The sequence below is a fragment of the Heptranchias perlo genome, chromosome 22, assembly GCF_035084215.1.
Source record: "Heptranchias perlo isolate sHepPer1 chromosome 22, sHepPer1.hap1, whole genome shotgun sequence".
Taxonomy (NCBI): Eukaryota; Metazoa; Chordata; class Chondrichthyes; order Hexanchiformes; family Hexanchidae; genus Heptranchias; species Heptranchias perlo.
In genome coordinates, this window is record NC_090346.1 from 6,418,403 (window position 1) to 6,490,491 (window position 72,089).

A 72,089-nucleotide genomic window follows, 5' to 3' on the forward strand; every position below is an offset into this window, starting at 1 on the left:
TCCCTCAATTTGCACCTGGATTTATGGAAATAATACATGTGGTACAAAAATAAAATATTAGGTTATTTCAATATTCATGGTTTCTGATTTTAGCCTTTTGTCTCTTAATTTTAGGGTCAATGGGGCCAATTTTCACTCGGGGAAAATCAGCTTTAAGGCTTTAAAATGGGGTCGGTAGCCATACTGCCCCGTTACCCCTGACGATCGGCCTGCTGGAGCTTTCACAGGGACCTACCCCCGGGCGGCCAAAGGGGCAGCCTGAAACAAGCAGTGGGCTTCTTTCCCATGCAAATCAGAGCCCTAATGACAGAATTAAGACCTCAATTGCAATTATAAGGGACACATTGTGACATGAATGCTCTGCCCACACATGCTGGCATCAAATCAGGAAATGGCCAGAACAATTAAAAAAATGTTATGGAGCCAGAAGGAGCAGGAGATGCATCTCCTGAATCATCAAAAATACTGCTGGCCTCTGCCAGCATGACCTGGCCCTCCCTCCTCCTCCTCCCCCTCCTCCTCCTGCCCCCTACTCCTCCTCCCTCCTCTTCCACCCTCCTCCTTCTCTCCACCTCCACCTCCCTTCTCTTCCCCTCCTCCTCCAACTCCCCCCCTCCTCCCCCCCCCCACTCCCAAGGACCTATCTGCGTGCCTCTGCCACCTCCACTCCCCAGTAGTCAGTAGTTTAGGAATAGGTTGTCTAGGAATAGCAGTGGGATCCCTGGCTGATTTTAACTCGGAGGCAGTGAGGTCAAAACATAGCACTTGCACTGCCATTCTGAATGAGATGAGCTAACTCAGCACAGAACTACCACCAGGGACCTTAAACATGAGCATATTAAACTATGTTTTCCAGGCTCCTTCACAAACTCCACAACTAAGATGCTGGCCTGATTCTGCTCAAAAGGCCACAACATTCTTTATTTCCAACAGATTCACAACTATTAACAACAACTCGCATTTAAATAGTGCTTTAATGGAATAAATCATCCCAAAGCGCTTCACCAGAGCGTAATCAGGCAAAAACTGACACCAAGCCAAAGAAGGAGACATTAGGACAGGTGACTAAAAGCTGGGCCAAAGAGTTAGGTTTTCTAGAGGAGGAGAAAGAGGCGGAGAGGTTTAAGGAGGGAATTCCAGAGGTTAGGGCCTAGATGACTGCAGGCAGGGCCGCCAATGGTGAGGCGGTGGAAATTGGGAATGCGCAAGTAGTCAGAGTTGGAGGAGCGCAGAGTTCTCAGAGGGTTGTAGGGCTGGAGGAGGTTACAGAGATGGGGAGGGGCGAGGCCATGGAGGGATTTGAACAGGAGGATGCGAAATCGAGGCTTTGGTGGACCTGGAGCCAATGCAGGTCAGCACTCCTGCTCCTCCCGGAACTACATTCACATAAGTATGGAGGCCTTCCTGCACCATGTTATGCTGAGCGAGTTCAGCACGTGATGAGGCGATCGAAAATCAGAAACGGGTCCTGCAAGAAGCACAGGACCCTAATGTAAATAAATTATTTCCCCCTTTAAACGTTCCCGATGTGCACTTGGGAACATTTCAAATCATAGGCTGACACTTTCACCAGCTAGAAGGACAAAGGGAGCAGGCACATGGGAACATCACCACCTGTACGTTCCCCTCCAAGTCACACACCATCCCAACTTGGAAATATATCGCCGTTCCTTCATCGTCACTGGGTCAAAATCCTGGAACTCCCTTCCTAACAGCACTGTGGGAGAACCGTCACCACACGGACTGCAGCGGTTCAAGAAGGCGGCTCACCACCACCTTCTCAAGGGCAATTAGGCATGGGCAATAAATGCCGGCCTCGCCAGCGACGCCCACATCCCATGAATGAATTTTAAAAAAACTCGTGACCCCAGCGCAACCTCCTTTCCCAATATGGCGGGCGGTGCACTTCCTGCCGGAAATGCGCTGTGCTTCCTGCCTGCCATATTGGGGGCATAGTAGGCCGATTAGAGCCCGAAAAACAGACACAGCTTATATTTTCTGATCAGCGCTTTGTTAATGCCCATGGGTTACCACAAACATTAAAATAATTGCAAACAGAAAATCCAGGCTAATGTGCTCATAGAAGGAAGCAGACATCTTCGAACGAAGCTTGAGGCATACCTGGATGGTCTCCTGACAGCTGTTGTTCATGACATATCTTTAAAGGCGTTACCCTGAAATTGAGGGTGAGTTCGAAGGTCTGCTGCGGGTAGCTCTGAGGTAAAGAGAAGAGACAGCAAGTCATTTTCTTGGGGGCGAGCACCCTGTCTGAGATGACCCTTAGTCCATTCTTGGATATTGGTGTAGAAATGTGCCATTTTTTCCCTTTATTTCCAGTCAGAACTGTTGAGGAAAAAAAAGACAGTGGACCTTTAGCCACCAGAATTCCTATCCTTTCCAGCTGCTCCCCACAGCTTTACTGTGTGGAAGACAAAGAACAAACTGAGGGCTTGTGGTTATTTTGTCCCTAACGTATGTGTTCATTTTTGACCAGTTTTTGCTAATATGAAAAATAGCCAGAGCTGTAGTTATTTTAGTTTCAATCTGTGTCTTTTCCACTTCCTTTTCAAAGCGTAGGCTGACTCTTTCACATTGGGGTCCCATTTCCCTATGTGCCTCGTCCTATGGCTGGGCTTGGTGCTTTTGCTCTTGGTCTGAGTTCTGATAAAGGTGTAAATGTTTTTGTCCTTTTCATTTCTTTCAGTTCCTTTAATATTTCCTCTCTGCCGGGCGCGGAGGGTAAACCAGCCTCTAGGGGTTGGATGACTTCTTTTGTGCTGGCAGTTTCTTTGTTGACGACAGTATCTGTATCTTCCTCATCTCTTGGTCTGTATATCAGGCCTCTGCTGTTTAGTTTAAGCCGGCTATCTCCACCATTATCCATTAATTCTGGTAACCTGGAACCTGTGGTTGGGGGGAGGGGGAAGGATAAACGAATGTTAGTGTATTTTCACAGGTGTCTTGCCAGATTTCAGTAGGCATACTCGTGGGGGGAGTCCAGAACAAGGGGGCATAACGTTAAAATTAGAGCTAGACCGTTCAGGGGTCATATCAGGAAGCACTTCTTCACACAAAGGGTGGTGGAAATCAGGAGCTCTTCCTCCCCCCACCCCCAAAAAAAAGCTGTTGAGGCTGGGGGTCAATTGAAAATTTCAAAACTGAGATTGATAGATTTTTTTTAGGCAAGGGTATTAAGGGTTACGGAAACAAGGCAGGTAGATGAAGTTAAGATACAGATCATCCATGATCTAATTGATTGGTGGAACAGGCTGGAGGGGCTGAATGGCCTATTCCTGTTCCTATATTCTTATGTTCTTAAGCCTTCCTTGTCTGGCTGCACAGAACAGGTGTTAAAGCTACGGTGAATTATGGTTCAGTCAATCTTTCCCACCTAAAATCCCTATTCTTTTTCTAGGATCCATTATTATCGTGCACATATCCAATTTATTTTCATTTTTTGCCAAATTCAGCACCATTTTGCAAATCGAGATCCCTCAATAGTTCAGTTGGTGAAGGCAGACTGTCACTGAGACAACCAGACCAGAAGGTTCAGAGTTTGATCCTGAGTTACCTGTCTCACCAGGGGTGGCGGGGGAGGGCTACAACCAATCTCAGTTGGGAAGGGGACAGCAACCCATTCCTGATTGCTAACCAGTGACTCCTGCTAGAAAGTGCACCTGTGTCCAGTGAGGGTGGGAGCTGTGCCTTGGCGGAGATGCCTTCCTGGGTTAAATCGCCATCTTGCCTCACTCATGAAGAATGGCCAATTAGCCAAGTACCTGAGAGTGCCTGGTGACTGTGGAACTGTATCCCAGAGTGAGTCACTGCATTCAGGAGAGGAGCCATGAAAATTGGACAAGGGTAATTTCCAGGAACAAGCATTTTGATCGAAAAATGGTTCATTGAGATTGTTCTCTGGTGAAATGGATGCCTTATTGAAGTAAAATTTGTGTCTTTGGGGGTGGGGGCAATGCCATATTGAAGTGCATAATAATGGAATGTGCTGCATGATTGGTCCAGCCTGCACACAGTCCATTTAGAAATACAAGACCTGCCTTGCCATTATATCAGACATTTAAGTCAAATCATAAAAAATATGTGGCATGCAGAAAGTCAGACTTAAAAACCAAGAAATAAAGATTAATACAATTTCACTGCCACATTCCAACAATCTACCTCAAACCTGTGGAAGACAGGCCATGCGTATGGCCCCTGTAGATTTTGATTATTCTTGAGAAATCTAAGTAAAGGCCTAAGACCAAGATGCATCATTCTGCTAAGGCTGAAAAGAGTAGGAGTAAAGACAGGGTAAATGAAGAAGAGTTGACTAGGTGACACCAAGTTTGGTGTTTAGGAAGGACTGAAAAAGACTTTGGGAAGGAAGGAGTGGCTTGTGGTACTCAGGTTTCTAAATACATAGACAACCAGTCCAGTGACTGAGCACAAAAGTAGACTCAGTCTGCTGCAGTGTAATGAAGGTTCTATACGCTTCTCTGTAACCACGGCCTGGACTTTCCTCTGAGCAGGTGACTTTCCTCAACTCTTGAGAACTGCCATATTCAAATAAACACCTGCCATTCTTTGAGCTGAAAGCCACACTTGCCCTTTGACCTTGCTTATGACTTCATCCAAATTGCTCGCGCATATTACAGCCGAGCAACTTACTCTCAGCCATTTGCCAGTGATAATGCAGTGAAATCCACACTTTAAACTCATGGAGAATAAATCTCAACTGGAAAATAAAAAATGAGTGCAAATGCAGGAATGTTCGAGGTACAGCATTGTACCTCCTTAGTGAAAATCCTCCTGCCTCTCTGTACCGATGACTCAAGGGCCCAAATTTTAACTCGAAAGAACGGGTGGGTTGAGGGCGGTGGGGGGGGAGGCAGTAAATATTTTAAAAATCTAAAACCTGCTCCCAACCCGCCCATTTCCGGTTTTAATTGAGGCGGGATAAGAGGCGGGCGACCAACCCGCTCTCAGGAGGCAGGTTGGTCACTAAAAGCTTTCAAGGAGGCTATGGGCCTCCATTTACACAGTTTTTTTTTGTTTTTAACCCCTGGGGGCCAGGATTCCCGGGCCTTCTCCTTCACACCACATGAGAGAAGGCGAGAAGACCCGAAACAGCAGGTAAGTGCTTTTACCGCACTGCTTGTGGGCTTGGAGGAACGCCAATACTCCCCCCAGGCCCAACAAGCTTATCTGCGGCGACCACCCCCACAATCTCAGACCCACCCCACGATCTCCAACCACCCCCCCCAACGATCTCCGACCCCCACAATCTCCGACCTCCCCGATGACTCCCGACCCCAACCACCCAATGACCCCCGACCCCCCGACAACTACCCCCCGATGACCCCCGACCCTAATCCCCAATGACACCCGATGACCCCCGATGGTTGAGGGAGGGGCAAGACTGGCAGCTCAATTTTCCGGGGTACAGAATCTTCAGGCGAGACAGAGGGGGAGGTATAAGAGGAGGGGGGGTCGCAATATTAATTAAAGAATCAATTACTGCCATAAGGAGGGATGATATATTAGCAGGTTCCTCTAATGAGGCCATATGGGTGGAGCTTAAAAACAAAAAGGGGGCAAGCACTTTGATGGGAGTGTACTATAGGCCCCCAAACAGTCAGGGGGAGATAGAGGAACAGATATGTAGGCAAATCTCAGAAAATTGTGCAAATAATAGGGTAATAATAGTGGGGGATTTCAACTTCCCCAATATTAACTGGGATACTCAGAGTGTAAAAGGCTTAGAGGGTACAAAATTCTTAACGTGCATCCAGGAGAGCTTTTTGAGCCAGCATGTAGAAAGTCCTACAAGAGAGGGGGCGGTACTGGACCTAATTCTAGGGAATGTGGCCGGCCAAGTGGAAGAAGTGCTAGTAGGTGAGCACTTTGGTGACAGTGACCATAATTCGGTGAGATTTAAGGTGGTCATGGAAAAGGATAGGGAGGGGCCGGAAATAAAGGTTCTAAATTGGGGGAAGGCCGATTTTAATAGGATAAGGCAGGATCTGGCCAAAATGGACTGGGATCAGCTGCTTGTAGGAAAATCCGCATCGGGGCAATGGGAGTCTTTCAGAAGGGAGATTGAGACCATACAATGGCAACATGTTCCCGTAAAGGTCAAGGGTGGTTCCAAGAACTCCAGGGAACCTTGGATGTCAGGGGATATACGAGAATGGATTAGGAAAAAAAGGAGGGCTTTTGGCAGATACAAAAGGCTAAAGACGGAGGAAGCCCTAGAGGAGTACAAAAAGTGCAGGGGGATACTTAAAAAAGAAATTAGGAGATCAAGGAGGGGCCATGAAATAACACTGGCGAGCAAAATAAAGGAAAATCCTAAGATGTTTTATAAGTATATTAAGGGTAAGAGGATGACTAGGGAAAAAATAGGGCCCATTAGGGACAAAAATGGCAATCTGTGTGTGGAGCCGGCAGATGTAGGAGGGGTTCTAAATGAATTTTTTGCATCTGTTTTCACTATGGAGAAGGACGATGTAGACATAGAAATACGGCAGGGGGACTGTGATATACTCGAACATATTAACATCGAGCGGGAGGAGGTATTGGCGGTTTTAGCAGGCCTAAAAATGGATAAATCCCCCGGCCCGGACGAAATGTATCCCAGGCTACTGTGTGAGGCAAAGGAGGAGATTGCGGGGGCTCTAACACATATATTCAGAACCTCTCTGGCCACAGGGGATGTGCCAGAGGACTGGAGAACCGCTAATGTAGTACCATTATTCAAGAAGGGGAGTAGGGAAAAACCGGGGAACTACAGGCCAGTGAGCCTAACATCAGTGGTAGGAAAATTATTGGAAAAAATTCTGAAGGACAAAATTAGTCTCCACTTGGAGAAGCAAGGATTAATCAGGGATAGTCAACATGGCTTTGTCAAGGGAAGATCATGTCTGACTAATTTGATTGAATTTTTTGAGGGGGTGACTAGGCGTGTGGATGAGGGTAACGCAGTGGATGTGGTATACATGGATTTCAGTAAGGCCTTCGATAAAGTCCCCCACAGGAGACTGGTCAAGAAGGTACGAGCCCATGGAATCCAGGGTGCCTTGGCACTTTGGATACAAAACTGGCTTAGTGGCAGAAGGCAGAGGGTGATGGTCGAAGGTTGTTTTTGTGACTGGAAGCCTGTGGCCAGTGGGGTACCACAGGGCTCGGTGCTGGGTCCCTTGCTGTTTGTGGTCTACATTAATGACTTGGATATGAATGTAAAAGGTATGATCAGTAAGTTCGCTGATGATACAAAAATTGGTAGGGTGGTAAATAGCGAGGAGGATAGCCTCAGTCTGCAGGACGATATAGATGGGTTGGTCAGATGGGCGGAACAGTGGCAAATGGAATTTAACCCGGAAAAGTGCGAGGTGATGCACTTTGGAGGGACTAACAAGGCAAGGGAATACACAATGAATGGGAGGACCCTAGGCAAGACAGAGGGTCAGAGGGATCTTGGTGTGCAAGTTCACAGATCCCTGAAGGCGGCGGAACAGGTAGATAAGGTGGTAAAGAAGGCATATGGGATACTTGCCTTTATTAGCCGAGGCATAGAATATAAGAGCAAGGAGGTTATGATGGAGCTGTATAAAACACTGGTTAGGCCACAGCTGGAGTACTGTGTGCAGTTCTGGTCGCCACACTACAGGAAGGATGTGATCGCTTTGGAGAGGGTGCAGAGGAGATTCACCAGGATGTTACCAGGGCTGGAGCGCTTCAGCTATGAAGAGAGACTGGGAAGATTGGGTTTGTTTTCCTTGGAGCAGAGGAGGCTGAGGGGGGACATGATTGAGGTGTACAAAATTATGAGGGGCACAGATAGGATGGATACTAAGGAGCTTTTTCCCTTCGTTGAGGGTTCTATAACAAGGGGACATAGATTCAAGGTAAAAGGCGGGAGGTTTAGAGGGGATTTGAGAAAGAACTTTTTCACCCAGAGGGTGGTTGGAGTCTGGAACTCACTGCCTGAAAGGGTTGTGGAGGCAGGAACCCTCACAACATTCAAGAAGCATTTGGATGAGCACTTGAAATGCCATAGCATACAAGGCTACGGACCAAATGCTGGAATATGGGATTAGATTAGACAGGGCTTGATGGCCGGCGCGGACACGATGGGCCGAAGGGCCTCTATCCGTGCCGTATGACTCTATGACTCTATGACCTGACCCCAACCCCTCAATGACTCCTGACCCCCCGATGGCCCCAACTCCAAACTCCCGATGACCCCCGACCCTGACCCCCGATGCCTCCCGCCCCCCAACCCTCCCTGATGACGCCTGACCCCAGTCCCCCCAATGACTCCCGACCTCCCCCCCACCATGACCGCCCCCCCCCCCACCCCCATTTAAGACTTACCTGCTCATATCCGCTTCCTTCCTCTTCTCCCATCCAACTGAAGCCAGCCTATCGATCAGGCCGGCCTGTTGGGTGGGAAACCCGACCAAAAGAAAATAAAAGACGTCCATACTTCAAAATCATAAAGACGTCTGGGAAACACATACGGGTTTCGGTTTCCCGTCAGGAATTCACCCCTCCCGATGTCGTCCCGGCTCCCAGTAAAAATTTAGGCCAAAGTGTTTGATTAGGGGCAACTCAATCTCAATAGCATATATCAATTATCGGGCCTGGAAATTCTCCCCCAACTGTTAAGACAAAGGTGAATGTCCCGCCTGGAAACATTAAAATGCCACTTGGCAAATGGATCAACAAGGAAACTGCACCTGTTCTAATAGATCGGGAAAGGCTGTGGTCATACGACCGTAGGAACAGGAGTAGGCCATTCAGCCCCTTGAATTGGAACATGGCTGATCCATATCTTAATTCCATTTACCCGCCTTAGCTCCATATCCCTTGATACCCTCATCCAACAAAAATCTATCGATTTCAGTCTTAAAAGCTCCAATTTTGTAATTGTAATACGTTGTGAATTTGATCCATTTTGATGGTAACTCACATAATATCTGGTCCAGTATCCTGGGACACTGCTTACTCTAATGTCTACATCAGTTCAAATTTGCATTGATTGGGAACTCCAATGATAAACAATGGCTCTTGTCTGAGGCTGGTAATGTCCATGGATAGACAGATAGGTACCATTCTCTGGGAAATAGCTTATTATGCCATTCAGTGTCACAATAATCAGCTAACGGGCAGAAGGCAATCATGATGGAAGATCAGACTGACAAAATGGTATTAAGACTCCATTTAATTTGGCAACAAGAGTCTGGAGGGCCAAGTTTCCTGACCCTTGCCCGTGGAGAACATCTGCTTCAGGACAAAGGGGCAGAGATTAGTCTCTCCGGGTCTCTGTCTTCTTTTACTTCACTTAACTCTCTGGGCTTTTCCTTTGGGGAGCAGAGCTCGGCCTGTGCCCGCAGTAGGTCCAGGTCCATTGGAGCAATTCGAAGGAGGCAGGAAGAAGTGTTTCCTGGCCTCCTGCCTAATTGCCTGCTCGCTGCGTACCCCAGCCCTGGGTTTCCCAAAGCACAGTGGCCCGCTCTTGAACCCTCTCTGACTGGAGGGCCTGTGGGGGTCCCCAGGGTTCAAATCTCACCATAGCTAGGTGTGAAATGGATTTTAAAAAAAAAATCTGGTAATTAGCAGCAGAAAATTACCATTAAAGCTGCCGGATTATCGTTAAAAACAAACTGGTTCACAATGTCCTTTAGAATAAGACTGTCATTCCTACCTGGCCTGGCCTACGTGTGACTCCAGTCCCACACTATGTAGTTGAATTGAAATGCCCTCAGGGCACCTGGGGTGAGCAATAAATACTACCTTGCCAGTGTTGCCCACCTCCCAATTTTAAGTGGTCCTGTTGTTTGAGTCAAGGAACAGCTGGATTGTGGTCCATTGGCGTCAACAACATTCCAATGAATCCCCCAATAATTCAATCGTTTCTCTGCTAGTCCCAACTTCCCTGTAACATCTGGAGTTATTCAGACTGACTGTTTAAACTTGTGTTTAATGATTGATTTATATCATCACATTCGGTCCTGTGGGTGAGTGTGTAAGTACACCCAGTGCTTTTTAACATCTTCATTGCAGAATCTTCATTAAAAACTGAACAATTATCTTACCTTTGTTCCTACCGATTGGCTCTGTATTTCCTAATTCATCAACCACTATGGATTTCCGGACTGGTTGTAATTGGAATTCTCCCTCTTTTAAATAGCTGACACTCGATGCACGGATGAGAAGGAGGAAGATTCCCACTCCCAGAACGATCTGAAAGACCAGGTTTTAATTGAGACCCTTCCAATTGCTTTGATACTTTCCACAAGGCACTCTTCAAAATGGAGCTCAGAATTCTGATTTTCTTAGTGGGTATGACATTTTTCTCAATATTACGTATGGTCATGAGCCTGAACAGTAGTTTCTGTCTATGGACGTCAAGCATTTAAAGATGCAGTGAATTAAATAGATTACGTCATTGATGAGATAAATAAAAAATCTTTGCTGGATATTAGGATTTTAAACGAGATGAGCTTGTTTGACCAAATTCAACCTTTAGCCCACTGTCAATCCAATCGCATCTCCCCTATCTCCTGCTTGGTGTTCACCTGTCCTGTAGAACACCTTGGACCATTTTGTTACATGGAAGGCATTATATTACATAGAATTACACAGCACAGAACCAGGCCATTCAGCCCAACAGGTCTGTGCCGGTGTTTATACTCCACACGAGCCTCCTCCCACTTTATTTCATCTCACCCGATCAGCATATAAATAATAGTACCAGTCTGACATGAGTTCAAAGTACAAAATGGCATAGAATTTATTACTTAGGTACATAGGAACATAGGAACAGGAGTAGGCCATTCAGCCCCTCGTGCCTGCTCCACCATTTGATAAGATCATGGCTGATCTGTGATCTAACTCCATATACCTGCCTTTGGCCCATATCCCTTAATACCTTTGGTTGCCAAAAAGCTATCTATCTCAGATTTAAATTTAGCAATTGAGCCAAATTGCCGTTTGCGGAAGAGAGTTCCAAACTTCTACCACACTTTGTGTGTAGAAATGTTTTCTAATCTCGCTCCTGAAAGGTCTGGCTCTAATTTTTAGACTGTGCCCCCTACTCCTAAAATCCCCAACCAGCGGAAATAGTTTCTCTCTCTCCACCCTATCCGTTCCCCTTAATATCTTATAAACTTCGATCAGATCACCCCTTAACCTTCGAAACTCTAGAGAATACAACCCCAATTTGTGTAATGAAGAGATTACATAATGGAAACATTACCTCGGTGCATCGGGTATGTTCCCCTGAGGTTAGGGCAGAACAAAGAATGATTTCTTCTGTATTTTCACATGCTATACCTGACCTGGAAGTGCTCAGTGGTGAGAACTTGGGATGCCTTTCCCCAGCATGGATGTCCCTCGCCATTTGACGATGAACCTTCACACCAACTATCTGTTACTCAGAAAGAGGCAGCACAGGAATAATCCAGTGATCCTGGTTTGGAAATATGGCTACAACAAGTTAGTCCTGATTATCTTATTTTATTATTCGTTCATGGGATGTGGGCAAGGCCGGCATTTATTGCCCATCCCTAATTGCCCTTGAGAAGGTGGTGGTGAGCCGCCTTCTTGAACCGCTACAGTCCGTGCGATGAAGGTTCTCCCACAGTGCTGTTAGGAAGGGAGTTCCAGGATTTTGACCCAGCGACGATGAAGGAACGGCAATATATTTCCAAGTCGGGATGGTGTGTGACTTGGAAGGGAATGTGCAGGTTGTGTTGTTCCATGTACCTGCTGCCCTTGTCCTTCTAGGTGGTGGAGGTCGCGGGTTTGAGAGGTGCTGTCGAAGAAGCCTTGGCGAGTTGCTGCAGTCATCCTGTGGATGGTACATACTGCAGCCACGGTGCGCTGGTGGTGAAGGGAGTGAATGTTTAGGGTGGTGGATGGGGTGCCAATCAAGCGGGCTGCTTTGTCCTGGATGGTGTCGAGCTTCTTGAGTGTTGTTGGAGCTGCACTCATCCAGGCAAGTGGAGAGTATTCCATCACACTCTTGACTTGTGCCTTGTAGATGGTGGAAAGGCTTTGGGGAGTCAGGAGGTGAGTCACTCGCTGCAGAATACCCAGCCTCTGACCTGCTCTTGTAGCCACAGTATTTATATGGCTGGTCCAGTTAAGTTTCTGGTCAATGGTGACCCCCAGGATGTTGTTGGTGAGGGATTCGGCGATGGTAATGGCACTGAATGTCAAGGGGAGGTAGTTAGACTCTCACTTGTTCGAGATGGTCATTGCCTGGCACTTGTCTGGCACAAATGTTATCTGACCCGCATTCCTAAGGGCGCAGGTTCACTGAATTGTCCATATAGTTCCATGCCCAGTCATTTGCACAAAACCCAAATTTAATTAGTAATTGTCAAAAAACTGTGTTCATCACTGAGCATTAGTTATTAGAGGTGGGATATAAACAAATAATGGAAAATCTCTCATTATTCCATGAATAAGGATCTCCTAATAATTCAGGAATCTCATCCTCGACTTCTCTGCAACCTTTGACACTGTCAACCCTATCATTCTCCCCCAATGGCTCTTCTCCATTGTTCAGCACGGTAGACCACTCTCACTTGATTCCACTCTTACCTGTCCATTCGGAGCAGAACATCTCCAGCAATGGCTTCTCTGGCTACTCCTGCCCTGTCACCTCAGGAGTTCTCCAAGGAGTCATCTTTGGCCTACTGCTCTACCTCATTTGCATGCTGACGATATCATCTACAGACTTGGGGACACCCAGCTCTACCTCTCCACCTCCTCTCTCAACCCATCCACTGTCTCCATGCTGTCAGATTGCTTTTCTGATATCCAGTCTTGGATCAGCTGTAATTTCCTCCAGTTAAACATTGGGAAGCCTAAGTCCATCGCTTTTGGACCCCATCACAAACTCCATATCCTCATTGCCAATTTAATCCCCCTCTCTGGCCACTGTCTCAGGATGAACCAGACTGTTCGCAACCTCAGCATCCTGTTCACCCCCAAGCTGAGCTTCTGACCTCATATCCTTTCTATCACAAAGGCGGCCTAATTCCACCTCTGTAACATCACCCACCTCCACATCTACCTATGTGCTGCTGAATTTCTCTTCCATGCCTTTATCACCTCCAGACTTGACTATTCCAATGATTTCATGGCTGGCCTCTCATCCTCCACCCTTTGTATACTTCAGCTCATCCAAAACTCTGCTGCCTGTGTCCTATCCCGCTCCAAGTCCCATTCACCATCATCCATCTCTTTGCTGACCTACATTGGCTCCCAATCCGCCATTGCCTCAAATTTAAAATTCTTATCCTTGTGTTTTAATCCCTTCATGGCCTCAACCCCCTCCTATCTCCTGCAGTCCTACAACCCTCCCTCCGAACTCTCCGTTCCTCTGACTCTGCCCTCTTGTAGAAACCCCTTGTCTTTTCACCTCATTTCAGCTGTTTAGAATCCACTCTGCTATTCCCTCCCTAAACCCCTCCCACTCTCTCAATCTGTGAATGTGCTTTTTTTTAAACTCTGAGTATGGCCTTTACTGTGTTTCCAACTGGAAAGTCGCTGGTGGTCCCAAGGGCAAGCCGGAACTCCATCATGGCCTCCATCATCAGCTAATAGACCCTGATCTTAGAGACCCGATACACAGCTGTGCTCACAATTACACTCTGTTTCTCAGGCTCGAGGCCCAACCAGGGGGGGGTGGGCCTGCCCAAGAAGTTCCCCTGTGTTGTGCAGATAGTCGGAGGAGATAAACTGCATGCATCCTTTTCCTCTTAGGCACAACACACCTCAAGACGCTCACCGGGTAACTAGAGAAGAAAATCTGCCCCTTTAACATCAACAAAACAGCTCTTCAGAAATAAAGTCCAAGGTTTGAGGTGTGACGGTGGAACCTGCGACTCTGTACTGTCGAATGTGTAGTAGTAAATGACTTACTTTGACTGTTAAACTTTAGAACATAATTGATAGAAATAAGATTGTACTTACTCTTCCTGTGAAAGTAACTTTACGTAGTTTTGCATGGATTGCAGATGGATAAATAAAGCAGATGGCACTCCCCGTGGTAGTTCCCATTATTCCTAGCACAGTCTGCACTGAAAGATCAAACACACACCACAGTGAGGGGAATGGCTAGAAATCTAGCTGGAGTGAAAGGGATAAAAATTGCTCTTGTCCTAGGTCTTCCTTTCACTTGTGACATGTAACAAGCTTTATACACTGCACTTACAGGGCATTGGCAGATCACAGTACACTGCAAGAAGGGAAAGAGATGGTCATTATTACGTGTTTGGATTTTACTCAAATATTTCTCTCACACTCAGGGTCAAGAATCATTCCCACTCGCGAGCCTTCACTCCTTATGGACTGAAATATAGCTTTACACGCACAATACCTGATATAATGTTGTCTTTGAATCGAGCAGAAACCCTTGTCATTGTACTTACTTTACTAGATATGACACAAGCTTTCTCATGATCTCCCTGTCTTTGGAAAGCTGTACAACACCATCAAATCATAGCTTAGGCTATAAGCTAGAAAACAAGTTTATTTAAAAAGAACAGTTAAGTGGTATCAATAGACAATACAGCAGATTACTGTAGTTTACAAAACTACCAAATCTCCCTGATACAACAATAGCAAACAATGTGACCCATTTCTTATTCTCAGTAACACTTACATAGAAACATAAAAAATAGGAGCAAGAGTAGGCCAGTTGGCCCTTCGGGCCTGCTCCACCATTCAAAATTATCCTGGCTGATCGTCTAACTCAGTACCCTGTTCCCACTTTTTCCCCATATCCCTTGATCCTTTTAGCATTAAGAAATATATCTATCTCCTTCTTGAATACATCTAATGACTTGGCCTCCACTGCCTTCTGTGGTAGAGAATTCCACAGATTTACCACCCTCTGAGTGAAGAAATTTCTCCTCATCTCGGTTCTAAATGGCATATCCCGTATCCTGAGACTGTGACCCCTGGTTCTGGACTCCCCAGCCAGCGGGAACATCCTCCCTGCATCTAGTCTGTCTAGTCCTGTTAGAATTTTATATGTTTCGATGAGATCATCTCTCATTCTTCTAAACTCTAGTGAATATAGGCCTAGTCGACCCAATCTCTCCTCATACCTTGATCTGGATCAGTGCCCATGACAAAACTTATACCTGGGATTTTATCAGACCCACAGAATCCCCAGCCCCTAGGAACATAGGAACAGGAGTAGGCCATTCAGCTTTCCCACATTGAACTCCATCTGCCATAGTTTTGCCCCCTCACTTAATCTGTCTATGTCCCTTTATAGCTTCCTGCTCCCACACAATTGACTGTGCCTCCTAATTTAGTGTCATCTGCAGCTTGGATTATACAATGCTCTATTCCTTCATCCAAGTCATTAATATATATGGTGAAAAACTGAAAACAAACCCTTTATCCCTACTCTCTGTCTCCTACCTCCCAATCAATTATCGATCCATGTTCCAATTCCATTTGCTCTCGTTTTTGCTGATAATCTCTTGTGAGAAACCTTATCAATATTTTACATCCCCTTCAAAGTTCAACCAGGAACAAAGAAGTCAATCTTTCCTCAATTGCACACAGCAATCAAACGTTGATCAGATGTTAAACACAAGGTACTTGCTGGCTTGCTGCATTCTTCTTGGACCCTTGAGGTTCAAAACTGGGATATCGATAAACTAAAATTGCCTTCCATAGTGGAAGCTTCTCTTCTGCCGTCCAGATCAAGGTCATTGCTGTCACCCGGTTCTGCTCTTACCTGACTTGACATAGGCAGTACATTGGGGCAATAGCCTCTGCCACTCTGCTTGCATAACTACCTCAGTATCTTGGCATTCTGCTCAAGCCCAAGTTCAGCTTCCTTCCCACATCCATTCCATTACCAAAAGCGCTTTCTTCCACCTCCAACATTGTCCACCTTTGCCCCTATCTCTTCCCTTTTTCCTCCGAAACCCTAGACCATACCTCCATCACCTCCAGGCCTGACCTCTCCAGTGCTCTTTTACTTTCCTTCCCCCCATCAACCTCACAACTTTCAACGTATCAAAAATGCCTTAGTTGAACTCCTCGCTGCACCAAGCCCCACACTCCCATCACACCCTGTTTCCCCAAGATCCACTGGCTCCCCATGCTCCAGTGTGTCAATTTTTCAAAATTCCTGTCTCTGCTTTCAGGCTTTACCCCACCTTACCCTTAGTGAGCTCCTCCTACCTTACATTCCTGCACTCACTCTCCGCTCTTCTAATGCTGGTCCTCTCCTCACCCCTCGCTCCCCCCACTCAAGCATTGGCAGCTGCTCAATCAGCCATTATGCTCCTGCCCCGTGGAATTTTCTATCCAGTTCCCTCTCCTTGCCAATTTGTCCCCCATTTTCAAAAATCTCCTCATATCCCTCCTCTACAGCCATGCTTACGATTCCCCCATCCTCACCCTTGCATCTCTCTCCTTTTTGCCCATGCTCAGTGTCCATCATATCCCTTTCCTCTTTATTGTAAAGTGTTTCGAGATATCTTGCTGCACACGAGCAGCACTATATAAATGCAAGTTACTGCTGTGTTGTTCGGCCAAGGAATTACTTATTGCATCCTATTGGACTGTCCTGCCTTCCAAATTCAGGAAGATAATGTAGACGCAAAGAGCTTGCATGGAAAAGGAAGGATAAAACAAATCATTTGTTTTCACTCAAGTACTGTTGGTTCCAGCTCACACACCACAGTAGTACTTACCATCTGGTACCAGGACACCCATGATCATGGTGCTGTAAACTACTAGCACTGTAGTTGTTACATGCCGATGAAAGGGCATGTCACCACTGACTGAGAACGTACCATCTTCTTTCTGTAAAATATGTAAAGAATGCATTAGTGATTACTGATCATCTTTCTACCTTCGTTGCCAAAAGGTTCACTATTTTTCAAACACATTCAGAAAATTAATAAGACACAGCACGTACCAGCTCTGAGTCATGGAATAAGTTTTCCTCAGCACACAAAATAGGATGTTCTTCCCATCTTACATGTGAGATACAGTCTGAATATAATCATCATTTATGGTATTGTCTTAATGGCTAATGCTAATGGAGTACTGCAATCACTCATCTCTTCCCAACAGGGCAATACGGTACCTTTTGAGATGTATCATTTTATTTAGCAAAGACCTTGTACGTTCCAATGATACCAACTAGTTTATATTTCCGGCATCTATTTCCGACCAAATAGACCATTTGATGCAGTGGGGGTCATTTTAACCTAAGCCACCCGGTGGGCAGCTGACGGGATCAGATCGGCCCTCCATTTTACACCCCGTCCGAATTTACTCTCCATTAAAATCAATGAAGAGTAAAATCGGACGGGAGGTAGAACCCTCATAGGGTCCACTCTGATCAGCTGCTCGCCGGTGGGTTTGGTCAAAATTATCCCCCAGTGTTTTTCAACCAGATATTTTCCCCATTAATTCCAATCCATAAATGTACATTTGATTTTCTGTAGCCATGGCCTTAGTCATGCCTGTTTCTACAATTTATCTATTAGTTGTTGAATATGCATCAAATATTTCACTTTATTTTTGAGCTCTAATACACATTAGGTAGAAGTCATGTATTGAATCCATGTACCTGAAGCTCTCAATCACTTTGTCACCTTCACTACGTGGTGTACTTTGCTTTAAGTAAGTTTGAAATCCGCTTTCCTTTATTTTCATCCCTGGCCAAAGTTGATTTGGATTCAGCCTACATCTGTCTAATTCTCATACCGCATACAAATAACACAGGCCGTGAGGCGCCAGTTAATAAAACATCACAGTTGGCCTGGCTTGAAATGAGACATTTCAGTCAGTACTCATCCTCATTCAAGTATGATTTTCTCTACCCAAAATGTTAGAGAAACAAAAAGCAGAAAATGCTGGAAATACATAGCAGACCACTCCGATCTGTAACAATAAAAGGCACGTAACATTTCTGGTATAACCCTTCATCAGAACTCTTGTTTTAACTCTTATGTGTGAACCAATCATTTATCTTTTCAGATGCTGATGGGCCTGCTGTTTATTTCTAGCATTTTCCAATTTTATTTCAAGGCTTTTTATTTTATTCAGACTCTATACAGGTTTTAATTTTTCCTTATTGCTCTGCCTGGATTTAAAGTTGATTTAGAATGTAATCCATATGCACGGCCTCAATACAAACCTGGTTAAGGAGAATTAACTAGCTGGGAGTTCAGTTGAAGCTTCCTCCACCTTTCTTTTTTGTCCCCCTCCCCTCTTGAAGATGATTCCTTTTGCTAGGGTATAGATACTGACAACCTCCACTATCTTGCTCAAACGGCCATCCTTGGTGTGTGAGCCTGAGCAAGACTACATCCAGGTTATTTGACTTTGAGAGCCTAGCCCAATCCTCTCCCCATCCAATATCCACATGTACACTTTCTGGTTGGGCTACTGGATAACGAACAGGAGCAGGAACCATTGCTTCCCTCTCCTTCTCTAGCCCAGGAATGCTGGGCCAATTGTAATATTTCCACTGCCACCCTGGCACAGATCAGTGCTGAACCTGGGAGCCTAATGTGTGTGGCTCAGTTCCACATTCAAAAGTGCTTTTACCAACTGAGCCATCAGGCAAGTTTAGTTGAACACTTTGGATCAGTTGGTCTACTACAGGATAGCTTGAACAGAGAATAATGGATACTTTATTCCAGGAACGTGTCCTGGTGGATTGTGTGTTAGTGTGGTGTGACTGGAATAATGTCATAACAATTCTGATTTGGGGAGGGTGAGGTTAAAATCAGGGCTTCAAATCATTTTTTCAGCACAAAGGCACTGTCACAGCCACTCACCCTTTCTTCAGTTCTCAATATCTTTAGTTCAGTTTCAATTGAGTCTAAAGGAACAGCTGGACTCTGTGCGCTGGATAGGATCTTTTGGCTTGCAGGCGTAAAAGCATCATAGAATTACATAGCATTTACAGCACAGAGGCAGGCCATTCAGCCCAACTGGTCTTTTTTAAAATTCGTTCATAGGATGTGGGCGTCGCTGGCAAGGTCGGCATTTATTGCCCATCCCTAATTGCCCTTGAGAAGGTGGTGGTGAGCCGCCTTCTTGAACCGCTGCAGTCCGTGTGGTGAAGGTTCTCCCACAATGTTGTTAGGAAGGGAGTTCCAGGATTTTGACCCAGCGACGATGAAGGAACGGCGATATATTTCCAAGTCGGGATGGTGTGTGACTTGGAGGGGAATGTGCAGGTGGTGTTGTTCCCATGTATCTGCTGCTCTTGTCCTTCTAGGTGGTACAGGTCGCGGGTTTGGGAGGTGCTGTCGAAGAAGCCTTGGCGAGTTGCTGCAGTGCATCCTGTGGATGGTACACACTGCAGCCACTGTGCGCCGGTGGTGAAGGGAGTGAATGTTTAGGGTGGTGGATGGGGTGCCAATCAAGTGGGCTGCTTTGTCCTGGATGGTGTTGAGCTTCTTGATTGTTGTTGGAGCTGCACTCATCCAGGCAAGTGGAGAGTATTCCATCACACTCCTGACTTGTGCCTTGTAGATGGTGGAAAGGCTTTGGGGAGTCAGGAGGTGAGTCACTCGCTGCAGAATACCCAGCCTCTGACCTGCTCTTGTAGCCACAGTATTTATATGGCTGGTCCAGTTAAGTTTGTGGTCAATGGTGACTCCCAGGATGTTGATGGTGGGGGATTCGGCAATGGTAATGCCGTTGAATGTCAAGGGGAGGTGGTTAGACTCTCTCTTGTTGGAGATGGTCATTGCCTGGCACTTGTCTGGTGCGAATGTTACTTGCCACACATGAGCCCAAGCCTGGATGATGTCTAGGTTTTGCTGCATGCGGGCTCGGACTGCTTCATTATTTGAGGAGTTGCGAATGGAACTGAACACTGTGCAATCATCAGCGAACATCTATGGCGGTGTTTATAGTCCACACGAGCCTCCTCCCTCCCTACTTTATGTAACTCTATTAACATATCCTTCTATTCCTTTGTCCCTCATGTACTTATCCAGCTTCATCTTAAAGGCAACCATGCTATTCGCCTCAACTACTCCATGTGGTAGCAAGTTCCACATTCTAACCACTCCTGAATTCCTTACTGGATTTATTAGTGACTATCTTCTATTTATGACCCCTTTTTTGGACTCCCCCACAAGTGAAGACATCTTCCCTACCTCTACCCTATCAAACCCCTTCATAATTTTAAAAACCTCCATTAGATCACCCCTCTGCCTTCTCTTTTCTTGTACCTGGATGTCTAGCTGTTAATGGTAATCAGTGTTCTTCTGATTGATCAAGAAACTAACCTGTTGTTCGAAAAAGAGCGTGTTAATGGCTTGTCGACAGGGTAAAATAATCAGTGGGAAGCTCGCTGTGAGGGAGATGAAAAACATAGCATGTATACCATCTGTTACAATACTTCGGGGTAAAGTAGCAAGGATGTCTCCTGGTACAGCTTCAGTGAGAGGCAGGTAGCCACATAGTCCAACCTGAAATGTTTTTTAAAAAAAGAAAATAACACAATATGAAGAGCTGATCTCGATGCGTTTTATAGATAAGCCTCAATGTTTATAATTTGAGAATAAAATTTAAAGAAAAATTCATACTATCACTGGAAACCAAACAATTTTGTTTCAACTTTAAATTCCAGGAAAATATATCCCATCATCATAACGGGCCATAATTTGCTGTCAAAATAAAGGTGAGGCTAACAATGTTCACCATTATTTATACGCAAATACCATAGTAACTTCAGGCGTGGTTAAACGCAGAAATCCAAAAGCTGCTGTCCGAGATGCTCTGCTCCACAGTTAGCTTCACGAAAACGGCATCTCGCTGTCTGCCTCACCATTGAAATTCATTGAATGGCGGGAAGTTGCTGTATTTTCGCGGTAGATATGAACTAAACTCGCCACAGAAAGACTTATCCATTTCAGTCTAAGTACCCTTTCAATGACATGAGAAGTGTTAATTACTGCCAGTCAACCTCACTGGCACTGAAAATTAATATTACACGTATGGAGTCTCACTCCTTCAGGTTTTAATTGTTAGAGATTTTTAAAATGTAAAATGTAAAATTTTAAATTTTTTTTAACTTTTGCTTTCTGTCTCTTTTTTCTCTCTCTCTCTTAATACAATATTTCTTTCCCTCTCTTTCTGTACCTGATTTGACATTGAATTCACCCACTCTAATTTACACTTCCTTCTCAGTCCTTGCACTGTTTATTTCCCAATCCTTAAATCTCATTGGTTAACCCTGTTGGTTGCCCTGTTCACTCAGGTCCCCAATGCCCTGTTTCCCTCGCTGGGCCGTTATCAGCTCGGACTTTCAGCAACTTGCCATGCAAAAAATTCATAAACTTAAACCTGTAAGGGCAAGTGTAACTAACAGCAGACACCGTTAGACGCCCTGCTACAGCAAAATCTGGCCCAATATATTGCTGGCTTTGTTGCTATTTGGCATCCCAGTGGTGTTGCTAAGCAGCAACTCCCAAATCTGAGACCTCCACTACCTCGGAGGACAAGGACAGCTGGGAACACCGTCACTTCCAAGTTCCCCTCCAAATCACACACCATCCTGACTTGGACATATATCTCTCTCTTCATTGTTGCTGGCTGAGGTGATTTGTTCATCTTCAGTCCCTTAACCTGTTAAACTTATCATAACTCTTAGTGTTGTGCTAAACTTTATTTTAGCTTTTAATAAACTTAGGGCAGCTTTTTAGCGTTGTCTTGAAAAATATAAAATGGATGGGGATGGGTGGGGTAATTTTGACTTTGGGCGATAGTATAAAATGGGGCCAGTTATACATCTCTCCCGGTTGACTTCAATAGGAATGGAATCGGGAGATAGCACCCGTTTTACAATATCGTCCAAAGTCAGAATTACACCTGGGATCTTTTTCCCTCCAGCTGTAGCACACCTCTTGAAATGTACTACAGCATAGGATTTAAGCACCCATACACAGAAGGCTTATTATCACCTATCACAGATCAGCCATGATCTAATTTAATGGCGGAACAGCCTCACAGGGCTGGATGGCCTACTCCTGTTCCTATGTTTCACTGCAACTAGTACAGTTGAGACTCAATAATGGTTAGACCAAGTTCTACTGAATAAGTCAAATATATATTCTAAAATAAGGGGAAACAAAAGGAGTAGTTTTCCAACTTTGCACTGTCAATGTGTCAATGGTTGGAAATTCCTGATTTTCTGATATGTCATCCTCTGTTGAGCGTGAAAAGTCATAAAATTACCCCAGTGAGTTAGCTTGGATCAGTAAGGATGTATTTGCACTATGAGTGTAATGTTGGTGCAAGGCAATTTTGCTTTAAACTGACGCTACAGTTATCACAAGATCACAAGGTAACATTCGGCCCATTTTAGTTCATCCATCCAGAAAGACCCTATACTGTGTACAGTGAAGTTGTTGTGTAAAGACAGCTGAACTTACTATTGTATAAAAGATGGAGATGGTGATGGTCGCTTGCTTGCAGGCTACATTCATTCGCTCCACTGATTGCTGTCTGAGGTTGAAGTACATTGGGAGCACTAGTCTTGACACAAATCATTAAAGAGAAATCATAACGCAAACTCAGCTTAGACTTGAAGGTCAGTCACTGCCTCTAACTCATCAGATATTTCCCACACATCTAATTTGTCAGCTGGATTATGAGCCACCCCAGCCTCATAGACACCAAGAGCCTTATTGATCCTGGGACCAATTGTTTACCCGTCCCATCCCTCCCGGCCGCACAACTGCTGAAACATAGTGTTGGGGGGAAGGGGAGGAAGCATTAAAGTAACCCAATTGCAGCACCCCAACACTGGCCCAACTGAGGTCAGACCACTCAGCACTGAGTGCTGAATCAAACCTGAAGCCATCATGGTTTATATGGTCAACTGCTCACTGCTTTAATACATTGAGTCAGCAGGTGAACTATTGCAAATAAAGCAGTCCCGCTGTATTACATTCAGGTGACTAACAACAACAACTTGCATTTATGTAGTGCCATTAACATAGTAAAACATCCCAAGGTGTTTCACAGGAGCGATTATCAAACAAAATTTGACACCGAGCCACATAAGGAGATATTAGGACAGGTGACCAAACACAGAGGTAGGTTTTAAGGAGCGTCTTAAAGGAGGAGAGAGAGGTAGAGAGGCGGAGAGGTTTAGGGAGGGAATTCCAGAGCTTAGGGCCTAGGCAGCTGAAGGCACGGCCACCAATGGTGGAGCGATTAAAATTGGGGATGCGCAAAAGGCCTGAATTGGAGGAGCGCAGAGATCTCGGAGGGTTGGAGGAGGTTACAGAGATAGGGAGGGGCGAGCCATGGGGGGATTTGAAAACAAGGATGAGAATTTTAAAATCGAGGCGTTGCCGGAGGGGGAACGAATGTAGATCAGTGAGCACAAGGGTGATGGGTGAACAGGACTTGGTGCAAGTTAGGATACGGGTAGTAGAGCTTTGGGTGAACCTTTGTCTTTAACACTTCTGGAGCAGGGCTTTGTGCACCAGGAGCGTGTGACAGGAATTCGGGCACCCGTCCACTCTACCGGTCCATGATTTTCCCTCCATTAAAATGAACGCTAGAGCATAATTGGAAAATTAACCCCATAGTATTACCGCACGTGTGGCACCTTTTTGAGCTTATCTATCTAGTTCACGTAGCTACAATTCCAATGACTAAAGCAGGCGGTTTGGGAGCGCTCTATCTTTACGTTACTTACGGGTGACTGCAGAATGAGGTGGCAAATATCGGCAGACACGTGACAATCCCAGACCACTGCCAGAAGCGGACGTTCTTCATTACCAGTGCACCAGACAGCACCGATTTCAGGCAGTACACCAGCAGCTGAAGACCAAGACAAAACCCCTGTGTGAATTTCTCATCTCTACCAATACAAACTAAATCAGAGCATGTTATGTTTGCATAAACACTCATTTTGGTGTGGTAATAACTAGCTGCTTTTATTTCCAGGCCCTCTAGCACATTCTGTCAAAGAACAACAAAAACAATACCAGGGGTAAATTTTAACTGAGAGCCAGGAAGGGAGTAGGGGGAAATATTTCTGGGTGCGAAACCTGGAATGTAAGTGGGCGGGTCGCAATCTTAATGAGGCCCATCAATTTCACTTCAGGGTTTCACGCCCGGCAGCCAGCCTGATTGACAGACTGGCTGGCTGTCGACCAGGGAGGCCTGCTGCATCAGAGGGAGGGAGGGAGGGAGAGATCATAGGCCAGGGAGAAGATCGAGGAGGGGGGTGCAGGGGAGAAGATCGGGGTGGGGCTGGGGAAGAAATTGGGGGGCTGATAACAAGGTCGGGGGGCTGAGGAAGAGATCGGGGAGTTGAGAAAGAGATCGGGGGGGCTGAGAGGTCACAGGAGTTCGGTGAGGCCCACCAATGGGGGGTGGGGGGGGTGGGTGAGGGACATCATCAGGGGTTGGGGGGGTGTCAGCGTCAGCGTAGATCCTGTCAGCCAGGTGAGCTTGTTGGGCCTGGATGAAGCACTCCTGCTCCTCTGGGCCCAGAAGCAGTGCAATAAAGGCCCTCACCTCATGGATCCGGCCCTTCCCACCTGCTTTCACCTGACGTGATTCAGAAGCGATGGGAATCCCCAACAGGTAAGGTTAAATTCATTTTATTATTCCAATACACAAAATATTAAGTACCTCAAGAATCTCAGTGAGGTACATTGCCCTTTTAAGTATTGGCCCGCCAGATTTAAGTGGGGGCGGGACTTCCTGGTATCTGCTCTCCACATGCAGACAAACCTGCCGGGGTTAAACCCACAAGTGATGGAGCCGGGATGCGGTCCCGCTCTGAAAACCAAGTATTTTTACTCCCGACCTGCCCCCAACCCACCCATTCTTGGGGGTTAAAATTTACCCCGAGGAGTCGGACATTGGCGTGTAATTGCTACAGTGTACTGACTTCCATCAGGGGCCGTCTAGTGTTCAGTTAACAATATGTAAGTACCATCAGAGCAGACTTTTTAACGTTTATTTCCCCTCAATTTTCTCCTAAAGAAGCAGACTCCCGCTGGAGTTCAATGCATGGCCTGGGAGACCAGAGAGGAGAAATAGATGTGAAACGGGAGGGAGAATATCCTTTTTTCTAAAGATATTGACAGACGTTGAATTTGCTGAAATTTGCTTGGTTCGATCTGAGCCACAGAACTTTTCCCAGTTTGTTTGTATTTAATATTCATGATGAAGTCTAAAGAAAATGGAAAATTCTAATCTCTTTAGATTTAAAAACTAATCAGCTTTTTCACTTTTTCCGAATAACTTTGATTTTCATCAAAGTAATATACGCCAGTGTGTGATAAAGATAACACATGAATTCTTTTATTAACCAAATTACTTTTCAGAGATGGCTGGCAGATTTAATCTTTTCCCCTATTTATCTCATGCTGGATGTGTCTGGTTGGGTTCATTAAGGTAAGGGGTGATGCATCTGGAAATTCGATGTGGTTTTTCACCTTTACCCAGTGAATATGACATGGATCAAGGGTAATGCAAATGCACTCCCTACAGACCCCAAAAAACACAGGTGGAAAGAACTTTACTCTGTCCTTTCTGTACTAAGGTGACATTTTTGTTTCTGATACTGAACAGAATTGTTGAGTTTTGGTCTGTGCTGTGAAACCCTCCCTACTGGAAACTTGATTGAGACTGCCTCCTTCACGTTGACTGTTACTCCCTCTGTCTGCTCTGACTTGTGTCACGCTCGACGATGAAAAAAACTCATGTGTCAGTTCCCTGATGGCTCAGTTAGCGGATGTGAAACTGAACCACACTGACAAAACTGCCGCGGGTTCTATCAATGATTGATTTCAGCTGAGGTGGTGGTAAGACCCTGAAATGGTCAGCACCCAAAAGTTACAGAGAGGAAATAAAAGCCGTGGTCTCCACTTCTGATTGTTGCCCAGTGACCCCTGCTGGAAAGTGCATGTGTGTGGATGTTGGAATGGGCTCAGGTTTGATGGCCTTCAAAGAAGAGCATACTGCCAGCAATCACCATATAGGCTCCTCACCATATAGGCTCCTCACTATACTGGCTCCTCATTGTATCGGCTCCTCACCGTACTGGCTCCTCACCATATAGGCTCCTCACCGTACTGGCTCCTCACCATATAGGCTCCTCACTGTACTGGCTCCTCACCGTACTGGCTCCTCACCATATAGGCTCCTCACTGTACTGGCTCCTCATTGTATAGGCTCCTCACCATATAGGCTCCTCACCATATAGGCTCCTCACTGTACTGGCTCCTCACTGTACTGGCTCCTCACCATATAGGCTCCTCACCGTACTGGCTCCTCACCGTACTGGCTCCTCATTGTATAGGCTCCTCACTGTACTGGCTCCTCACCATATAGGCTCCTCACCATATAGGCTCCTCACTGTACTGGCTCCTCACCGTACTGGCTCCTCATTGTATAGGCTCCTCACTGTACTGGCTCCTCACTGTACTGGCTCCTCACCATATAGGCTCCTCACCGTACTGGCTCCTCACCGTACTGGCTCCTCATTGTATAGGCTCCTCACTGTACTGGCTCCTCACTGTACTGGCTCCTCACCATATAGGCTCCTCACCGTACTGGCTCCTCACCGTACTGGCTCCTCATTGTATAGGCTCCTCACTGTACTGGCTCCTCACCATATAGGCTCCTCACCATATAGGCTCCTCACCGTACTGGCTCCTCATTGTATAGGCTCCTCACTGTACTGGCTCCTCACCATATAGGCTCCTCACCATATAGGCTCCTCACCGTACTGGCTCCTCATCGTATAGGCTCCTCACCATATAGGCTCCTCACCATATAGGCTCCTCACTGTACTGGCTCCTCACCATATAGGCTCCTCACCGTATAGGCTCCTCACTGTACTGGCTCCTCACCATATAGGCTCCTCACTGTACTGGCTCCTCACCATATAGGCTCCTCACTGTACTGGCTCCTCACTGTACTGGCTCCTCACCATATAGGCTCCTCACCATATAGGCTCCTCACTGTACTGGCTCCTCACTGTACTGGCTCCTCACCATATAGGCTCCTCACTGTACTGGCTCCTCATCATATAGGCTCCTCACTGTACTGGCTCCTCATCATATAGGCTCCTCACCATATAGGCTCCTCACTATACTGGCTCCTCACCATATAGGCTCCTCACTGTACTGGCTCCTCATCATATAGGCTCCTCACTGTACTGGCTCCTCATCATATAGGCTCCTCACCATATAGGCTCCTCACCGTACTGGCTCCTCACCATATAGACTCCTCACCATATAGGCTCCTCACTGTACTGGCTCCTCACCATATAGGCTCCTCACTGTACTGGCTCCTCATTGTATAGGCTCCTTACTGTACTGGCTCCTCACCATATAGACTCCTCACCATATAGGCTCCTCACCGTACTGGCTCCTCATTGTATAGGCTCCTCACTGTACTGGCTCCTCACCATATAGGCTCCTCACCGTACTGGCTCCTCACCATATAGGCTCCTCACTGTACTGGCTCCTCATCATATAGGCTGTGCACTGTACTGGCTCCTCATCATATAGGCTCCTCACTGTATAGGCTCCTCATCGTATAGGCTCCTCACCATATAGACTCCTCACTGTACTGGCTCCTCACCATATAGGCTCCTCACTGTACTGGCTCCTCACTGTATAGGCTCCTCACTGTATAGGCTCCTCACTGTATAGGCTCCTCACCGTATAGGCTCCTCACTGTACTGGCTCCTCACCGTATAGGCTCCTCACTGTACTGGCTCCTCACCGTATAGGCTCCTCACTGTACTGGCTCCTCACCGTATAGGCTCTTCACTGTATAGGCTCCTCACCGTATAGGCTCCTCAACGTATAGGCTCCTCACCATATAGGCTCGTTACCCAGTAACCCAGGTTCAGTAAAGTCCAGTGTAACAATTATGTTTTATGTCTTATACTCTCCAAGTACTGGGCAATGATATATACACTGAGGTGATCTATACACCCATTAGATCAATAATCCCAGAATCCCAGTCTAGTTCTCACTGTGCTCCCAATACTCACCACAATCATCAATAACATATAAAAGTTGAGTGAGATCAGCGACCTCCAGACTGAATCTGACACCTTTTTCTGCAGGCACAGGGGGAGAACCACTGTAGAGGTGATGGCAAATAGCAACAAAGTACGTTGCCAGGGAGTACTCTGCCAGAAAAAAATGCACAAGTGTTTGTGAAAGAGGAGAAACAAATGATCACAGCACATCGCTTTTCTAGTTGATTTTATCGTTTGGTGTTAATTCACCTTCTCCTTTTCCTCCTGCTCTCCGGGCTCAGAGTTCAGGCAGCTGATTTGCTAACGACCCTTCACCAATGTTGCACTGAACTGGCAACGTGAGCCAAAGTGGCCTGGGGTGATTCAGGTGGTATATTTACTCTCCCTTCCTCCTCAGAAGCACCTGCTCTCCCACCAACACCACCCCTAACACCCACCCCCCCACCCCACCACTCTTTTCTGTCTTCAGTTTTCCTCCCCTCGTTTCCCCTGATGAGGAATTGTAGGTTCCATGGGTGCAGTTGGCCTCCAAAACCTCACCCAAGAGCCAGTGTGTGCTCTGACATCAGGTGTTGCAGGCTATTTGACCATGGGAGGCATCACTGCCAAGACCAATCCTTATGTGCTCAAGTCTCTGGAGTGGGTCTTGAACCATATATGGTGAGGAGCCAGTACAGTAAGGAGCCTATATGGTGAGGAGCCAGTACAGTGAGGAGCCTATATGGTGAGGAGTCTATATGGTGAGGAGCCAGTACGGTGAGGAGCCTATATGGTGAGGAGCCTATATGGTGAGGAGCCTATATGGTGAACCTTCTAACAGTGGTCACTGGGTGGCGATTTAAAGTGAGACATAATCTCAACATACCCTTGATTCCATGTATTTTCAAAAACAAAAGCAAAATACTGCGGATGCTGGAAACCAGAGGGTCACTGGTGTACAGGAACTGTGCTGTGGTGGAGTAATCAATTCCTCCAAGGTGGTGGTGGGGGGAGAAGATTGCAGATAAACAAAATGGGAAAGAGAAAAACAAACCAAAGCAAAATGGAAATTTTGCCTGTTTTACTGAATGGAACTTACCGAGGATCCAGTCAGCACCAGAAGGTTGGCTCCCAGATTTTCCAGCGCAGCAAAGAAAGTAATGCAGGTTCCCAGCAACAGCCCGATCATACTGTGAGCAGAAAACCAGCATAAATGATATAGTATTGCAACAAAAGCAGATCTCTGGTTCTACGCTGACGATCGAGTAGAAGATATTTACTGAGGTTGTGAAAGCTAGTCCCAGTCTCTTATATTGTGCAATACCAATGTGCCAATGGCTGATTAATGTCTGTGGACATTTAGTTTTTGGGTCTTCTCTCAACCCCCTCCTCCGTGGGTCGCACTCTCGCCTCCGAGTCAGAAGGTTGTGGGTTCAAGACCCACTCCAGAGACTTGAGCACATAATGCAGGCTGACACTCCAGTGCAGTACTGAGGGAGTGCTGCACTGTCGGAGATGCCGTTTTTCAGATGCGACGTTAAACCGAGGCCCCGTCTGCCCTCTCAGGTAGACGTAAAAGATCCCATTGCTCTATTTCGAAGAAGAGCAGAGGAGTTCTCTCCGGAGTCCTGGCCAATATTTATCCCTCAATGAACATCACTAGAAAACAGATTATCTGGTCATTTATCTCATTGCTGCTTGTGGGAGCTTGCTGTGGGCAAATTGGCTGCTGAGTTTCCTACATTACAGCAGTGACTACACTTCAAAAGTACTTCATTTGCTGTAAAGTGCTTTGGTCGTGAGGTTGTGAGAGGCGCTATATAAATGCAAGTAGTTCTTCTTCCTCCTCCCGAGTCACCTGAACATTTGACAATATGGTCACCAGAGTGTTTTACAGTAATGGACGATGCTTCCATGTTAGAGAAACTACGAGCCTTTCACAACTACTCAGGAACGATACAGTTTGCAGTACCAACAACAAAATGCATTAACGTGGAAAAATGTCCCAAAGTGCTTCACAGAGGTGTAATCAAAAATATGGTTGCTGAGTCAAAGAAGGAGATATTAGGAGGGGTGACCAAAAGTTTGATCAAAGAGGTGGGTTTTAAAGGACAAACAGACGAGGCAACAGAACTACGCTGCCTACATGAAAACCAAGAGCAGGAAGCTTGAGAAACTCGGCATCACCACCAGCATCGACCAAGCTTCCCCTGGTACCACGGTTGCAACCACAGGGAAGTCTATCGTCAATTTGTCCGACCACACCCTTCAACCAGACGAAATCGAAGTTCTCAGCCGAGGGCTCAATTTCTGCCCCACTACCAAAATGGACCCCACTAGTCTCGCGGCAGACACAGAGGAATTCATCAGGAGAATGAGGCTCCGGGAATTCTACCACAAACCCCAAGATTTCAGCAGCGAACCCAATGAGACAATCGACGATCCGGAACAGCAGACAGAGGGATCCGCGGTACAGCAACCGAAGAGGAAAGAGTCAAACTGGACTCCTCCGGAGGGTCGCTGCCCTCAGCTTGACATGTATGCTCAAGCTGTCAGGAAATGCGTCAATGCCAGATTCATCAGCCGCACTCAGAAGACAGTCCAGAATGTCACCTGAGCACAACGCAACGCCATCAATGCTCTCAAGACCAACCGCAACATCGTCATCAAACCAGCGGACAAAGGAGGAGCCATAGTCATACAAAACAGAACGGACTATTGCAAAGAAGCATACCGACAACTGGACAACCAGGAACACTACAGACGGTTACCCGCAGACCCGACCAAAGAACACACCCACCAGCTCAACAAACTGATCAAGACCTTCGATCCAGACCTTCAAAGCATCCTACGCACTCTCATCCCACGTACTCCCCGCGTGGGAGACTTCTACTGCCTCCCAAAGATACACAAAGCCAACACACCCGGATGTCCTATCGTATCAGGCAATGGAACCCTGTGTGAGAACCTCTCTGGATACATCGAGGGCATCCTGAAACCCATCGTACAGGGAACCCCCAGCTTCTGTCGCGACACTACAGACTTCCTACAAAAACTCAGTACCCACGGACCAGTTGAACCAGGAACACTTCTCACCACGATGGACGTCTCGGCACTATACACCAGAATCCCCCACGATGACGGCATTGCTGCGACAGCATCAATACTCAACACCAACAACAGCCAATCTCCGGACGCCATCCTACAACTCATCCGCTTCATCCTGGATCACAATGTCTTCACCTTCAATAACCAGTTCTTTACCCAAACACACGGAACAGCCATGGGGACCAAATTCGCACCCCAATACGCCAACATTTTCATGCACAAGTTCGAGCAGGACTTCTTCACTGCACAAGACCTCCAACCAACACTATACACCAGATACATCGACGACATTTTCTTTCTATGGACCCACGGCGAAGAATCACTGAAGAGACTACACGATAACATCAACAAGTTCCATCCCACCATCAAGCTCACCATGGACTACTCCTCAGAATCAGTTTCTTTCTTGGACACACGAATCTCCATCAAAGACGGGCACCTCAGCACCTCACTCTACCGCAAGCCCACGGACAACCTCACGATGCTCCACTTTTCCAGCTTCCACCCTAACCACGTCAAAGAGGCCATCCCCTATGGACAGGCCCTGCGAATACACAGGGTCTGCTCAGACGAGGAGGAACGCGATGGACACCTACAGACGCTGAAAGACGCCCTAGTAAGAACGGGATATGACGCTCGACTCATCGATCGACAGTTCCGACGGGCCACAGCAAAAAATCGCATAGACCTCCTCAGGAGACTAACACGGGACGCAACCAACAGAGTACCCTTTGTCGTCCAGTACTTCCCCGGAGCGGAGAAACTACGCCATGTTCTCCGCAGCCTTCAACATGTCATCAATGACGACGAACACCTCGCTATGGCCATCCCCACACCTCCACTACTCGCCTTTAAACAGCCACCCAACCTCAAACAGACCATCGTTCGCAGCAAATTACCTAGCTTTCAAGAGAACAGCGTCCACGACGCCACACAACCCTGCCACGGTAACCTCTGCAAGACATGCCAGATCATCGACACAGATACCACCATCACACGAGAGGACACCACCCACCAGGTGCATGGTTCATACTCCTGTGACTCGGCCAACGTTGTCTACCTCATACGTTGCAGGAAAGGATGCCCCAGAGCATGGTACATTGGCGAGACCATGCAGACACTGCGACAACGGATGAACGGACACCGCGCAACAATCCCCAAACAGGAGGGTTCCCTCCCAGTCGGGGAACACTTCAGCAGTCAAGGACATTCAGCCACCGACCTTCGGGTAAGCGTACTCCAAGGCGGCCTTCGAGACACACGACAACGCAAAATCGTCGAGCAGAAATTGATAGCCAAGTTCCGCACCCATGAGGACGGCCTCAACCGGGATCTTGGGTTCATGTCACGCTACACGTTACCCCACCAGCGAACAAATGTTATCTGTTTTTAATATAACGGGTCAGTTGCTGTCTTTTCTATGTTTCTACCTCTCTATCTCTGTTTTTTTTTGTTTGTTGTTTTTTTTGGTGATTTGTATATTCTGAGACCTGGCAGGTAACACCTGTCTGTCTGCACACTGATTGCCTTGACAACGGGCAGTTGAAAAAACTGTCTGTTATCACCAAGCATTGTTCTGTGATTTATAAATGCGACTTCATTTCGAGGATTTCATTTCCACATCGTTCACCTGAGGAAGGAGGTAGCCTCCGAAAGCTTGTGAATTTAAAATAAAATTGCTGGACTATAACTTGGTGTTGTAAAATTGTTTACAGGTTTTAAAGGAGAAAGGGGAGGTGGTGAGGCGGACGAATTTAGAGAGGGGATTGAAAAGTATAGGGCCTAGGCGGCTGAATGCATAGTCACCAGTGATGGAGCGGTGGGCAGGGGCTGGGAGGTGTTGCACAAGAGATCAGAGTTAAATTAAAGGAACTAATCCAGTTCTGAACGTGGTGGTTTATAGAAGCAGATACATGATTGAAAATAGAAACCGTGAGATCCGGCTGTTTCTCCAGGGTTTCCGCTGATTTTGCCAATGTTACGACAGGTGATCAGAAGAACCACTGCAGAAATTCCAGGCAGGAATGTTTAAACTACATCGATTGATGTCAGGATTGACTTCAGCCAGTTTCCCAATACAGGTCGAAGTGAAAATGATCGATTTAGTTTGGGGACCAACAGATGATCTTTAATGTAAGGAATCTTACAACACCAGGTTATAGTCCAACAGTTTTATTTGAAAATCACAAGCTTTCGGAGGCTTTCTCCTTCGTCAGGTGAGTGAGGAGACGACCGTCCCCCAGCCTAATATATGCTATGCGATTTTAGAACCTCACTCACCTGACGAAGGAGAAAGCCTCCGAAAGCTTGTGATTTTCAAATAAAACTGTTGGACTATAACCTGGTGTTGTAAGATTCCTTACATTTGTCCACCCCAGTCCATCACCGGCATCTCCACATCAGATGATCTTTAAGACAGGGTTCAAAGTATGGGGGCGGGGTAGCTTTTGACTTTGTGCGATAGTGTGAAACGGGCGATAGTGAGTCGGCAGCCATCGACTTCAATGGAAATAAAAATCGGGAGAGATGTAAAACGGGGCTGCCGACTCGTTATCGCCCGTTTTACACTATCGCCCAAAGTCAAGAGTTACCCCGGGGAGGGCAGCTTCAAAGTAAGTGCAGTGTGTTGAAGCATCAATGCATGCACCATGGTTTTCAGTCTCAGTTTTACTATTATCCAAAGCTAATCAGCAGAGGATACCTGTTAATAACTGAGGGAGGGAAGGGTAAGTTGAAGGGAAAGTCGCCATGGCCTGCGTGCATCGCTTAGCAGCTGCTTTCGAAGCAGCAGAGGGGGGAGCCTGACAGCAAGACCCTTGACTATAAGTGGTGCAGGGAGACCAAGATAGGAAGGAAAATTGAACAAAATGGGAACGCTCCCCCTTAGAACATGAAAGCTTCTAATGTAACATTTACTGCTGACCGCTTACCTTATTTCAACCACTAATTTTCCAGGTATTCCAAACGATATCTGAGCTAAAATAGAAATTGTAAATTTGGTCAGTGTTAATTCAAAATACACAGACGTGACATGCCTTCAGGAGAGGAGAGATAAAAGAGGAATGAGAAGAGATAAAGTCCAGCGGATTTCTGAGTCTGTGCCACTTTTTGAAAATCAAACAGGTTTAAATACTGAACAAATTCCAGACAAATGATGAAACAAAGTCAATGCTTGTTTCATACATAACCCCCATTAACATTAAAACACAGCATCGTTTTCACCATCCTTTGGAGGGGTGACCATTCCAGTCTTTGGACTTTGGTTTAAGAGGCCCTGGAGAAGCTGGGATTGTTCTCCTTGGAGCAGAGAAGGTTAAGGGGAGATTTAATAGAGGTTTTCAAAATCATGAATGGTTCTGATAGAGTAGATAGGGAGAAATTGTTTCCACTGGCAGGGGGGTCGGTAACCAGAGGATACAGATTTAAGATATTTGGCAAAATAGCCAGAGGGGAGATGAGGAGAAACTGTTTTACACAATGAGTTGTTCTGATCTGGAATTCACTGCCTGAAAGGGTGGTAGAAGCAGATTCAATAATAACTTTCAAAAAGGAATTGGATAAATATTTCAAAAGGAAAAACTTGCTGGACTATGGGGAAAGAGCAGGGGAGTGGGACTAATTGGATAGATCTTTCAAAGAGCTGGCACAGGCACAATGGGCCGAATGTGCTGTATGATTCTATTCTATGCATACAAAGTTGCATTTGAAGACCATTCCCAGTAACCCAACTGACTCACAGTTCCCCTCAGGGGTTACCCAATTTAACCCCCGACGGCTTCTGTCTTCCTACTGGAGGAAATTGCGGCTCATCCAGGACTGGATGTTAGACAAGCAGGCTGACAACACGGAGGTGGTGGAGGGGTTGAGAGAGGTGGGTGTCATCACCGTACATGTGGAACCTGACGTCATGTCTTCGGATGATGTTTTTTTTATATTCGTTCATGGGATGTGGGCGTCGCTGGAGAGGCCGGCATTTATTGCCCATCCCTAATTGCCCTCGAGAAGGTGGTGGTGAGCCGCCTTCTTGAACCGCTGCAGTCCGTGTGGTGACGGTTCTCCCACAGTGCTGTTAGGAAGGGAGTTCCAGGATTTTGACCCAGCGACGATGAAGGAACGGCGATATATTTCCAAGTCGGGATGGTGTGTGACTTGGAGGGGAACGTGCAGGTGGTGTTGTTCCCATGTACCTGCTGCCCTTGTCCTTCTAGGTGGTAGAGGTCACGGGTTTGGGAGGTGCTGTCGAAGAAGCCTTGGCGAGTTGCTGCAGTGCATCCTGTGGATGGTACACACTGCAGCCAGTGCGCCGGTGGTGAAGGGAGTGAATGTTTAGGGTGGTGGATGGGGTGCCAATCAAGCGGGCTGCTTTATCTTGGATGGTGTTGAGCTTCTTGAGTGTTGTTGGAGCTGCACTCATCCAGGCAAGTGGAGAGTATTCCATCACACTCCTGACCTGTGCCTTGTAGATGGTGGAAAGGCTTTGGGGAGTCAGGAGGTGAGTCACTCGCCGCAGAATACCCAGGGGAGAAATTGGATAAAGGTCCGTTCTGGGCGATGATGCGCTAACACCCCGCGCCCGATGGACCCTGGACAGACAGGACACAAGTTTGGACCCAAGGGAGCACTTACCTACAATCGGCCTTCCTTTTCAAGCCTTGTACGTAGAATCAATGAAATTTGCACTTTCCACCACCTGAGGGAGCTGCATCTCTTAAAGGGAGGATGTTTCTTAGAAATCTCTTAAAGGTAGCTTATACCTGTTATTTGCTGAAAATAACAGTCTACTGTCTGCATGGAGTCTGAACAGAGATCAGACATCGCACACATAAAACACAGATGCAGGTCCCATCCCTATGTTTACATACTGATGAGTTATGTTAAAACATTGAATAAAGGTTGCGCACTACTAAATCCCACATCCTCCAATCTGCATACCAGACCTCACCAATCTGCCGATCTGAGTTGGTACCAGACCTGCGAGAGTGCGTGCACCAAGGTTCTCCGCTGATGCACTAGAGACCTTGGGTGCAAGAGGTGGACAGAAGGAGGGACATCCTATATCCGCAGTAGGGGGGGGGGGGAGCAAGAGGCCCTCCAGACATATACTCAAAAGACACTGGGAGGCAGCGGGGGACGAAGTCAATGCCAGGCGCACAGCATCATGAACATGGACGCAGTGCAGGAAGAAGTTCAATGCTTTGACATGAGAGGTCAAGGTGAGTGAGGTCAACTGTCAAGTGGTGTCTCCTACCAACTGCACCATGCACTACATCCCCCATTCCCCACATACCAATAAACTCTTTCCACCAGCACTCAACTCTTCCAGTCAGATGCTTCCTCTCGCCCTTACACATTATCACTGTTTCAAGCCGTCCACCCACAACTCACAGGCTGCACACACTGGCAGCTATTCAACCATGACAGGCACATCACCCAGGCACACATCCCGCTTTCTTGCAGGAGAAGGCGGCGCATATCAAGAGGCAGCAAGTGGCCGTGGCATTTAACCGCTCGAGCCTGTTCCACCATTCAATGAGATCATGGTGGATCTGTGAAACTAACTCCATGTACCCACCTTAGCCCCATATCCCTTAATACCCTTGGTTCACAGAAATCTATCAATCTCAGATTTAACATTCTCAAGTGAGCTAGCATCAACTGCCGTCTGTAGGAGACCGTTCCAAACGTCTCCCACCCTTTACGTGTAGAAGCATTTCCTAACTTCACTTCTGCATGTCCTGGCTCTAAATATTAGGCTATGTCCCCGCGTCCTAGTATTGAAGTTTAGGAGACCTCCAAAAACAGTAACAAATGTCTCGGCAGCCAGAAGCAATAATCCAGCCACTAACCTGTAAATCCTGCATGGTCCCTTTAAATAGCGCTGGTGGGAGTTCTCCAGGCACTCTAAGACACGTTCAGATGGTCGGGTTTAAGACTGTGCGTTGAGTTGAGCGTTAAGTCCCAAAATGCTGTGTATCACTTTAAATCAGCGTTGCACACTGATTGAAGCCATTTTCTCCCTACTTTACCTGATTCCAGCTTTCGTTATCTGCACCTGCGCAAACTCCTATACCAAGATGGCGTCTGGTGCACGTCACGCAGGAAACGTGCGTACGCATCCAAGACGCCATCTTGGATGTCAGAGAGGCCGTGTAGCGCCGAAACAACGGGTGCTACACGGCCCAATTTAGCACCCCCAGCCTCTGACCTGCTCTTGTAGCCACAGTATTTATGTGGCTGGTCCAGTTAAGTTTCTGGTCAATGGTGACCCTCAGGATGTTGATGGTGGGGGAATTCGGCGATGGTAATGTCGTTGAATGTCAAGGGGAGGTGGTTAGACTCTCTCTTGTTGAAGATGGTCATTGTCTGGCACTTGTCTGGCGCAAATGTTACTTGCCACTTATCAGCCCAAGCCTGGATGGTGTCCAGGTCTTGCTGCATGCGGGCACGGACTGCTTCATTATTTGAGGGGTTGCGAATGGAACTGAACACTGTGCAATCATCAGCGAACATCCTGAGGTGCAGCATGTAGAAGAGAAATAGGAGGGAGCCAAGGATATGTCCTTGGGGAACTCCAGAGGTAACGGTGCAGGGAGACAGGAAGAGAAGCCATTGCTGGTGATGCCCTGGACAGGTGGATGTGGGACCAGGTGAGGGCAGTCCCACCCAGCTGGACAACAGTGGAGCAGCGTTGGAGGAGGGTGATGTGATTGAACGTGTCAAAGGCTGCGGACAGGTCGAGAAAGATGAGAAGGGAAAGTGCACCATGGTCACAGTCACAGAAGATGTCATTTGTGACTTTAATTAGGGCAGTTTCAATGCTGTGGCAAAGGGGGAAATCTGATTGGAAAGGTTCAAACATGGAGTTGCAGGAAAGATGGGCATGGATTTAGGAGACTACAACTTTGGGGAGGAAAGGTAGGTTGGAGATGGGGTGGTATTTTGCACAGATTAACGGTCAAGTGTGGGTTTTTTGAGGAGGGGGTGATAATGAGGGTTTTGAAATAGTGAGGGACAGTACCTGAGGAGAAGGAACCGTTAACAATATCAACTAGCATGGGGGCCAGGAAGGGAAATTGGTGAGTGTTGTCCCAACTAACTGCTATCAGGTGCAGTAAATCCTCTAAATTGGAAGCTAGAGCCTTTGTGGCAGAACAGCAACAAATGTTAAACATTCAAATTGTGTTGTCTAAAGTCTATGTTTAAATCTATGAAAACCGGTGCTGTTACAACACAAAGTGGTGCTTTCAGCAGGAAGTTAGTGCTGATGAGAGAGCTCATTTAAAATGGTTGGCTGCACACAAAAGATTCAAACTACAGCATTGACTGACATCCTTTGGCTATTTATCATAATGTCTGCTGGAGGTAACTTATTTCCTCCGTTTTTTAAAGCAAGAACTTACCGAGACCGAAGTATGTTTTGCGTTTTGCTGCTTTCGCCGATTCAATCAGCATCAGACTGGAGCTGTAAGTCAACCAGGAGCAGCAGATCAGCAGGAGGGAGCCCAGGATTACACCACACTATGAACAAATAGAAAAAGGACGAAAGCATAAAACCTTCAGTTTAATACATTGCACTATTGCGTTCTCTCTTTCTCTCACTCTCTGGATTTGCATTTATACAGCGCCTTTTCACAACCTCAAGACATCACCTGAAGTGTAGTCACTGTCGTAATGTAGGAAACCCGGCGGCCAATTTGCGCACAGCAAGATCCCACAAACAGCAACTTGTGGGATGCTGGTGGAGGGATAAATATCGGCCAGGGCACCGGGGAGAAATCCCCTGCTCTTTTTCGAAATAGTGCCATGGGATCTTTTAAGCCCACCTGAGAGGGCAGACAGTTTAACATCTCATCCGAAAACACAATATAATGAATGAATGTATTTTGGTGCATTAACTGCAGTATCTCTATAGTCTCCCTTTTACTTCTTTACCCTCCCTTCCAAGATTCTTCACAAATATTAGACATAAGGGCAGATTTTTCAGGTTCTGAGGTTACTGACCCACCATGAGCATGGACCAGGGAAAATCATGGCCAGTGTGCCACAGGCAAAGACTTGGAATTCCTACCTTCTAAGCTCTCCTTCCTAAGAGGGGGACAACCCACTGTGAATGAACTGGAGGAGATTGACCAGATGAAGGTAGAAGAGAGTTCTTTCCCTTCCTGGTCTTTTGTACTACAATAATATCAAATGGCTGCATGCACGTGTTTCGATTTGAAGCCAAGATGGTACTTGAATAAAATGGTTCTTTCTGCTCAGCTGCTTCCTCTTGCTACTTTCCACTGTAAGCTGACTCCTATGTTCGTGTGGTAAAGTAAGATCATAATGAGACTAACTACTGTACCAGTTTGGAATTATGGCATAATGAAGGGTTTGAGTTGCCTCATTGACTGAGTCGGTCAGAGGTCGGTATTTAGTTCGTCATCTACCTTTTCTGAGGTGAGATTTTCTTCACAGTTCAGTACCTGAATCATCTGGAGAGTTGGACTGTCTTATGCCTCCAGCTCAGGGCAACCATTATGGTGGATCTAGTCAGAGATTTGAGATGCCCATCCTTTACTAAGGATTTCGTACTCACCCTATATACAGGCAGATAAGCTCCAATTTTCTGATGGGTTCACACCCGAGCATTGGCCAGATCTGGGGCAGAAAATCAGATATGGAGTTGTTCCAATCTCCATTGCTTATGGGATTTTCCCCTGGAGGTGATGGCAATCATTGAATAAAATGGACGGGCAGATTCGAACTGTACAGTAATGTTAGAGTGATGTCATATTTTGTGTCATTAGCACCATGGCAACACTGGACGCAAGAAACAGCAGCATGTTCTTGGCATCCAGCGTTGCTATGGCATGTGGGAAGGGGTTTAGGTATTAAAAGCCCCCTGTTAAGGAACACAATCAATTACAGGGCGATGGATTGCAGTCCGCAACCCCCCAATTTTTAAATTAAAAACAAAAATTGCCCTTCCTCTTCATTTGCCCTGATCCTGCTTTTGCCCAAGGGTCTGGCAAAATTATTCAAATCAGGCAGGCCCTTGGAAAATCAGCAGCAGCTATGTCAGGTGTTCATAGGGAAATCCCAGCTGTTCACGTCAATACTTAGAAGGTCATCTCAGCTGAAGATCTGGCACAGTGAACCGCCCTTTGATAAAGATATATGGAAATCCAGATTTATTGCCCATCCCTTGTTGCTCTGAGATGGTGGCGGTGGGTTGCTTTCTTGAAGCACTGCAGTCCTTGTGGTGACGGTGTTCTCACAGTGGTGTTAGATAGGGAATTACAGGACTCAACAATAATGAAGGAACGGAGATGTACATTCAGGTGGGTGTGTGACTTGGAGCAGAACCTGGGGGTGATGGTGTTTCCATGACCTTGCTGCCCTTGTCCTTCTCGGTGGTAGAGGTTGCATGCAAGGGAGGTGCTGCCAAAGTAACCCTGGTGAGTTACTGCAGTGCTTCTTGTAAATAACACATACTGCAGCTACAGTGATGGAGGGGGTGGATATTGAGTCCAGGGGCACCGATCAAATGGACTGCTGTCTCCTATATGGTGTCGAGTTTCTTGAGTGTTGCTGCAGCTGCATCCATCCGGGCGAGTGGTGAATATTCCATTAACCTCCTGACTTGAGCCTGAAAGGCTTTGAAGGGTCAGGAGCGAGTCACTTGTCGCAGATTACCCAAGATCTGTCCTGACGGTGGAGCCATATTGTTAATATGGCTGGTCCAGTTCAGCTTCTGGTTAATGGTGATCCCCAGGATGTTCAAGGGAATCAGCAATGATGGTGCTATTGAAGGTCAGAGGAAGATGGTTGAGCCTTTTCTTGTTGGCGATAGTCATTACCCGGTACTTAAGTGCTCCATATGTTACCTGCCACTTGTCAGCCTAAGGCTGGATGTTGTCCAGGTCCTGCTTCATTATCAGAGGAGCTGTGAAAGGAGCTGAACACTGTGGAATCATCAGCCATCTGTCCCACTCCTGACTTTATGATGGAGGGAAAGTCATTGATGAAGTAGCTTAAGATGATTGGGTCAGGGATGCTGCTTTGAGGACCTCCTGCAGTGTTGTCCCGGTGATGTGATGATCGGCTTCTGACAACCATGACCATCTTCCTGTGTGCCAGGTATGAATCCAACCACCGGAGGGTTTTTCCCATGACCCCTCCCCTCCACCCCCCCCCCCCCCCCCATTGACCTCAGTTTTACTAGAGCTCTGTAGGCCGTAGGCCGGGATATCACTGATGAGTTAACTAATATGCCTAGTGATACTTTGGGGGTGATTTTAACCCCCAAGAAGGGGTGGGTTGGGGGCGGGTGGGAGTTGAAAATAGTTGGTTTTTGGGTCGCGACTGCAACCCGGCTTTATTTCCGGGTTTAACCTGGGCGTGTAAAAGTACAAGCTTCCCACTGGGAATGCAAAGTCTGAAAATTTTGCAGTTGCAACCCAAAAAAACAATTATTTTCAACTCCCACCCGCCCCCAACCCACCCGTTCTTGGGGGTTAAAATCATCCCCTTTGTCTTTCTGTTTATGATGGGGAAATCATCGAATGTTTGTACCAAATTAGGGAACTTGATTATCAGTGAGCCAAAGGTCAAGCCTTGCTAGGTTAGGTAATACCTTTAATAACAGTAGATGCCCTTTTACATATCTGACTCTATTGTATGGAAAGGGGATGTGCAACCTGAAGACCTAGGTCTGGGATAATTGGACAAAGGAATCAGTGTTTGATAATGAGTGCTGTGGAGGTCAAACTATAGTCATCATGTGGTCACTATTGTACTTGGTAAGTAGTTATGTATAAAAACCCTAGCACGATCAGATTTTTTTAGATCAGACCTAGGGAGAAGCTTGCGTGGTGAAGCCATTGTACATCTGTTCTCTAGAGTGGTAACTAGAATCTATACTCTGTACTTTGCAGTGCTGTTAAAGACTTGAGAGACAATTTGTTGTTGTGAGCTTGATTATCTGATGTCCAAAACCATAAGACTCCAATCATTAGAGTTAATAGACCTTTTGTGCCACACTTGGCCGAAGGCTGCCTTGATGTCAAGGGCAGTTACTCTCACCTTGCCTCAGGCATTCAGCTCAAGTTCATGACTAGGTCAAAGCTGTAATGAGGCCTGGAGCCAAATAGTTATGGCAGAGCACAAACCGAGCATCGTTGAGCAGGCTAATGTGAGTAGATGTAATTTAATGGCATTATTGATGAGTCCTTCCATCACTGGTGATTGGGAGGAGGCTGATAGAGTGGTAATTTGCCCTGCTTTTTGTGGATAGGACATACCTGGGCAATTTTCCCAGACCAGGTAAATATTCAGGTAGTTCCACAAGATAGTTTTCCAGACAGTTAGAATACTGAACATTAATATTTAATTTGGTCGTGTCAATGGGGCTCCAGGCCAAATTTTGACAAGGTTTTTGGAACGATATTCAGAAACCCAAAGTGCAAAAAAAAAGCTCTCATTGCAGCAGCAACCCACCAAATTGAAAAGGACAGACATCCACAACATTGTGCAGTGTTTATTATTTTCAATCCTCCTTTTTTGCTATGGGACACATATTTGGACATTGGCATTCTGCCCTTGCCTGATGTCGAACAGGGGTTATTGGATGATAATCCAATAGGTGTCAGGCTTGGCTCAGTATGGCACACTCGCATCTGAGTCATAGGTCATGGGTTCAAGCCCACTCCAAGACTTAAGACTTAAGCATATAATCTTGGTTGACACTCCAGTGCTGCACTGTTGGAGGTACCATCTTTCGGATGACACGTTAAACTGAGGCCCTATCTGCCTTCTTGGGTGGATGTAAAATATCCTATGGCACTATTTGAAGAAGAGTATTGCAGTTCTTCCAGAGTTCTGGCCAACATTTATCACTCAACCAATACCACAAAAACAATTTAATTGGTCATGTATCTCATTGCTGTTTATAGGACCTTGCTGTGCGCAATTTTGTGGCCGCGTTTCCTACATTACAAGTAACCGCACTTTAAAAGTAATGAATTGCCTGTGAAGTGCTTTGGGATGTTCTGAAGTTGTGAAAGGCGTTGAATTAATCAGGAATGACAAGCCTAGCAAATTTCTTCCTTCCCAAGTCGAGGGTTTTGACTAATCACAACTTCCTCTTACCTCGTCTTCTATTGATTTCAGCCTTGTGCCACCCTGCACTATGAACCTTGACCTCTGGTTTTCTCAATTTAAAAGAATCTCCTTGTGTGACAGCAGACAGAGCAGGAGACACACCAGGTATCCAGCAATAATGAACAATGTTTAACAGGTTGAACAGAAAAAAAGAAATTCCGTATTGTAGGAACAGGTTAGGCTGGTCAGACTGGTTTTGAACTGAACATTTCCAGTATGATTCTTTAAATTAAAATTCAAAGAATGGCTGTTAAACCCATCTATGTTTCAATATTCTTTCTGATTAAATCTCTCTTGAACAAGGACCTAAATGGGGCCAGTTCGCTGAGCTAATGGCTTTGTTAGTTTCTATCTTCCTATTTTTTAGTACATATATACTGTACTTGTATACACCACAAACCCTGCTTCTATACCACTGGCTCCAACCCCTCCCTGGCCACTCTCCCACACTGAACCAGACAATCCGTAATCTCAGTTTCCTATTTGATCCTGAGCTGAGCTTTATCACCAAGAACGATTATACACACACCTCCACATCATTGTCTGCCTCAGCCTCTCCACCACCTTATCCATGCTTTCGTCACCTCCAGACTTGTCTACTCCAAAGCTCTCCTTTGCTGACTTCCCAACCTCCACCCTCCCTATACACCAACTTGTTAAAAACCCTGCCACATGTATCCTGGCCCATACTAAGTCCGGATCGTCCATCATCTCCGCCTTCGTTCCCTACCATATCATATTTAATATCCTTGTCCTCAACACTAAAACCCTCCATGGTCTTGCTCCACCCTCTCTCTACAATCTCCTCCAGCCCTATATCCCATCCCAAATAGTCTGTTCCTCCCCTTTCCACCCACACCACCACCATTGGTGGCAGAACGGACTGCCACCTCAGTTCTACTCTCTGGGACTCTGCCTGTGGCTGTGAGTGTGATGTCCACACTCAACCTTTATGTCACAGGCTCATGTCACAGGTGTAGTACATCCAGGGGTCTATCAGGGCATGTATACGGCTTTTTAAGAGAGCTGGGGAATTCATCCAGTTAATTATTATTATCATTATGATTATTATTATTATTATTATTATCACAAGGCCCTTCATAAAAAATGGATACTGAGCCAAAGAAGGAGATATTAGGAGGGCTGACCAAAAGCTTGGTCAAAGAAGTGGCTTTTACAGAGAGTCTTAGAGGAAGAGAGGGAGGTGGAGAGGGAATTATAGACTGTTGGGCCTAGGCAGCTGAAGGCACGACTGCCAGTGGTGGGGCAAAGTGAGGGGGGGATGCCCGAGGCCAGGGTCAGAGGAGCTAAGTGAAAGTTGTAAGGCTGGAGGAGATTACAGAGATAGAGAGGGGTGAGACCATGAAGGGATTTAAACATGAGGATGAGAATTTTAAATTTAAGACATTGAGAGACTAGAGTCATTGCAGGTCAGCAAGGACAGGGATAATGGGGGAATGGAAAGTGGTGTGGGATAAAATATGGGCAGCAAAATTTTGGATGAGCTGAAATTTACAAAGAGTGGGTGATGAGAGGCCGGCCAGGAAAACTTTGGAATAGTCGAGTCTGGAGGTGACACAGGCATGGATGAGCATTACAGCAGCAGAGTTAGGGGCAGAGGTGGGTGATGTTACGGAGGTAGAAGTAGGAAGTCTTTGTGATGGAGAGGATATGGTATTGGATGCTGAGAATGAGGTCAAATAGGACGCCAAGGTTGTGAACAGTCTGGTTCAACCTGAGGCAATGGCGGGGGTGAAGACATTGGCAAGGGTGCAGTGTTTGTGATGGGGGTTGATCCCTTTAACCATAGTGCAGTGTGAAGGTAACTTGAGCAGTTATTAATTTTAGAGTATGCTGGTGAAAAGGGAAAAAAAGGACAGTTGCCAGTGCGTCACCTTGCATGCTCTCGTCAGGTCATTGAACCTTTTCTAACACTGGTATGCAGTCCTGAGAGGTCGCACTCAGAGCCACTGCCACCTCTCTCCACATGATATGAGAGGCACTTTTCTGGAGCTTCCTCCCATGGGCACCCAACATTCTTTCTCTCCTTTGCTACATTTCATCCGAGCGCCTGTAGATTGGCCTTCCCTGCTCCCGTCTTTGGATGCCTCTGTCAGGTCCTTCATTTGAAGACATGCTTTAAAAGTGCTCCAAAATCACATATGACCCATCCAGTCCAGCTACCTGGTAAATCAACTCACTGAGCCAAACACATTCCTACTTATCTGCCGTTCCCCAGCCTGCTCCTGCAATCTTCAGCCATTCTTAGTTTACTAAAGGCCCGCAGTGTACTACTCTCGTGCTACATGAGAGTTGTACTGCTGAAATACCAATAGATATTTTCACTATCCTTGATTACGTCGTGCATCAGATCACTTTTCAGCTTATAGAGAACGTGGGATTGCCCTTGGGAGTGGAGTTTTGCCTGGGTATAAGAAAGTATACCTGAATCACAGTTTATAAAAACACAAGTAGAAGCCTTTGCATCCCAGATTACAGAATATATACCTGCATTACTAAGTGTACTCCTCCTTACCTTGGTCATCTTCTTTCTGTCCCAACTTACACCCTTCACTCCTTCAAATCTGGATTACTGCTCCTCTGCTTCTCCCTCCATTCCACCATCTAAGGCATTTTTTCAGCCACTACACCCTTGTTCTTTCGACCTCTCTTCCCAAACCATTTTGCCTTACTGCCTCTCTCCCTCCAATGGCCTGCTTAAAACCTATCTCTTTGACTGCGCCTTCAGTCCCCTCCCTCCATCATTTCCAACTTCTGTTCAGCATACTCCCCTCCCCTTGATGCTATGTAAATGAATGGACTTGTTTACACTATCTGCCAAGGTTCTTTTGTCTACATGCTTTAAGCTCGATCAATCCCAAGAACGAATGAGAGTTTTTCTAAATTGACCATTCTCTTTAAAGTCCTCTTTGGTTTTGTTGCAATGTGAATGGGAAGAAACACAAGACTGAAATTTTTTAAAAGTTCAATCATTACTATGGGTGGGATTGTCTGCATTTAAAGGCGGTGATGTTCCAAAAGGACTGTTTTATTTGGCTACGCAAAATTCTGTTTGGTGCCACAAGATTGATGTGTTCATTACTTCACTTGATTCTGCTCTTGACACACTCTCCTTGGAATTAAGTTCCAAGGAAAGCATGAGACAGAAAGATACGAGACCATTTCCTCCCCCATTAGGGAGTGAGGACCAATTTCAATTCTGTTGAAAATGGCACTTCACTCATTTGAAATTCCTGACCTCTTTGCCTAACTGTCCGAGAAGTGTCTTTTCTTTCTCTCTAAAACCAATCTTTTAAAATTATGTATACATAACATTGAGGGACAAATATTGGCCAGGACACCAGGAAGTGCTCCCCTGCTCTTCTTTGAATAGTGTCATAAGATCTTTTACTTTCACCTGAGAGGGCAGACGGAGCCTCAGTTTAACGTCTCATCCAAAAGACACACCTCTGACAGTGCAGAACTCCCTCAGTACTGCACTGGACTATCAGCCTAGATGTTGTTCTCAAGTCTCTGGAGTGGGACTTGAACCCACAACCTTCAGACTCAGAGTGTGAGAGTGCTGACACTGAGGAACATCATTTGCATATGACACAATTGTGTGTTGGACAGCAAATGCAGCTGTGCAGTGACATACCCTATGAATAAAAATATCCTTTTGGACCTAATTACGTTTCTTAAATTCCTTTCAACTACACTTCAGAATGAAACGGAATTGATTTTGTGAATCACGTGTGAGAGAAGAAGATGTGTTTTGTAAACTGGAAATCCTTTTCGCCACTGCAAGAGATAAAGGTTCAAGGGGAGAACTTCCATGGGGTTCTCCGTGACTTTGATGGCAGATCAACGTGATCCGCGTAGCAATGGTTTAAACAACCATTTTTAGTCATTTACGACATTTCTCCTGGGGTCCCGGCAATCTTCTGCCCAAGTTCCAGCAGGAGATCAGGAGAACCCTCGTGGAAAGTCCGGTCGTCACTATGTGGGGAGCTACTGACTGTGAATATAATGGCCAGCTCTTAAAGAGCTGCAGTCAGTGTTGGGGGCAGAGGACAAGCAACGGGATAACATGTTTATGCACCTGAGGTTAGGGAATGCTGAGAAGGTGGCACTGATCGCTGGGCTGGTCATCTCATGCTTATAGAAAAATGTAGTTCCTCTGTGGCCTGCCACACCAAACCGTACAAAATTAGGACCAATTATCTTTTCCTAGTAAAGGTTAGGAGCCTCTGAAGGCCCTCAATGGGACTCATGCCAATTCCCAGCTGGCGCGACCTCTGCCAAGGCCGATTGAGGGCATAAAGGGCAGAATTCCTGAAGAAGACCAGAAACTCCTCCGAACATGCCCCCATTGATGTTGGGGAGGTTGGCGGAAGATCCACTCACCCCCCCACCTCCCCCGCCCCCCCAGAATATAAAGGCCCAGTGTAAATGGGGCAGAATGGCAGGAGTGTGGGGCGGGGTGGTTGAAGGCGGGAGGTCATGTGATGAAGCCTCCAGGAGTACGCCCAACCAGAGTTGGCAACCCATCTTCCAGTGGCCCGCTAGCACTAGTCTTGGCAGAGAAGGACAAGCAAGAGCAGTGGAAGGACCACAATATCAAGTCCGGCTGCTGCTACACAGCAGGTCTCCAATATCAGGCACAGCCACCTGGTAATACAACCAACTGAGCTGGACAGAAAACAACTATAAACGATAATCTATCATCAGCAAATTATCTTCCGCGTATACACTACGGCCAGCTGTTTGATATCTATTTTATCACACCATGCTGCTATGGATAAATATGATGCTCTCGATTAATAACAAGTTGCTGATAGTTAAAATAAAGAATTTACATGGCACTTCACAACATAGGAACATAGGAACAGGAGTAGGCCATTCAGCCCCTCGTGCCTGCTCCGCCATTCAATAAGATCATGGCTGATCTGTGATCTAACTCCATATACCTGCCTTTGGCCCATATCCCTTAATACCTTTGGTTATAAGAACATAAGAACATAAGAAATAGGAGCAGGAGTAGGCCAATCGGCCCCTCGAGCCTGTTCCGCCATTCTATAAGATCATGGCTGATCTGGTCCTAACCTCAAATCTAAAGAACACAAGAAGTAGGAGCAGGACCCGGCCACTCAGCCCCTGGGCCCGCTCCGCCACCCACAGGGCCTTGACCGATCCGAACTCAGCTTCATGTCCATTTTCCTGCCCGCTCCCCGTAACCCCTAATTCCCTTTACTTCTAGGAAACTGTCTATTTCTGTTTTAAATTTATTTAATGATGTAGCTTCCACAGCTTCCTGGGGCAGCAAATTCCACAGACCTACTACCATCTGAGTGAAGAAGTTTCTCCTCATCTCAGTTCTATTTTCCCCCTAGTTCTATTTTCACCCATCCTTGGGAACATCCTTACCGCATCCACCCGATCAAGCCCCTTCACAATCTTATATGTTTCAATAAGATCGCCTCTCATTCTTCTGAACTCCAATGAGTAGAGTCCCAATCTACTCAACCTCTCCTCATACGTCCACCCCCTCATCCCCGGGATTAGCCGAGTGAACCTTCTTTGTACTGCCTCGAGAGCAAGTATGTCTTTTCTTAAGTATGGAGACCAAAACTGTATGCAGTATTCCAGGTGCGGTCTCACCAATACCTTATATAACTGCAGCAATACCTCCCTGTTTTTATATTCTATCCCCCAGCAATAAAAGCCAACATTCCGTTGGCCTTCTTGATCACCTGCTGCACCTGCATACTAACTTTTTGATTTTCCTGCACTAGGACCCCCAGATCCCTTTGTACTGCAGTACTTTCCAGTTTCTCGCCATCAAGATAATAACTTGCTCTCTGATTTTTCCTGCCAAAGTGCATAACCTCACATTTTCCAATATTGTATTGCATCTGCCAAATCTCCGCCCACTCACCCAGCCTGTCTATATCCCCTTGTAGGTTTTTTATGTCCTCCTCACTCTCTACTTTCCCTCCCATCTTTGTATCATCTGCAAACTTTGATATGTTACACTCGGTCCCCTCCTCCAAATTGTTAACATAGATTGTAAAGAGTTGGGGACCCAGCACCGACCCCTGTGGAACACCACTGGCTACTGGTTGCCAGTCCGAGAATGAGCCATTTATCCCAACTCTCTGCTTCCTGTTAGATAACCAATCCTCCACCCATGCCAGAATATTACCCCCAATCCAGTGATTCTTTATCTTGAGCAATAATCTTTTATGTGGCACCTTGTCGAATGCCTTCTGGAAGTCTAAATACACTACGTCCACTGGTTCCCCTTTATCCACCCTGTACGTTATGTCCTCAAAGAACTCAAGCAAATTTGTCAGACATGACTTCCCCTTCATAAAGCCATGCTGACTTTGTCCTATTAAATTATGTTTATCCAAATGTTCCGCTACTGTCTCCTTAATAATAGACTCCAAAATTTTACCCACCACAGATGTTAGGCTAACTGGTCTATAATTTCCAGCCTTCTGCCTACTACCCTTTTTAAATAAGGGTGTTACATTAGCAGTTTTCCAAACTGCCGGGACCTTTGCTGAGTCCAGAGAATTTTGGAAAATTATTACCAAAGCATCCACAATCCCTACTGCCACTTCCCTCAAGACCCTAGGATGTAAGCCATCAGGTCCAGGGGATTTATCCGCCTTGAGTCCCATTAATTTACTGAGTACCAATTCCTTAGTGATTTTAATCGTATTTAGCTCCTCCCCCCCTAGAGCCCCCTGTTTGTCCAGTGTTGGGATATTCTTAGTGTCCTCTACCGTAAAGACTGAAACAAAATATTTGTTCAGCATTTTTGCCATCTTCATGTTTCCCACCATTAATTTCCCGGTCTCATCCTTTAAGGGACCTATGTTTGCCTTAGCCACCCTTTTTCTTTTTATATAACTATAGAAACTCTTGCTATCTGTTTTTATATTTTTTGCTAGTTTATTTTCATAATCTATCTTCCCTTCCTGAGCTAGTATCAATTGCTAAATTTAAATGTGAGATAGATAGCTTTTCAACAAAATACTGTTGAAGTGGGGTCATGGTTGTTGCATAGGCAAATTTGCCTACACAACAACAGCAACGAGATGAATAACCAAGTATTGTTGGTGTTGGGATAAGTGTTGGCCAACACACCTTCTCTGCTCTTCTATCAAACAATGCCATGGGATCTTTTACATCCACCTGAGAGGGCAAACAGGACCTCAATTTAATATCTCATCTGAAACATAGAACCTCCAACAGTGCAGCACACCCTCAGCACTTACCTGAGTGTCAGCCTAGAATACAGGCTCAAGTGTCGGAGTGGGGCTTGAGACCCATTACTTTCTTGGCTTAGAGGCCAGACTGCTACCAACAGAGCCAGGCTGACACTTACAAAACACAGGTAACTTACATTCGATTTAAAAAAACATTGCCCAGCTCTCATCCCTCTTATGTAAGTTATAGAAAATAGGCCATGCAGCCCATCTAGCATACTGTCTCTTTGTCATCCAACTAGCCTCATTCACACTGTGAACTGAATTTAAAGTCCCACTGCCAGAGGTGAAATAACATTGCTCTTAGCTCTCCTTCTGGGAGTTGATCACATTGTCTGGGCTTGCTTGAATCGAGGTTAAATCTGAATAGTAATTACCTGTTGAAAGCAGAATGGCAAAGTGAGCACAGATACTCCAACGATGCTGTTCACAACAGTGACTGTTAAACTCAGCTCCTTCACATACATTCTCCTGCAATCCTCTAGACAAGGACAACTTGAGAAGTGGGCAGGTAGAGAAGATTCTACCACTTTTAATTTAAGCTCACACTTGCACCTACTAAATACCATGACATCGCTCAGTGCTGCTCGCAATTTAACACTGTTTCCTGGTTGTCTAAATGTTTGTGTTGAACTCCTCCCCAATTCTAGAAGCTAGATGTGTTGGATAATAAATGGCTGAGGAGAAAAAGGAATGTGTGGTGAGTTGGCTTCCAAGTCACGCGATCACAAGATAATTGTGAACGAGGAAGGCCATTCAGCCCATCTTAATTCATCCATTCAGATCCTAACATCCATCCATGGTAGCATCCAATTGTTTCTTAAATGATTCCAGGGGTTTTTGCCTCCGCTACTGGAAGAGAGGAGAGATAGTGTAAGGACAGGGGAGGGGGATTGGGGACGGCGTAGAGAGAGGGCAGAGGAAATGGGGGAAGAGGCTGAAGGGGAGGGAGAGGGTGAGGACGGGGAGGAGAGGGGACAGGGTGGACAGGAGAGGGGAGGGGGAAGGGCGAAGGGGAGGGGAATAGAGGGGAGATGGACGGGAGAGAGGGAGGGGAGAGAAGGGGGGTGGGGGAGAGGGGTACGGGATGATAATGTGATTTTGCCTCATTGGGGTGGGGGGAGGGGTGGATCACCAGACGGCAAACGTTGCCTCAGGATGGGGATGGCTTCCTCTTCGAGCTCAAATATGATTTTTCGATTGGCGGATGGGAGCACATAATTTATCCAGTCTCTGGGTGGCGGGGGCAAGGGACATTCTGCTGGGTTGCTGTGGGGGTTGGACCTACACTTGTGCTTCCCAAGATCTTTGGGTTTTTATTAATAACCTTCTTTTTAATAGTTTTTTTACTCATATGTGTGGTACTTATTTTCACTGTAAGTGGCCCATCCCATAGCATTGTGCTCACAGCGCCACCTACAGGTGCAATATCTTTGGGCTGTTGTGACCTGGAACTATTTTTCGGGAAGGGCACATCTCTACAATATGAGTAACATCTGGTGACAAAACACAGGAGCTTGAAGTATGTTCTACTATTTTTCTGTCGCCATGGCAATGTTTTCCCCTCAATTTTCATCCCTTTCTGAAGTAGTATTTCATGCTGTCGTACTGTTCCTTGTGATCATTCTTCATGTGTGAGCCTTGGCGGCGAGGCTATTCTCGCAAAGGAGGCTTCGCAATTCAACCGGATCTTGTCCTCTCAGCAGGTAGTACTCTCGCATCCGAGTCGGAAGGTTGTGGGTTCATGTCCCGCTCCAGAGACTTGAGCACAAAATCCAGGCTGACACTCCAGTGCAGTACTGGGGGAGTGCTGCACTGTCAGTGGCACCGTCCTTCAGATGAGATGTTAAACTGAGGCCCCTTCTGCCCTCTCAGGTGGACGTAAAAGAGCCCATGGCATTATTTTGTAGAAGAGCAGGGGAATTCTTCATGGTATTCTGGACAATACTTATCCCTCAGCCAACATCAGCAAAAAACAGTTGATCTGGTCATTATCACATCCCAGTTTGTAGGATCTTGCTGTGCGCAAAATGGCATCTGGATTTCATACATTACAACACTTCAAAAGTATGTCAATGGCTGTAAAGAGCTTTGGGTCATCCTGAGGTCATGAAAAGGCACTATATAAATGCAAGATCTTTCTTTAATAACGACATACTTAAACTTTCCAGCAGGAGTGTCTGGACGCAGCCAACAGCAGAAACCCTGATTGATTGTTTTTTATTTTACCATCCCTAGCCGAAGAGTGTTGGAGCTAATTATAGCCAACTCCCTATTCGTGCCTTAACCCAGTCCCAGACTCTTCCATCACCATCCCTGGGTATGTCCTGTCCCACCGGCATGACAGACCCACCAGAGTTGGGGGTACAGTGATATACAGTCAGGAGGGAGTGGCCCTGGGAGTCCTCAACATTGACTCTGGACCTTATGAAATCTCATGGCACCAGGTCAAACATGGGCAAGGAAACCTCCTGCTGATTACCACCTACCGCCCTCCCTCAGCTGATGAATCAGTCCTCCTCCATGTTGAGCACCACTTGGAGGAAGCACTGAGGGTAGCAAGGACACAGAACGTACTCTGGGTGGGGGACTTCAATGTCCATCACCAAGAGTGGCTTGGTAGGACCACTACTGACCGAGCTGGCCAAGACCTGAAGGACATAGCTGCCAGACTGGGCCTGCAACAGGTAGTGAGCGAACCAACACGAGGGAAAAACCTACTTGACCTCGTCCTCACCAATCTACCTGTCTCAGATGCATCTGTCCATGACAGTATTGGTAGGAGTGACCACCGCACAGTCCTTGTGGAGACGAAGTCCCGTCTTCACACTGAGGACACCATCCATCATGTTGTGTGGCACTACCACCGTGCTAAATGGGATAGATTCAGAACAGATCTAGCAGCTCAAAACTGGGCATCCATGAGGCACTGTGGGCCATTAGCAGCAGCAGAATTGTATTCGAGCACAATCTATAACCTCATGGCCCGGCATATTCCTCACTCTACCATTACCAACAAGCCAGGGGATCAACCCTGGTTCAATGAGGAGTGTAGAAGAGCATGCTAGGAGCAGCACCAGGCGTACCTAAAAATGAGGTGCCAACCTGGTGAAGCTACAGCTCAGGACTATATGCATGCTAAACAGCGGAAACAACATGCTATAGGCAGAGCGAAGAGATTCCACAACCAACGGATCAGATCAAAGCTCTGCAGTCCTGCCACATTCAGTCGTGAATGGTGGTGGACAATTAAATAACTAATGGGAGGAGGAGGCTCCGTGAACATCCCCATCCTCAATGATGGCGGAGTCCAGCACGTGAGTGCAAAAGACAAGGCTGAAGCGTTTGCAACCATCTTCAGCCAGAAGTGCCAAGTGGATGATCCATCTTGGCCTCCTCCTGATATCCCTACCATCACAGAAGCCAGTCTTCAGCCAATTCAATTCACTCCACGTGATATCAAGAAAAGGCTGAGTGCACTGGATACAGCAAAGGCTATGCGCCCCGACAACATCCCAGCTGAAGTGCTGAAGACTTGAGCTCCAGAACCAGCCATGCCTCTAGCCAAGCTGTTCCAGTACAGCTACAACACTGGCATCTACTCGACAATGTGGAAAATTGCCCAGGTATGTCCTGTCCACAAAAAGCAGGACAAATTCAATCCGGCCAATTACCGCCCCATCAGTCTACTCTCAATCATCAGCAAAGTGATTGAAGGTGTCATTGATAGTGCTATCAAGCGGCACTTACTCACCAATAACCTGCTCACCGATGTTCAGTTTGGGTTCCGCCAGGACCACTCGGCTCCAGACCTCATTACAGCCTTGGTCCAAACATGGACAAAAGAGCTGAATTCCAGAGGTGAGGTGAGAGTGACTGCCCTTGACATCAAGGCAGCATTTGACCGAGTGTGGCACCATGGAGCCCGAGTAAAATTGAAGTCAATGGGAATTAGGGGAAAACTCTCCTGTGGCTGGAGTCATACCAAGCGCAAAGGAAGATGGTAGTGGTTGTTGGAGGCCAATCATCTCAGCCCCATGACATTGCTGCAGGAGTTCCTCAGGGCAATGTCCTAGGCTCAACCATCTTCAGCTGCTTCATCAATGACTTTCCCTCCATCATAAAGTCAGAAATGGGGACGTTTGCTGATGATTGCACAGTGTTCAGTTCCATTGGCAATCCCTCAGATAATGAAGCAGTCCGTGCCCGCATGCAGCAAGACGTGAACAACATCCAGGCTTGGGATGATAAGTGGCAAGTAACATTCGCTCCAGACAAGTGCCAGGCAATGACCATCTCCAACAAGAGAGAGTCTAACCACCTCCCCTTGACATTCAACGGCATTACCATCGCTGAATCCCCCACAGTCAACATCCTGGGGGTCACCATTGACCAGAAACTTAACTGGACCAGCCACATAAATACTGTGGCTACAAGAGCAGGTCAGAGGCTGGGTATTCTGTGGCAAGTGACTCACCTCCTGACTCCCCAAAGCTTTTCCACCATCTACAAGGTACAAGTCAGGAGTGTGATGGAATACTCTCCACTTGCCTGAATGAGTGCAGCTCCAACAACACTCAAGAAGCTTGACACCATCCAGGACAAAGCAGCCCGTTTGATTGGCACCCCATCCACCACCCTAAGCATTCACTCCCTTCACCACCGGCGCACTGTGGCTGCAGTGTGCACCATCCACAGGATGCACTGCAGCAACTCGCCAAGGCTTCTTCAACAGCACCTCCCAAACTTGTGACCTCTACCACTTAGAAGGACAAGAGCAGCAGGCACATGGGAACAACATCACCTGCACGTTCCCCTCCAAGTCACACACCATCCCGACTTGGAATTTTTTACCGTTCCTTCATCGTCGCTGGGTCAAAATCCTGGAACTCCCTTCCTAACAACACTGTGGGAGAACCTTCACCACACGGACTGCAGCAGTTCAAGAAGGCGGCTCACCACCACCTTCTCAAGGGCAATTAGGGATGGGCAATAAATGCCGGCCTTGCCAGCGACGCCCACATCCCATGAATGACTCAAAAAGAGACCAGGAATCAAACCTTATGACTACCTCATTTACGAACAGGGCTAGCCTTTTGAAGGCAAATTCCCTCTTGGGTCACCTTGTGTCGTGAACCATCTGATGATGAGTGGACAGGAATTTGGCATTGTAGAATTGGCTGCTACTTAGAAAACAAGAGAAGCCTGTGGTGACTTTTCATCCATTTATCCCTCCATCCCTATATAGAAGCATTTAGCTCCTGCTCCAGTCCATGTTGTGAAAAGGGTACGGTTTCCAGTTGTGCCTTTAGATCTTAGTTAAACCAAAGTTAAATACTGATGAGCGATATAGTTTGTCTTAACAAATAGATATCCTACAAGGTAAAGAAGTGATATTAGAAGATATTGATAAACTGAAGTTCTTTAGAAAGGTAAGAAAGGTGTAACTCCTTCTCAGAGCTAACAGTAAAGCATTCTACTGAAGGATAAAGACAGCCAGCAGGAACAGACCAAACATTCATATAGTAATGAATCAGTCAGGAAAGCAAGCTGAAAGTTCATTTAAGGTCACTTGCGTAGACATAACAATTTCTATACTTTCCACTTGTCCAATTATCAAAGTACAATCTCACATTTAGTACTATAAGGTTATAGGTGCTGTTGTGTCTTGGATTTTACCTGACTGTGAAAAGGAAGTGAAACTTTGACGGTTGAAAAGCCACCCAAAAGATTTTGTGAAGTTGAAATAAACGGCTATTGTGGCTCTAGAATAGTGGATTACTGATGAGTGCCATCTCAACTGGGCCAAAGGTCAAAGGAAATCAGGTACTGATGATAGGATTTCATATCTAAGATGTAACAATGATTGGCTGCACAGGTTTTTGAAAAGTTACTCTGGGGAGCAGGAGAGGCCTAAGATTTTCTTGTGGGGTCCAGAGGAGCACTCCAACTCCTCCTGGCCCCATAAGGATATTTTTTTTAAAATGTAAACTTACCTTCAGGCCTTTATCCAGGTCCTCGCTGGGTGGGCCTGGAGGGAAACTCACTGCCATCTCACGTTCAGGTCTATTGGTAAAAATTGCAGTCGGGTCCCAACGATGTCATTGGGCCAAGTGTGCATACGCTAGAAAGGACCCCGCCGGCTTTGGGTGGGTGTTCATGCCGCCTGCGGTGAAAATCCCCGCGGGTCAGCTCCTGGCGTTTCCAGGGCGGCGAACCGACCTGGGGGATCTTAACTGCCCACCTGCCCGGTTTCCGACAGACGGTTAGAGTTAAAATCACTCCCAGCATCTCTGACATTGCAGCAATCCTCAATACTGCACTAAAGTGTCAGCCTACATTACAGGCTCAAGTCTCTGGAGTGGGGCCTAAGCATACAGCCTTCTGACTCAGTGCCATAACTGAGCCAAGGCTAAATGGGTAGGGGTGAAAAGTCATTCATGAAAAGGAACTGTGGGAGAAACTTTCCTCGAAACTTGATACAAAGGAAATAATAAAACTTTAGTTGTCCTGAGGATCAAACATTGTGTTTTCACCCAGGCTTCAGGTGGAATTTTCAGTGGCTTCATGTTGCCACAGATTTGCTAAAAGTTTAGCCGGCATGTTTGAGTTAGCACCGGTGGAAAATGGGACATTAGTAGATCTTCCTCTTTTGTCCTCGGACCTGCCTGAGCAGAGTGCACGCAGGAAAACTCCCCGCCCCACCCCGCCCCAGTTATGGAGTGACATCTGAAATATTAATATTACACAGTATAAAACTATGGGGAATAGCGATAAGAGTTGAACTTTCATACGAATGATTAACATACTCGAACTAAAGTCCTGTGTGCCCTATTTTTATGAAGGCGTTGACCCACAATGGTCAAACAATCCAAGGAATGCGGAGAGCACGTGTTAAGCATTCACGTGCAAACTTTGATGATCAAAAGTTCCGCTCTTAATGAAGCCCACCTGTAGGACTTTATCTGGCAACAACACCAGCTCCTACTGCCCCAGCAGATCATGTCTAATGTTACCATGAGGTATGAAGAGCAGGACTGGACTCAGATAAGAGGCTAACTTGATTGATTTAGATGGTTTAGAATCATAGAACCTTATAGCACAGAAGGGGGCCATTCGGCCCATCGTGCCTGTGCCGGCTCTTTGGAAGAGCTATCCAATTAGTCCAACTCCCTTGCTCTTTCCCCAAAATTCTGCAAATTTTTATTTTTCAAGTATATATCCAATTCCCTTTTGAAAGTTACAATTGAATCTGCTTCCACTACTCTTTCAGGCAGTGCATTGCAGATCATAACAACTCACTGCATAAAAAAAATTCTCTTCCTCTCCCCTCTGGTTCTTTTCCCAATTATCTTAAATTTGTGTCCTCTGGTTACCGACCCTCCTGCCAGTGGAAACAGTTTCTCCCCATGTATCAAAACCCTTCATAATTTTGAACGCCTCTATTAAATCTCCCCTTAACTTTCTCTGTTCTAAGGAGAACAATCCCAGCTTCTCCAATCTCTTCACATAGCTAAAATTCCTTATCTCTGGTACCATTCTAGTAAATCTCTGCACCTTCTTCAAGGCCTTGACATCCTTCCTAAAGTGTGGTGCCCAGAATTAGACACAATACTCCAGATGAGGTCTAACCAATGATTTATAAAAGTTTACCATAACTTCCTTGCTTTATTTGTGCTCCGTTAATTGATCTTGAGGTGTCCTTTCAGTTATAGTCAGTGTGCTATACATAGAGTTTGGACAATCCCTCATTTCAATACCAAAACTTATGCGAGCTCTGAATAAGTCATTCTCTCGCCATATTGGGGTTGCCCAAAACTTTGAGCTGACAGGGCTACGCACTGAGCCCCTTGTCTAAATGTTGCTTACAATGTGGTGTGTGTGTGTGTGTGTGTGTGTGTGTGTATGGAACACAAAACCAGGCCAGATCCCATTAAACTGGCCAGTTTACTACTTGAGTACTTTAATACTTATTGCTGTATGGCTCCATGGTGCACCATGTGTGTGGGTGACAGTGAGCCATACTGATGAGGCCTGTATCTTAGGCCCGACTTCCCATTCCCAACCACCATCCAGGGATCCCTGTCAGGAAGTGTGGTCATTGGTGGGAGGAGAGAAACGAGGCACAAGCAGTGATGCCTACCATGGTTGGATGGCCTGCTAGTACTCCTCATCTAGACTCACACATGACAAATGATCAGTTGGGTGAGTTACTGGAGGATGTCGATGTCTGTGGGTCCACACCTCAGCGTGAATTCCTCAGCAAGACATTTGGGGGGGAAGAAAAATCAGATAAGATGTATAATTAGGAAAATTGTCTCTGCCTACAATGTAAGTTGAGTCGGTTCTATTTACAGCAACAGCTTTTTCATCAAATCCCACGGTAATGGCCCTGCAACCAGGGGCTTGCTTACCCTGACAGAGCAGTCCCAGGGGGATATTTATCACCACAGACTCCTAATCCATTAGGAACAGTCGGAGCACGAGGAATTGACAACCTTGGTGATAAATGAGGCTCTTGCTTTAAAGTTAGCCTCCAGAGACCTGTCCCAGTACAGCCCGATTCCATCCATCTGCGAGAATCGCAGGTAATGGACTGGAGTTTTTTTTCCCCGCAGTGGAGGAACCTGGTGGGAAGGTTTTTTTTAATTCTGTAGCCTCTGTTGCTAAGTCTGTGCAGTAAATTTATCTCCAACTTCACAGCTGTAAATTATCACTTAATGTTGACTCCGTGCAAACCAACTTCAAAACAGTTTATTGGCAAAATGAAGAACGCCAAAAGGATAAACCAAATATTGCACCAGTGATTTTATGCTTTCCTTCACTTCATGCAAATGATTTTCATTAAGTTAACATAAAGGAAGAAAGACTTGCAGTTATACATCACCTTACCACATCTTAAAGTGCTTCACGTTGAAATACCTTTTGGGGTGCAGTAATTGTTACGTAGGCATTTTGCACATAGCAGGATCCCACAAACAACAATGTGATGACTGACCAGCTAACCAGTTTTGGTGGGGTTGGTTGAGGAATATTGGCCAAGACACTGGGAGAACTCCCCAGTCTTTGTGGAATATTGCCAATGGACCTTTAATGTCCACTTGAACAGATTGACTGGATCTCGCTTTAACATCTAAAAGACGACGCCCCTGACAAAAGAGCAGTCACACATTATTGCAATGGAGTGTCAGCCTAGGCTCAAGTCCTAGAGTGGAGCCTGAACCCACAACCTTCTGACTCAGAGGTGAGTGCTACCAAATGAGCCAAGCTGACCAAAATTTTCTGTGACCCAACGCCATCACTGGGCCTTCACATGAGCCCTACAATTCAGCCGAAATTCTGGACATCACTTTGGAGGAAGACCGGAAGACCCCCGGAGAAATATCGTAAACAGCTGAAAATGTTCACTTACGCCGTTTCTCCAGGAGCATTGCCGGTCTCCTGCAGAATTTCAGGGCCATGGTCTTTATTCACAGGATGCTAACAGAACGGAAGATGGTTAGAGCACAGATGGAGGCCATTCAGCCCACTGTGCCAGTGCTGGCTCTTTGCCTGAGCAATCCAAAACTAATTCCATTGCCTTTGCTCTCTCCCCAGAGCCTTGTACCTTCCTCTGCTTCAAATATTTATCCAATATCCCCTTAAAAGAGGACTCTGTCTCGCCTACTCCCAGCGACAATTTTAAATTGACGATCCTCGTCACTGACTCCCCAACTTGGGCAAAGCAAAAGAGGGCACTCAGCACCTGTGGAACTGTACTCAATTAGAGAACAAACACCTTCAGGAGCGGAGCAGAGGAAAGAGGAGGGGCGACGAATCGGCAAGAAAAATTAAATAAAAAGCAGGGTTTATATTTTTTAAAAAATCTCCCAGCAGCTCACTCCAAAGCTACATCGTCTGGTCCAAACCTACAGCAGTGGCAATCCTAATGCTATCCGGTGCCACTGGCAGAGTTTACAACACCATGAATCACATTTAGGGGCTGGCACAGATATGAAAGAAGGATTGCCCATTGCAACGCATGTTTGCTTGGCACAACATAAAACATTTAAAGGATATAAACGCATATATATACTTATAATGAAGACCAATGTCTGAGGCGCCAGTCTGCTTTACCACAATCAGTGCAAGGAAAATGTTTGGAACACCATCCACTATAAAAAGGACACATCAAATCAACAAGTACTGAGTTTGGATGTATTCCGCAGTCACTGTAGTAGGAGGGGTGAGTCTTGGTCAACTGAGGTTTAGATTTATGGTATGGGTAAGCACACATTCCTTCTTGTTCCCTCCATTCCATTATTTTATATTGAATTACATCGAAAGTATAGCACAGAAACAGGCCATTCGGCCCAACTGGTCTATGCCTGCATTTCTATTCCATACGAGCCTCCTCCCTCCCCTCTTCATCTAACCCTATCAGCATATCCTTCTATTCTTTCTTCCTCATGTGTTTATCTAGCTTCCCTTAAATGCATCTTTGCTAATCGCCTCAACTACTCCTTGTGGTAGCGAGTTCCACATTCTAACCACACTCTTTGTAAAGAGGTTTCTACTGAATTCCCTATTGGATTTATGGCCCCTGGTTTTGGTCTCCCCAACAAGTGGAAACATCATCTCTACTAATTGCTGAAACTGAGCTTGCCACCTCTTTAAATGTATCTGTTAAAAAAAAGATAGCCCTGAACTTCTGAGGTGGATCTCCCAGGGAAACAGTATAAGGGGCCATTTTCATCTGTCTACAATGTTTCCCTTGGGGTTACAGTGGGTATCAGGGATGTGGGATTTCAGGTCCACCGTGTCGAGCACATACTTTGTCTGTCATACTTCAGTTGTTGCACATCCCGTCCCCCACTCTCCTCCCCCCGCCCTCCCCCCCACCCAGGGGGCTGGGAAGGAGCAGCACATCCAAAGTGCACTGTACCTGTTCAAGACTGGGTGTGCTGGAATTACCCGTCTCGAACCATTAACACGGCCCACTCCCACCACATGCCTGCCTGGAGTCTAGTGCCAGGAAAGGAAAGAGGAAATTTGAGTACAGCTGCATTGCTGCATTGCTGCCTGCTGTCATCAGGGCAACAACCAGAATGCCCCAAAGCCCAAGGTCTGTTGGGTAAGTATAAAATAATTCAAAACTTATCTCTGGGATTCTCTTTGGCTCACTGCTGGAGCCCATCAGACCCTCCGGTCTGAGGGAGCAGGGTTTCTGGTGCAAGCCCAGTGTCAACTTCATAGGTGCTTACGTCTGGGTGCCCCTCAGTTACAATGACAGGAGAAAGAGGTGGGAGGCCAGGAATGCTCCATCCCACAATGGGCCTGTGCCTATTGTAGACACAGGTAAGCCCTAGAAAACCCAGTGAGAATGATCTCCACCCCCCCTTTTTACCTGACTTGTGTGCCAGGTAATGGGTGTTTCCCCAGGTGCAAAGGTCAGGAGAATTGGCCCCTATGTGTCACAGCTTGGGCTTATTTATTATGTAAAGTGTACGTCCAGGATCCAGGTTCTGAAGTAAAGCCCTTCATCAGTATCAGCCAATGCAGCCTCTTTTATCTTGAACTACCCTTGGTGTAATGGTGGTGCTAATCACACAAATTGGGCATTCCTCCCCATTTCAAGTGATTTCCATATATTATAATGAGCTCCTCGCAGTATCGGCATGGAAACTGTCGGAAGCCTCAGACCTCACCGGAAACGGTCGTGCAGCAGCTATGGGACGGAAACCCAGCAGGAACGGGATCCATTCCAGTTTTCAGGCCTCGGTGAAAGGAAGAACTTGCATTTATATTGCACCTTTTCCCCAGGACCTCCCAAAGGCAAATGTGACAGCCAATTTGCGCACAGGAAGGCCCCGCAATGAGTTATCTGTTATAGTGATGTTGGTTGAGGGGTAAATATTGACCAGGACACTGGGAAGAACTCCACTGCTCTTCTTTGCATGGTGCCATGGGATCTTTTACATCCACCTGAACAGGAACTCAGGGCCTCGGTTTAACATTTCATCCAGAATTCAGCACCTCTGACAGTGCAACACTCCCTCAGTACTGCCCTAAATTCTCAGCCTAGATTATGTACTCAAGTCTCTAGAGTGGGGCTCGAACTCACACTCATCTACTTCAGAGGTAAGAGGGCTACCACTGAGCCCAGGCTGAGGGCTGAGTGACAGTAAGTACAAAACCCGTTCCAGCGCCAAACGAATGCCAAAAAAGTCGGGCAAGTTCGGAGACGATGGGGTGAATTTCCTCAGGGCTTCTCCAGCTCCATTATGTAACTATGATGGAAGTTTGGTAGAGACCCTGTTTATTGATGGGATAGATATAGAGAAACTCTTTCCTCTGGTGAGGGAGGCCAGAACAAGGGGGCATAACCTTAAAATTAGAGCTAGGCCGTTCAGGGGTGATGTCAGGAAGCACTTCTTCACACAAAGGGGAGTGGAAATCTGGAACTCTCTCCACCAAAAAGCTGTTGAGGCTGGGGGTCAATTGAAAATTTCAAAACTGAGATTGATAGATTTTTGTTAGGTAAGGGTATTAAGGGTTACGGAACCAAGGCGGGTAAATGGAGTTAAGATACAGATCAGCCATGATCTAATTGAACGGTGGAATAGGCTCGAGGGGCTGAATGGCCTACTCCTGTTCCTATGTTCCTATATATATGCGTGTAAATGGGTTTCCGCTGAACTTCCGCCAAAGTTATGACAGAGAAGCCCTTATGGGGCCGTTTGTGGGGCTGCCTCCAATCTTAGTTTACTTCTCAACGGTGATAGATCAGTTTGAATACTGGACTTGTGCTATAAACCTTTGGGAATACACGGCTTACAGCTGCAGGTGTACTGAGACACCACCTCCCTCTAACCCAGACAGCGAACTTTTAAAAAAAACTCTATTTCCTTCTCCTCTAAATATTTACCCAGGCTCTTGATTTGACATTGTTGAGGAAAGATACTACATTAGAACATGGCATAGCGCCAAGAGGTCAAAGCCACCCAAACTTTGCTGATTCAATCAGGCTGGATTTCAGCTTGGATTTCATGTAAAATGGTCAATTTCTCTGCTCTGCTGGTAATCTGAACTGACAAAAAAACCCTTGGAGCTGAGCCAGGAGTTGCCTTGTACAATTGTCTGACAGAAAGCTCAGTCATGCAAAACAGGTCTTTAACTTGGACTGTGAGCACAGTGTTAGAGGGCATACACTCTCACACACACACACACACACACACACAAGCACACATGCATATTCACACACACACACTCGCGCACCTACACACACGCACACAGACATACGCGCACACACACACACACACATGCAAGCACACATATACACACACATGCACGCAGTACGCATGCGTGCAGCATGCACACACAAAAGCAGCAAACTATGGAACACTCAAAGCAGCAAACTGTGGAGTAAAATGTTCCAGGACACTGGGTCAGGGGGACCTGTGCTTTTCCGATGTGCAGCCAACTGCACACTCAAGGCCCTGCCATGGCGTAAGGGCTTTAAAGGGGCAATGTCTCCACATAAAACTGCTTGGCCAACCTTTTCTCACTTCTTTCCAAACAACAACTTGCATTTATATAGCACCTTCCACATAGTAAAACGTCCCAAGGTGCTTCACAGGAGCATAATTAGACAAAAAAAATTGACACCAAGCCAAAGAAGGAGATATTAGGACAGCAAGCTTGGTCAAAGGAGCGTCTTCATGGAATCATAGAAAGTTATGGCACAGAAGGAGGCCATTCGGCCCATTGTGTCCTTGCCGGCCGAGAAAGAGCCATCCAGCTTAATCCCACTTTCCAGCACTTGGTCTGTAGGCTTGTAGGTTACAGCACTTCAGGTGAACATCCAAGTACTTTTTAAATGAGTTGAGGGTTTCTGCCTCTACCACCCTTTCAGGCAGTGAGTCCCAGACACCCACCACCCTCTGGGTGAAAAAATTTCTTCTCAGCTCCCCTCTAATCTTTCTACCAATTACTTTAAATCTACGCCCCCTGGTCACTGGCCCCTCTGCTCAGGGAAATAGGTCCTCCCTATCCACTCTATCTAGGCCCCTCATAATTTTATACACCTCAATTAAATCTCCCCTCAGTCTCTTTTGTTCCAAAGAAAACAACCCCAGCCTATCCAATCTTTTCTCATAGCTAAAATTCTCCAGCCCTAGTAAATCTCCTCTGTGCCCTCTCTAGTGCAATCACATCTTTCCTGTAATAATGGTGACCAGAACTGTACGCAGTACTCAAGCTGTGGCGTAACTAGTGTTTTATACAGTTCGAGTATAACCTCCCTGCTCTTACATTCTATTCCTCGGCTAATAAAGGAAAGTATCCCGTATGCCTTCTTAGCCACCTTATCTACCTGTCCTGCTACCTTCAGGGATCTGTGGTCATGAATTCTGAGGTCCCTCTGTTCCTCTACACTTCTCAATATCCTACCATTTATTGTGTATTCCCTTGCCTTGTTTGCCCTCCCCAAATGCATTACCTCACACTTCTCCAGATTGAATTCCATTTACCACTTTTCTGCCCACCTGACCAGTCCATTGATATCTTCCTGCAGTCTATAGCTTTCCTCCTCACTATCAACCACACAGCCAATTTTTGTATCATCTGCAAGCTTCTTAATCATGCCCCCTACATTAAAGTCCAAATCATTAATATATTCCACAAAAAGCAAGGGACCTTGTACTGAGCCCTGCGAAACCCCTTCCTGGACTGGAAACAGCCTTCCAGTCACAAAAACATCCATCAACCATTACCCTTTGCTTCCTGCCACTGAGCCAATTTTGGATCCAACTAACCACTTTCCCTTGGATCCCATGGGCTTTTCATTTTTTGACCAGTCTGCTTTATGGGATCTTGTCAAAACACTTGCTAAAATCCATGTACACTACATCAAACGTGTTACCCTCATCGACCCTCCTTGTTATCTGCTCAAAAAATTCAATCAACTTAGTCAGACATGACCTTCCCTTAACAAATCCATGCTGACTGTCCTTGATTAACCTGTGCCTTTCTAAATGATGATTTATGCTGTCCCTCAGAATCAATTCCAATAATTTACCCACCACCGAGGTTAGACTGACTGGCCTATAATTACTTGATCTATCTCTTTCTCCCTTTTTAAGCAACGGTACAACGTTAGCAGTCCTCCAATCCTCTGGCACCACACCTGTAGCCAGGGAGGATCGGAAAGTGATGGTCAGAGCCTCTGCTATTTCCTCCCTTGCTTCTCTTAACAGCATGGGATACATTTCATCCAGACCTGGCGATTTATCTACTTTCAAAGATGCTAATCCCCTTAATACTTCCTCTCTCACTATGCTTATCTCATCCAATATTTCACACTCCTCCTCCTTAACTATAATCTCTGCATTGTCCACCTCTTTTGTGAAGTCAGATGTAAATTATTCATTAATAACCATACCCACATCTTCCGCCTCCACACACAGGTTACCTTTTTGGTTTCTAATAGGCCCTATTCTTTCCTTAGTTATTCTCTTGCTCTTTATGTATTTTATGTATTATGTATCCTCTTAAAGGAGGAAAGAAATAAAGAAAGACTTGCATTTATATAGTGCCTTTCACGATGCAAAGCACTTTACAACCAATGAAGTACTTTTGAGGTGTAGTCGCTGCTGTAATATAGGAGGAGGGAGAGGAGGAGAGATGGAGAGGTTTAAGTAGGGAATTGCAGAGTCTACAGCCTAGACAGATGAAGGCATGGCCGCCATTGGTGGGGCGAAGGAAGTAAAATGCACAATTGGATGACATAAATTGTTCTAATTGAGTCATTCACAAGTACTGCCATTATTGACTAAAATGACTGACCATTCTTCTGGCTCCATTCCCCTTCAAAGACGCTGGGCTGGATTTTGCTGTAAGCAGCGAACGAACAGCGCCCACCGTTCGTTAGACTTGCCCCTTGCCCCTTGCCCCTTGCCCATAGACTTTCTGTGGGGTTTTGCTCGTCAAGTTGCTGTAAATTCAAGAGCCATTCAACATGGCGCCCTCTAAAGGGCATCTGGGACCTGTGTGAACGGGGCAAGCAACTGGGTATCCCCTTAACCAATCAGATTGAAGTATCATTAATGAACAGTGCAGAATCTGAACCAGGAAGTGTAAGTTAGAATAGTGAATTCAATGTCGAATCAGGTACAGAAAGCAAAATAAAAAGAGGGAAAGAAACATTGGTTTAAGAGACAGAGACAAAAGGGACAGAATGAAAAAGTTTTTAAAAAGTCTTTAAATTTTTTTTAATGCCCAACAATAATTAAAATCTGATGTAATGAGACTCCATTATTGTAAAAGTTAACTTTCAGTGCCAGGGAGGCAGTAATTAAGACTTACCACGTCGTTAAAAGAGTACTCAGACTTGAAATGACTTGATTTAACATTTTTTGGCGAGTTTAGACCGTATCTATAAGGTAAGTACAGGGACTTCATGCCGTTCAATGTGAGCCAGACAGCGAGATGCCGTTTTCACACAATTTTTCGCTCAGCAACATCCCGATTTCCATGTTTAAGCACATGTGTGCGGTCGCTGGAAGTTACTGCCTGATTTGTACATGAATACCGGTGAGCGCTGACAGCCTCACCATTATTTTCACAGTAAAATCTGGCCCACTTCCTCTTTAAACAGACTGATTTGATGCCACGGATTTAGTGGCAGAACTGCAGTGATGGAACAAGACCACTGGCACAGTTTGTAGTTGTCAAAACAACCGTCTCAGACGACTTCATTGAAGTCAGCAGTGTGACCTTCCCACACACAACACACCTTATAGATTTTGCCTATTCTTTCAGAAAGACACATAGCAACACAAATAATCCATTCAAACTTTGAAACAAAAACAGTTGCAAGTTAAATAAATTGAGAGGAGGAAGACAGGCTCCACAAAGGTCGTTCTTCCACTTCCAAACATCTGCAGCCCACGACAATCACCTTGTTTGGTTTATGAGAAGGTCACAGTTATATGTAAATTCAGACAAATACGACATCCAATTTTGTAAACTAACTTGTGAACTCCAAAGGGCCGGTTTTAAATCTTTTCCCCCCCCACCTCCCCCCTTGCCCCCCCGACGAGATCAGGATGTGGGGGGAGGGGGGCTGGTTAAAATAGAGACCTCCCCTTGGGGTTGGCGCCGCACTCACACCCACACTCACACCCGCACTCGCACCCGCACTCACACCCGCACTCACACCCACACTCACACCCACACTCACACCCACCGCACCCGCACTCGCACCCGCACTCACACCCACCGCACCCGCACCCGCACCCGCACCCGCACTCACACCCACCGCACCCGCACCCGCACTCGCACCCGCACTCGCACTCGCACTCACACACGCACCCGCACCCGCACCCGCACCCGCACTCGCACCCGCACCCGCACCCGCACTTGCACCCGCACTCACACAGGCACCCGCACCCGCAGCCGCACTCGCACCCGCACTCACACCCGCACCCGCACCCGCACCCGCACCCGCACTCACACCCGCACCCGCACCCGCACTCGCACCCGCACCCGCACTCACACCCGCACCCGCACCCGCACTCGCACCCGCACTCACACACGCACTCACACACGCACTCGCACCCGCACCCGCACCCGCAGCCGCACTCGCACCCGCACTCGCACCCGCACCCGCACCCGCACTCGCACCCGCACTCACACACGCACTCGCACCCGCACTCGCACCCGCACTCACACCCGCACTCACACACGCACTCGCACCCGCACCCGCACCCGCACTCGCACCCGCACTCACACACGCACCCGCACCCGCACCCGCACCCGCACCCGCACTCGCACCCGCACCCGCACCCGCACTCGCACTCACACCCACCGCACCCGCACCCGCACCCGCACCCGCACTCGCACCCACCGCACCCGCACCCGCACCCGCACTCACACACGCACCCGCACCCGCACCCGCACCAGCACTCGCACCCACCGCACCCGCACCCGCACTCGCACCCGCACTCGCACCCGCACCCGCACCCGCACTCGCACCCGCACTCACACACGCACACGCACCCGCACCCGCACTCGCACCCGCACTCACACAAGCACTCGCACCCGCACTCGCACCCGCACCCGCACTCACACACGCACACGCACCCGCACCCGCACTCGCACTCGCACTCACACAAGCACTCGCACCCGCACCCGCACCCGCACTCGCACCCGCACTCACACAAGCACTCGCACCCGCACTCGCACCCGCACCCGCACCCGCACTCGCACCCGCACTCACACACGCACCCGCACTCGCACCCGCACTCGCACCCGCACTCACACAAGCACTCGCACCCGCACCCGCACTCGCACTCACACCCGCACCCGCACTCACACACGCACCCGCACTCACACCCACCGCACCCGCACCCGCACCCGCACCCGCACTCACACCCACCGCACCCGCACCCGCACTCACACACGCACCCGCACTCGCACCCGCACTCACACCCACCGCACCCGCACCCGCACCCGCACTCGCACCCGCACTCGCACTCACACACGCACCCGCACTCACACACGCACCCGCACTCGCACCCGCACCCGCACCCGCACTCGCACCCGCACTTGCACCCGCACCCGCACTCACACACGCACCCGCACCCGCACTCGCACTCACACACGCACTCACACACGCACCCGCACTCACACACGCACCCGCACTCGCACTCACACACGCACCCGCACCCGCACCCGCACCCGCACTCGCACCCGCACTCGCACCCGCACTCGCACACGCACCCGCACCCGCACCCGCACTCGCACCCGCACCCGCACCCGCACTCGCACCCGCACCCGCACTCGCACCCGCACTCGCACTCGCACCCGCACCCGCACTCGCACTCGCACCCGCACTCGCACTCGCACCCGCACCCGCACTCGCACTCGCACCCGCACTCGCACACGCACCCGCACCCGCACCCGCACTCGCACCCGCACCCGCACCCGCACTCGCACCCGCACCCGCACTCGCACACGCACCCGCACCCGCACCCGCACTCGCACCCGCACTCGCACCCGCACCCGCACCCGCACCCGCACTCACACACGCACCCGCACCCGCACCCGCACTCGCACCCACCGCACCCGCACCCGCACCCGCACTCGCACCCAGCGCACCCGCACCCGCACTCGCACCCGCACTCGCACCCGCACTCGCACCCGCACCCGCACTCGCACCCGCACTCACACACGCAGCCGCACCCGCACCCGCACTCGCACCCGCACTCACACACGCACTCGCACCCGCACCCGCACTCGCACCCGCACTCGCACTCACACCCGCACCCGCACTCACACACGCACCCGCACTCACACCCACCGCACCCGCACCCGCACCCGCACCCGCACCCGCACTCACACCCACCGCACCCGCACCCGCACTCACACACGCACCCGCACTCGCACCCGCACTCACACCCACCGCACCCGCACCCGCACCCGCACCCGCACTCGCACCCGCACTCGCACTCACACACGCACCCGCACTCACACACGCACCCGCACTCGCACCCGCACTCGCACCCGCACTCGCACTCACACCCGCACCCGCACCCGCACCCGCACCCGCACCCGCACTCGCACTCGCACCCGCACCCGCACTCGCACCCGCACTCGCACTCACACACGCACTCGCACCCGCACTCGCACTCACACACGCACTCGCACCCGCACTCGCACCCGCACCCGCACTCGCACCCGCAATCGCACTCGCACTCACACACGCACCCGCACCCGCACCCGCACCGCACTCGCACCCGCACTCGCACTCGCACTCGCACCCGCACTCGCACTCACACACGCACTCGCACCCGCACTCGCACCCGCACCCGCACTCGCACCCGCAATCGCACTCGCACTCACACACGCACCCGCACTCGCACCCGCACTCGCACCCGCACCCGCACCCGCACTCGCACTCACACACGCACTCACACACGCACCCGCACTCACACACGCACCCGCACTCGCACCCGCACTCGCACCCGCACTCGCACTCGCACCCGCACTCGCACCCGCACCCGCACCCGCACCCGCACTCGCACCCGCACTCACACACGCACCCGCACTCGCACCCGCACTCACACACGCACCCGCACCCGCACCCGCACCCGCACCCGCACTCGCACCCGCACTCGCACCCGCACCCGCACCCGCACTCGCACCCGCACTCACACACGCACTCGCACCCGCACCCGCACTCGTACCCGCACTCGCACCCGCACTCGCACCCGCACCCGCACCCGCACCCGCACCCGCACCCGCACTCGCACCCGCACTCACACCCACCGCACCCGCACCCGCACTCACACACGCACCCGCACTCGCACCCGCACTCACACCCACCGCACCCGCACCCGCACCCGCACTCGCAGCCGCACTCGCACTCACACACGCACCCGCACTCACACACGCACCCGCACTCGCACCCGCACCCGCACCCGCACTCGCACCCGCACTTGCACCCGCACCTGCACTCACACACGCACCCGCACCCGCACTCGCACTCACACACGCACTCACACACGCACCCGCACTCACACACGCACCCGCACTCGCACTCACACACGCACCCGCACCCGCACCCGCACCCGCACTCGCACCCGCACTCGCACCCGCACTCGCACACGCACCCGCACCCGCACTCGCACCCGCACCCGCACCCGCACTCGCACTCACACACGCACCCACACCCGCACCCGCACCCGCACTCGCACCCGCACTCGCACCCGCACCCGCACCCGCACCCGCACTCACACACGCACCCGCACCCGCACCCGCACCCGCACTCGCACCCACCGCACCCGCACCCGCACCCGCACTCGCACCCACCGCACCCGCACCCGCACTCGCACCCGCACTCGCACCCGCACTCGCACCCGCACCCGCACCCGCACTCGCACCCGCACTCACACACGCAGCCGCACCCGCACCCGCACTCGCACCCGCACTCACACACGCACTCGCACCCGCACCCGCACCCGCACCCGCACTCGCACTCACACCCGCACCCGCACTCACACACGCACCCGCACTCACACCCACCGCACCCGCACCCGCACCCGCACCCGCACCCGCACTCACACCCACCGCACCCGCACCCGCACTCACACACGCACCCGCACTCGCACCCGCACTCACACCCACCGCACCCGCACCCGCACCCGCACTCGCACCCGCACTCGCACTCACACACGCACCCGCACTCACACACGCACCCGCACTCGCACCCGCACTCGCACCCGCACTCGCACTCACACACGCACCCGCACCCGCACCCGCACCCGCACCCGCACTCGCATCCGCACCAGCACTCGCACCCGCACTCGCACCCGCACCCGCACTCGCACCCGCACTCGCACTCACACACGCACTCGCACCCGCACTCGCACTCACACACGCACTCGCACCCGCACTCGCACCCGCACTCGCACCCGCAATCGCACTCGCACCCGCACCCGCACCCGCACCCGCACTCGCACCCGCACTCGCACTCGCACTCG

The 72,089-nt window shown here is 47.8% G+C and overlaps 1 protein-coding gene across 1 annotated transcript; it reads right to left on the reverse strand.

Annotated features, from left to right (window-relative positions):
• Positions 1-807: 807 nt before the first annotated feature.
• Positions 808-28,098, reverse strand: LOC137340852 (putative sodium-coupled neutral amino acid transporter 10). The gene is made up of 8 exons (XM_068003660.1): positions 28,064-28,098; positions 23,735-23,859; positions 22,458-22,560; positions 20,310-20,492; positions 16,740-16,851; positions 13,990-14,096; positions 10,098-10,245; positions 808-2,904 (listed from the first exon to the last, which is right to left on the reverse strand). The coding sequence occupies exons 1-8, from the start codon at positions 28,079-28,081 to the stop codon at positions 2,609-2,611; spliced, it is 1,092 nt and encodes a 363-aa protein (XP_067859761.1). The 5' UTR covers positions 28,082-28,098; the 3' UTR covers positions 808-2,608.
• Between the last annotated feature and the right edge of the window lie 43,991 nt (positions 28,099-72,089).

Coding starts and splice junctions, on each gene's coding strand:
- LOC137340852 (XM_068003660.1), bottom strand. Junction 20,493..22,457: donor TCTCCATCTTTTATACAATA/GTAAGTTCAGCT, acceptor AAAACATTTCAG/GTTGGACTATGTGGCTACCT. Junction 14,097..16,739: donor GGGTGTCCTGGTACCAGATG/GTAAGTACTACT, acceptor TTGATCTTTCAG/TGCAGACTGTGCTAGGAATA.